The sequence below is a fragment of the Chiloscyllium punctatum genome, chromosome 24 (genome assembly GCF_047496795.1).
Source record: "Chiloscyllium punctatum isolate Juve2018m chromosome 24, sChiPun1.3, whole genome shotgun sequence".
In the NCBI taxonomy this organism is placed as follows: domain Eukaryota; kingdom Metazoa; phylum Chordata; class Chondrichthyes; order Orectolobiformes; family Hemiscylliidae; genus Chiloscyllium; species Chiloscyllium punctatum.
The window spans coordinates 88,377,042-88,433,681 of record NC_092762.1 but is presented as its reverse complement, the minus strand read 5'-3'; the positions used below and the strand labels follow the sequence as shown (position 1 = coordinate 88,433,681).

General features: G+C 45.7%; 2 protein-coding genes across 5 annotated transcripts; both read right to left on the bottom strand.

The window, feature by feature from the left end:
- Positions 1–723: 723 nt before the first annotated feature.
- Positions 724–6,652, bottom strand: tpgs1 (tubulin polyglutamylase complex subunit 1). Its single transcript, XM_072594476.1, has 2 exons — positions 6,446–6,652; positions 724–1,993 (listed from the first exon to the last, which is right to left on the bottom strand). Exons 1-2 carry the CDS (start codon positions 6,650–6,652, stop codon positions 1,415–1,417), a joined length of 786 nt encoding a protein of 261 aa, XP_072450577.1. The 3' UTR covers positions 724–1,414.
- A 3,148-nt stretch (positions 6,653–9,800) lies between these two features.
- shc2 (SHC (Src homology 2 domain containing) transforming protein 2) lies at positions 9,801–41,880 on the bottom strand. Of its 4 annotated transcripts, none has more exons than XM_072594473.1 (13): positions 39,948–41,878; positions 31,067–31,137; positions 29,173–29,233; positions 28,643–28,762; positions 28,121–28,174; positions 27,356–27,407; positions 25,200–25,326; positions 23,994–24,171; positions 22,463–22,535; positions 21,727–21,903; positions 20,932–21,218; positions 20,429–20,566; positions 9,801–10,705 (listed from the first exon to the last, which is right to left on the bottom strand). In XM_072594473.1, the coding sequence occupies exons 1-12, from the start codon at positions 40,425–40,427 to the stop codon at positions 20,435–20,437; spliced, it is 1,812 nt and encodes a 603-aa protein (XP_072450574.1). In that variant the 5' UTR covers positions 40,428–41,878; the 3' UTR covers positions 9,801–10,705; positions 20,429–20,434. The 4 variants fall into 4 exon arrangements, 2 of the variants coding, with proteins under 2 accessions (XP_072450574.1, XP_072450575.1); XM_072594474.1 differs by having other exon boundaries at positions 9,801–10,701; XR_011964045.1 differs by lacking the exon at positions 20,932–21,218 and having other exon boundaries at positions 39,948–41,880.
- Positions 41,881–56,640: the final 14,760 nt, after the last annotated feature.

Sequence of the window (56,640 nt, the reverse complement as noted above, 5' to 3'; positions counted from 1 at the left end):
CTTGATCTATTGTTAATCTTAAATCTGAGATTAATAGATCTTTAATAGTCCAAAATGTTAAAGGGATTTCGGCAATGGTGATGATATGAAGTTTGGTTACAGATCAACCCTGACCTCAGAATGCCCAAGCACACCTGAGGGGCTGAATGGCCACAACTTTTCCTAGTTTAAATGTAGGAGAAAGTGAGGGCTGCAGATGCTGGAGATCAAAGTTGAGAATGTGATGCAGGAAAAGCACAACTCGTCAGGCAGCATCAGAGGAGCAGGAGAATGGACATTTTGGGCATTCCTGATGAAGGGCTCATGCCTGAAACGTCAAATCCCCTGCTCCTCGGATGCTGCCTGACCAGCTGTGCTTTTCCAGCACCCCACTCTCAACTATTTTAAACATAGATCATTCTTCTGGTAGAAGATTGACGAGACAAGCTGTTCTGGAGTAGAGTGGTGCTGGAAAAGCACAGCAGTTCAGGCAGCATCCGAGGAGCAGGCTGTTCCACAGGAGAACGTTCATTATCAATATTCTATGGTGAAACATGCCAACTATCATCATCTGTAGCATGGTTTACACACAATACAGTGGCACAGACAAATAATCTAATGTCACCACATTTCAACACCAATACTATGGATACACAAAGAAATGTGCAGCCACATTATGGCTCTGAATGGGTATCCAATGTCTGGGCATAGGAAATTAAGCTGAATGATTACAAGAATGGTGACTGGATTTGGTTATGTTTAATTTGACTGTTTAGTGCCGTATCCAATTAGAATATGAATGCCAATATTATTACAAACCTTAAATGAACCAGGTGTCAATAATGGTCAATAACTTGTAAATACACAAAGAATACCATGGAGTAGGAGCTCACTTTCCATGTGGTACAGACTCAGTTTACAATCTCAACACTAATTGAACAAGTAAGAAGTGCCCTGCTATGATCAGAAGGAGAATATCAAAACCAGTCAATGTTCCCACTCCCTGTTGAAGCCTTGAGCTGAGGGAGTTGGTGAAGACAATCCCCACAGTTGGAGGTATTGTCTGTTTATGCCTCAAATTGTCAAGACACGAATAGTATAAAGTCTGGGACAAGGAGACACTGCTGCACTGACATTAAGGCTCAGACTTTCCCTGGCTGGTGGGAGTTGGGAGAGGAGACAGACCAAGCAGCAATCCAAAATATTCTTCCTGTATAAGAAGCACAATGTAAAGAGATCAATGTCTCAATGGGCACATTGGCTAGGTTGGGTTTTGAGGAAGCTTGCCTTCGTGCAGTCAGCATCATTGGACAATGTATCGCTTGTTTAAGTAGGTAACAGTACAACAAGTCACCAAATGAGCAGGAACTTCACGGACCAAGTCAGGTTACATCTGTGCTCAGTACATCTACTGCCTGTTTTTGTACATTGATAGTCAACTGATGGGTTTTACTTTCTCAATGAAGAGAGGAGCAGTGAGCAGGACAAACTCTTCCTTGCTTATCGATGTGACCGATTCTTTTTTCCGTAGCCTCACCGCTCTTTCCATGGCCAGCCCGAGCTGGTCTGGAGCTAACTTGGAGCCAGCATCCAGGTAGCCGGCAGAATTGGAAGAGTCTCCGATGCTAACTGCATCTTTCAAAGCTTCAAGCAGAACGTGACACACAGTCTGATCAGCTTCGTCAGAGTCAGCCACCACATCAAACAATCTGCCAGAAATCTTCACAAACTCCATGAAGATGAGGCAGGTCAATACCCCATGTCTGAAGACGCCAAAAGGAACAGCTTCGTGATCCCAACACTGCAGCTTGTGGATCAGGGAGCAGGCTGAGAGCTGGGCCCCTGCACAGATCTGTCTCAGCAGCTCAGTGTAGGTTCTACCCTTCAGGCCAGCTTTCTTCTTCTTGCCAATGGGGGAGCTCAGGATCTGGAAGGCTGAAGCTAGGTTCCTGCTGAAGGCTGGTCGGCTGTAGTGACAAAGCAGCAGCTGCCTCAAGGCTCTCGAGACCAGCTCCTACAGATAGAGAGCAAAGGAGGTTTATACTATCATCGAGTTTTACAATGTAAAAAGAGGCCCATTGGCCAATCATGTCCATGCTGGTCATCAATCACCTGTCTACTCTAATCCCATTTTCCAGCACTTAGCCCATAGCTTTGTATGCTAAGGTAGTTCAAGTAATTATCTAAATATATCTTAAATGTTCCGACAGTTCCTGCCTCTGCTGCCCTGTCAGGCAAGGTATTCCAGATACTCACCATCAGCACATTCAAACATTCTCCCTTAAATCCCCTCTAAAGCTCTAGTACTTTAACTTAAATCTGTGCCTCCTGATCTCTTTACCAAGTCTTCAAGCTCTTGTATTTATGGCTTGACTCTTAAAAACAAGTATGCATATGCCTTCTTAGCCACCTTATCCACCTGTGCTGTTGCCCTCAATAGTCCGCGTGCAAGCACACCAAGGGCCCTCTGATCCTCTTTACTCCCTAGGTTCTGCAAATCAGTACATACTCCCTTGCCTTGTTAGTCCTCCCAAAATGTGTCACCTCATAATTTTCAGGATTAATTTCACAATTTGGAATTAATTGTTCAGTAGCCCATCGATATTATCCTGTAATCTTGGGCTTTCCTCCTTGCTATTTGCCACACCTTCAAATTTTGTGACATCTGCAAACTTACTGATCAAATCTCCTATATTCATGCCTAGATCATCAATGTACACTATAAATAGCAAGGGACCCAGCACCAGTCACAAAAACAACCTTTGACCATCTCCATCTGCTATAAAGCCAATTTTGGATCCAGTTTGGTAAATTGCTCTAAATCACATGGGCTCTTACCTTCTTGATAAGTCTCTCACATGAAACCATGTCAAGAGACATCCAATGCACTACTCTCATTTAGCTAATCACCTTCTCAAAGATTCAAACCTGTCAGACCGTGAATTTCCCAAGACAAAACCATATTGACCATCCTTGATTAATAAGTGCCTCTCCAAGTGGAGATTAACTCTATCCCTCAGAATCTTTTCCAATAGCTTCCCTACTACTGATAGACTCATTAGCATGCAGTTTCCTGGTTTATCTCTACCACTCTTCTTGAATAATACTGCCTTATTAGCTGTCCTCTGTCACATCTCCACTGACCAGATAGAATGTTAATATTAATATCAAAACCTCTGAAATCTCCTCCCTTGCCTCCAACAAAAGCATGGGATACAGGGGCAACACAGTGGTTCAGTGATTAGCACCGCTGCCTCACAGCACCAGGGACCTGGATTCAATTCCACCTTCGGGCACCTGTGTGAAGTTTGCATGTTCTACCCATGTCTGTGTGGATTTCCTCCAGGTGCTCTGGTTTCTTCCCAGTCTAAAGATGTGCTGGTTAGGTGGATTGGCCATGCTAAATTACTCTGCCAAGACTTGCGTTTCCCCGGCCCCCAACGCCTCATCTTCACCGTGGACATCCAGTCCCTCTACACCTCCATCCACCATGACCAGGGCCCCCAAACCTTCCGTTTCTTCCTCTCCAGACGTACCCACCAGCACTCTTCCACTGACACTCTCATTCGTTTGGCTGAACTGGTCCTCTTAACAATTCTTAACAATTTCTCCTTCGAATCCTCCCACTTCCTCCAGATGAAAGGGGTAGCCAAGGGACCCACATGAGCCCCCGCTATGCCTGTCTCTTTGTCGGCTATGTAGAACAGTCCATCATCCAGAGTTACACTGTCACCTTTTCCCACCGCTTCCTCCCTGCATTGGCGCCACCTCGTGCTCCCACGAGGAAGTTGAGCAGTTCATCAACTTCACCAACACATTCCACCCTGACCTTAAATTTACCTGGACCATCTCTGACACCTCCCTCCCCTTCCTGGACCTCTCCATCTCCATCCACAAGGACCGACTCAACACTGACATTTTTTACAAACCCACCGACTCCCACAACTACCTGGATTACACCACTTCCCACCCTACTTCCTGCAAAAATGCTATACCGTAATCCTAATTCCGCCACCTCTGCCGTATCTGCTCCCAGGAGGACCAGTTCCACCACAGAACACACCAGATGGCCTCCTTCTCTAAAGACTGAAATTTCTCCTCCCACGAGGTTAAAGATGCTCTCCAACACATCTCATCCACATCCCGCACCTCTGCACTTGAAACTCACCCCTCCAACTGCAACAAGGTCAGAACTCCCCTGGACCTCACCTTCCACCCCACCAATCTCCGCATAAATCGCATCATCCTCCACCTACACATGGACCCCACCACCAGAGATATATTTCCCTCCACACCCCTTTCCGCAAAAACTGTTCACTCCTCGACCACTTGGCCAGATCCACCCCCCCCCAACAACCCACCCTCCCATCCTGGTACCTTCCCCTACCACTGCAGGAATTGCAAAACCTGCGCCCACACCTGCACCCTTACCTCCGTCCCCCCAAAGGAGCCTTCCACATCCATCAAAGTTTCATCTGCACTTCCACACGTCATTTATTGTATCCGTTGGTCCCGATGCAGTCTCCTCTACATCGGGGAGACTGGACGCCTTCTCGCACAGCGCTTTAGAGAACATCTCTGGGACACCTGCACCAACCAACCTAACCACCCCGTGGCTGAACATTTCAACTCCCCCTCCCACTCTGCCAAGGACATGCAAGTCCTGGGCCTCCTCCATCACCACCCGATGCCTGGACCTTTCTTCTTCCTCGGGACCCTCCAACCCCAGGGCATCAATGTGGACTTCACCAGTTTCCTCATTTCCCAACATTACCCCCTATCCAACCTTCCAGCTCAGCTCTGCCCTCATGACCTATCCCACCTGTCAATCTTCTTTCCCACCTATCCACTCCACCTTCTTCTCCGACCTATTGCCTTTACCCCCATCTCCATTCACCTAATGCACTCTCAGCTACCTTTTCCCCACTCCCACCCCCCTCCAAATTATTTCTCCACCCCGAGACTCCCAGACTCATTCCTGATAAAGGGCTCTGGCCTGAAACGTCGATTTTCCTGCTCCTTAGATGCTGCCTGGTGTGCTTTTCCAGCAACACACTCTCAACTCATGCTAAATTATTCATAGCGTTCAGGGATGTTAGGTGGGTTAGCCTAGTAAATGCAGGGTTATTGTGGTATAAAGTGGAATTTGATTAGATTAGATTAGATTACTTACAGTGTGGAAACAGGCCCTTCGGCCCAACAAGTCCACACAGCCCCGCCGAAGCGCAACCTACCCATACCCCTACATCTACCCCTTACCTAACACTACGGGCAATTTAGCATGGCCAATTCACCTGACCTTCACATCTTTGGAGTGTGGGAGGAAACCGGAGCACCCAGAGGAAACCCACACAGACACGGGGAGAATGTGCAAACTCCACACAGACAGTTGCCTGAGGTGGGAATTGAACCCGGATCTCTGGCGCTGTGAGGCAGCAGTGCTAACCACTGTGCCACCGTGGTCTGGGTGAATGCTCTTGGGAGAGTCAGTGCAGACTCAATAGACTAAATTGCCTGCTTCTGCACGACAGGATTTCTATGATTCTACTTTTTTTCTGGGCCTGGGGTTCATGAATATCGCCTCCCTCCCAATGCTAATTTGGTCAAGTTTATCATAGTTCCCCTCCCTGATTTTTCTGCCTTCTCTCCTGTGAGTAGAGATGCAAAGTACTCGTTTAAAACATAAGTGGTGTCTTCCAGCTCCACAAACAGTTTGCCATTTAGGTCCCTCTCTGTCTTCTGGAGATCCTCTGAGAAAGTATAATGAGGGCAATTGGCTCAATACATCAAGGATGGGCACCAGATCACTGCATCAAGAACCTAGGCACTTAGGTTCACAGTCATAGAAACTGTACAGCACAGAAAAAGGCCTTTTGGCCCATCATTCCTTTGCCATCAAATAATCACTTATTGTCATCCCATATTTCCAACAGTTATAGAGTCATAGTCATAGAGATGTACAGCATGGAAACTGACCCTTCGGTCCAACCCGTCCATGCTGACCAGATATCCCAACCCAATCTAGTCCCACCTGCCAGCACCCGGCCCATATCCCTCCAAACCCTTCCTATTCATATACCCATCCAAATGACTCTTAAATGTTGCAGTTGTACCAGCCTCCATCTTGGCATCGCAAGTGCACATCTAAATATTTATTAAAGGTGATGAGGTTTCTGCCTTTCACCATTACAGGCGGAGTTCCAGATTCCCACCACCTTCTGGGTGAAAACTATTTTCCTCACATTTTCTCCAACCCTCCTGCTGCTTACCTTGGATCGATTCCCCGCTCACTGCCTCTTGGGGGGGGGGGGTGTATTGTTTATCCCCCTCTCTCCCCTGTCAATGCCCTCAGACCCCCCCCCCAAATGTAAACCGCCCCCACCCCCCACCACCCCCACCACCCCCACCCCCCACCGGCGGTGAAGGGCCTGGGGCCTGGGGCTCGGCTGCTCCCACCGCCCGGTACCTGCTGCTGTTTCGGGGCGGGTTTCTCGGTCGCTCCCTCCGAGGCCGCCGACAGGTTCCCGAAGTATTCGCTCAGGAAACAGACGGGATCCTCGGGCCTGTTCTCCAGGACCTTGAGCAGCGCCTCCCGGAGCGTGGATGTGAGAGCGGCCGGGACGGGAGGCCTCGAATGCGGCCCCGAACGACCGGAAACCGCGGCCGCTGCCATCTTGGTCCCAGGTTCACCAGGAAAGGCGCCCCCCCCGGAAACTGGGAGCGGGCCTTTCGTTCCGGAACCGTCGTTATTGGAGCTTTCGTTCCGGTCTTCACAACCTTCAACAAATATCCTCTGAGAAAATAAACAACTTACATTTAGATAGAACCTAACACAAGGTAATATGTTCCAAACTGTTTCTGAGGCGCGTAATCGAACACAGTTGGAATCCTAGCCAGGTTAACGATCCAATGTAGTAAAATAGAGTTATATTTGTGATCTTATAAATGTGAAGAGTTACACTCCTGCTCTAAAATCAAGATTTAAATTCCTGTCACAACAGCCGGTGAATTTAAACAAATTGGATTTTTTTTAAATCGTATTAATTTCATTGACGGTAATGACGAAATTACCGGTTTGTTTTAGAAAATATCTTCCTGGTCTTTATCGTCCTTACCCAGTCTGGGCCTATATGTGACCTCAAACCCACTGCAAAGTGGTCAAGTCCTCATTGTTCCCTAAGCAAGACATTTCAACGTTATATTCAAGGCTGAGGCTTACCACCAGCTGTGGAAGGGCAGTGAGGCAATGAGCAACCCACAGTGGCCTCACCAGCATTGTCAATGTAAACAAATAAAAAATATGACATTGACCAAAGCAATAGATTTAAGGATGTCCTTAAAGGAGGGCAACAAGGTAAAGAGGATTTGGTTGGAAAATTTCAGAGTTTCGGAATGAGCATGGCCACAAATGGTGGAGCTATTAAGATTGGGGATGGCCAGGGGATCAGAACTGAAGAGCATTGAGATCTTGAGGAGTAGGGAAGGAGAAGAGATAGGAAGGGCTAAGGTCAAGGAAAGATTTTCAAGTCAAAATGAGAATTGTGGAATTGCCAGATCGGGAGCCATTGTAGGTTAGCAAACATTTGGATTGATTACTAAGTAGGACTTAGTGTCAGGTTGTGGCATGTGCAATGGAAGTTTGAAATGGTCTCAAGTTTAACAAGGGTAAACGGTAGGACAGTAGCCAAGTTTATATTGGAAGAGTCATATCCTGAGGTTTAAAAAGAGGCATGAGTGAGGGTTTCTACAGCACATAGGAGGTAAGTTTGTAAATGACACCAAAATTGGAGGTGTAGTAGATAGCGAAGAAGGTTACTTCAGAGTACAGCAGGACCTTGATCAGAGTGGCAGATGGATATTGCCAGGGTGGAGGGTTTGAGTATAGGGAGAAGCTGAGGCTACTTTCCCTAGAGCGTCAGAGGGTGCGAGGTGACCTTATAGAAGTTTATAAAATCATGAAGGGCATGGATAGGGTAATAGACAAGGACTTTTCCCCAGGATGAGAAAGCCCAAAACTGGTAGGCATCGATTTAAGCTAAGATGGGAAAGATTTAAAAGGGGCCTAAGGGGCAATCTTTCCACACATAGGCTGGTGCATATATGGAATGAAATGGTGGAGGATATGGCCTAGTGGTATTTTTGCTGGACTCAACTCACATCCAGGTAATGTTCCGGGAACCTGGGTTTGAATCCTGCCACAGCAGATGGTAGGATCTGAATTCAATAAATATCTGGAATCAAGCGTCTGTGATGGCCAGGGAACCATTGTTAGGAAAACCCATCTGGTTCATTAATGTCTATTAGGGAAGGAAACTGCTGTCCTTACCTGGTCTGGTCAACATGTGACTCCAGCTGCACAGCAATGTGATTGACTCTTAACTGCTCACTGGGATGGGCAATAAATGCTGGTTATCCAGTGACACCCTCATCACATCAGTGAGTTAAAAAAAAAGGCGAGTTCAATTACAACATTTAAAAGATATAAGAAAGATTTAGAGGGATATGGGCCAAATGCTGGCAAATGAGACAAGATTAGGTTAGAATATCTGGTCAGTATGGATCGAAGGGTCTGTTGCTATGCTGTCGTTTCGTGATTATGATTTCCTGTGTTGACAGCATTAACTGACTGTCAGATGCCAATAAATTAGTTAAACATCACTGGATTCTTTCTTCTGTCAGGGTTCTGCCAAGTGTCTGGGAGCTCAACAGTCTCACACTGTCGTTACTTGATTGGTTCAATAATGGTTTCCTGAAGAAGGGCTCATGCCCGAAACGTTGATTCTCCTGCTCCTTGGATGCTGCCTGACCTGCTGCGCTTTTCCAGCAACACATTTTCCAGCTCAGTAATGGTTTGTTCCTGGAATGGTTGTTTTTAGGAGGTTGTCAATTTCCTTTGGCTCTTCTGATGAAGTTGGGGTCAAGACATGCATGCTGGCTCAAAGTGAAGGCAATCTTTTCTACCTCCTTACGTGCATTGTGTTGCAGTATAACATGGAGCATTCCTATACTTTTAACAGTTATCCCACCTGCATCATTTAGTCTCCTTTCTGGAAATAGCAACGTCTGCTTCTTCAGCAATGGTAACTGGTCTGACAGAACAGTAACACTCGCTCCATATCTTTGGGCCAGCATAATTACCAGCACCTTAAGGATTTGGTACATGTCTACCTGCTCCCTCTGAAATCAAGAGTAGGAGTCCTCCTGTTTTCCCACAGGCTGGTTATCCAATATATACAAGTTCCAATATTATTGTGTGTGAAAAACAGATCCCTGCAGATAATCCTCAGGAGTCATGGGAGTAGGGGAAGGGGAGGGGTGCTGGGTTAGGACCCAGCAGTGCCTTTTGGGAATGTGTCCATTCCTGGGGATGGTGGGTGCTGCTGCTGACCCTCTCCCTTTGTAGGGAGATGGGGCTTTGGAGAGGGAGGGTTTGAATGAAAACATTTTGCGGTCACTCCTTGACTCAGAAGTTCAGACTGAACAGAGCTTCTAAGGTGAAGCCTCTCTGAAGCTACACAGGGTCCCACTCTCAAACCCCATTCCATGGATAGCCTTGCAATTCCAGCATGAACAGAACATTCCGAACAGACTGGCAGGCTTTGGGATGACACAAACAGAGCAGCAGCCTGTGGCTGATTGTGGGGAGGGAAAAGCTGGGGAGCACAGAGGCAGGGGAAGGCCAGGGAGTTGATGAACAAAATCATCCCTCCTTTGCTATGTTACAGTTCCAAATAAACCAGATGTTTAATCTCCTGGGCAGAGGCGGCAGGTCCAACCGGCTTTATTCACCACAAAAAGCAGTAAGACCAAAACAAAATCTATCCCAACCATCACTTTTATTTCAAAGATTGAGAAAAGAACTTTAATCACAAAATCAAAAATCAACAAATTTCACCAGCAGCAATACAGTGAGAGGAAGAGACAGAAAAAGGGAGATGGGGGGATGTGGTGGAGAGAGAGAGAGAGAGAGCGAGAGAGAGAGAGAGAAGGGAGTTGAAGAGAAAGAGAGGAGGGGCTGAGGGAGTCAGAGAGAGGGAGAGAGAGAGAGACCCCTCACCACTATCTGTTCCCCTGGGCTCCAGGTTAGTTTTGCTGAAATGTTTGTGGATTGAGTTTTAGAGGCTGTAGACAGTAAAGCCCAGACAGAATCTCGATTTTTCTGACAGCATCTCAGAAATACAATGTCAGTTGAATCTTTCCCTGGCACTCACCTCACAGCCCTACTCACTCAGATTGTGGGTTCAGTTGTCCTCTCCCCTAAGAATTTTATATTTACATATAACACAGGGACCATTGGGCTGTACAATACCAGTCAGGAGTGAGCTATCCCTTTACCCACTGTGTGCATGGGAGTTGCCATTGAGCTACACACACAGGGCAGTAGAGTCCAACAGTTCCCTCATACAGTCCATTCTTTGTCATCACAACATGTCTTGCACGTATCCTCTCATAGTAACAATTAGTTTTCAAGTTCAGTTGAATCCTGTTTCTGAAGTGCTGCCATTTTGGTGATTTCTCTGACTGCGACAAGCAAAACGCTCAGTAAAGCAGCTGGAGTGGACAGAGAGCTGGCTGTAAGAGTCAGGAATTTCAATCACTTCCCCAAACACCACGACTCCAATCTGAAACTGAAGTAATACATCTGCTCATAAATATCCATTCCTGATCGTAAACCTCTGGATATCTTTGGAATTCAGTAACATGTTCAAATCATATCAGCCACTGCCTAGGAGCAGGAGAAACACAAAGTTTATTAAAGCTGGCTTGAATTGTAACAATAATAAATTTTGATAGTGTTATAAAAATGTATCTAAAGTTATTAATTTATAATATAATCAGCTGGACACAGAACACATTGCAACATTTTTGCTGTTGCATTTGCAAAGAACAAGCTGATGGAATGAAGATACCAAGTTTGCAACATTTTCAGAGAAAGGATCATTTGACTCCTTGTGGATGGAAAGCTGCCGTAGACAGTACCCAGGCAGGATGTGTCACAGCACAACTGCTCTCTCCAAGACCACAAGAAATTACAGAGAATTGTGAACACAGCCCAGTCTATCACACAAACCAGCCTCCCATCCAATAACCCCATCTCCCCTTCCCACTGCCTCGGGGAAGCAGCCAATATCATCACAGACTCCTCCCACCCTGGTTATACTCTCTTACAGCCTCTTCCTTTGGACAGAAGATACAAAAGTTAGAAAACACACACCAACAGAATCAAGAACAGTTCTCCGCTATTACCAGACTTTATAAATACACCTCTCATATTAAGTTGATCTTTCTCTGCACCTTCTCTGTAGCTGTAACACTTTACTCTGCATTTTGTTCTATTACCCTGATACACTAATGGAAGCTTTGATTTGTCTACTGAGCACACAAAACAATACTTTTCACTGTATACGAGTGACAATATTAAATCAAATCAAACCAAATATTGGCTTTGAACATCGGTGAAACAGCCTTTTCCTACTCTTGTTTTATATTTTACCTGAGATGCCTCACATCAAAGTGAGAGAGTTGAAAACCCAATTATCGTGGTTGCAACAAGGTCTACCAGGTGAACCTCATAGATAGCAGTTCCCTGATTGGGTCTGTTAATCTGCTGCAATCAGGGAGCCCTGATTGACAGATAAAAACAGGAGTTTTGAGAAGATTTGTAGCTCAGGTTGAGTTTCTGGGTGAAGGTTTGCTCGCTGAGCTGGAGGGTTCATGTTCAGATGTTTCATCATTTTACTAGGTAACATCTTCAGTGGGCCTCCAGATGAAGCACTGCTGATGTTTCCTGCTTTCTATTTATATGTTTGGGTTTCCTTGGGTTGGTGATGTCATTTCCTGTGGTGGTGTCATTTCCTGTTCTTTTTATCAAGGGTGGGAAATGGGGCCCAAGTCAATGTGTTTGTTGATAGAGTTCCGATTGGAATGCCATGCTTCTAGGAATTCTTGTCTGTCTCTGTTTGGCTTGTCCTGGGATGGTTGTGTTGTCCCAGTCGAAGTAGCATCCTTCCTTACCTTTATGTAAGGATACTAGTGAGAGAGGATCATGTTGTTTTGTGGCTTGTTGATGATGGCACAAAATGTCTGAAAATGAACAGCTCAGAGAGCAAACCTACATCCAAGAACAGGAGTGTCAGAGGTTCTGTACACTCGAGAGCTGACTCTAAGGAAGCTGGCCCAGTGTTAAGGACTTGACATGTGTAAACAAAGGGTGATGTATGTGCATTTGGAAAAGCATGGGCTAAGTCAGCATGGCTTAGTGTGGGTTAGGTCGTGCCTCACGAACTTGATTGAACTTTTTGAGGTGACAAAAGTGACTGATAACGGTGGGGATGTTGTTTAGATGGATTTTAGTTCGGCTTTTGACGTTTTCCCTCATGGTAGCCTCATCGAGAAGATTAAGATGCATGAGATCCATGGTGACTTGGCCACTTAGATTCAGAATTGACTTGCCCATATAAGGCAGAGGATAGTGGTCGAAGGGTGTTTGCCAGGCTGGAGGTCTGTAACCAATAGTGTCCCGCAGGGATCCATGCCGGGACCTCTGCTGTTTGTCATATTTCTGATTTTAGATGAAACGTTAGATAGTTGGGTTCATAAGTTTACAGTCAATACAAAGGGGACAGGAATTGTGGGTAGTGTAGGAGGTTGTCAAAGGATGTAGCAGCATGTAAATCAGTTACAGATATGGATGGAGAAATGACAGATGGAATTTAATCCAGGTAAATGTGAGGTGCTGCACTTGGGAGATCAAATGTTAAGGAAAAATATACAGTTAATGGTGGAACTCTGAACAGCATTGATGAACCCCAAAACACCTCTTCCAAGTCCATAGATCCCTGAAAGTGGCCACACACGTAGATGGTTGGTAAAGAAGCTATATGGCATGTTTGCCTGTATTTGTTGGGCAATTGAGTATAAGAGTCAGGATGTCATGTTGCAGCTTTATAAGACTTTAGTTAGATCAGAAAGTATTGTGTTGAATTCTTATCGCCACATTACAGGAAGGATGTGGAGGCTTTCGAGAGGCTGCAGAAGAGGTTTACCAGGATGCTGCCTGAATGAGAGGGTATGGGCTATAAGGAGAGACTCGAAAAACTCATGTTTTTTCTGGAGTGGCAGAGGCTGAGGGGAGATTTGATAGAAATCTACAAAGTTGTGAGATTCATAGCTAGGTTTGAGGGTCAGAATCTTTTCCCCAGAGTTGAAATGCCTAATACAAGGGAGCATGCACTTAAGGTGAAAGGGGAAAAGTTCAAAGGAGATGTGAGGGGAAGTTACCTTTTTAAAATAGTGTAGGTACTGCTGAGGTGGTGTGGAGGCAGATATGATAAAGAGATTTAAGGGAGTTTTAGACAAGCGCATGAATATGCGAGGCATGGAGAGATATGGACCAAGAGCAGGTAGAAGGGTTTAGTTTAATTTGGCGTCATGTTCGGCACAACATCGTAGGCCGAAGGGCCTGTTTCTGTGCTGCACTGTTCCATGTTCTAAACACTGCCCTGGCTAGTGATGCCAACGTCTCTTGAAGGGACTTCTTAAAAATTGGCCATTTTTGTAATTGAATCACATTTACACTTACAGTACAGATGGAGGAATAGTGACAGCGTGTTCCTCCCTTCATCGTCATAACTATTTTTGTTAAAGAACCTGGCTGACTGGTGTCTGATACTAGCATACTAACTGCATGGCCTAACCAAAGTCTTCTAAAGCTACAACTTGACATTCTGACTGTTGCACTCCATTCCCCACCAATACGGGCAAACATGCCATACTATATCATCCTCAGCAATAGCTCTTCCCTTTATACATTCAAACTGAGAGACCAGGCAAGGAATGAGTCAGGGAAAGGAGCCAGTTCTTCTCCTAAATAAAATTGTATCAAACATTTGAGAGCTTACAAGCAGCAAAGAACCACAGACAAACGAGTGTAATTGGAAATGGGGACATAGTTTTAGAAACACCAATACAGCTTTGTGTACTGGAGTAATATTTATTATCCAAATGGTCCTGTGTGAGGTTAGGACGTTTTTACAGGTGAATGTAATAAATTGGAACAGTTTTAAAAATATTGGCTGGACCGGGCGCTTGTGGCACAATGGTAGTGTTCCTACCCCTGAACTGGGAGAACTGGGTTCAAGTCCATCTGCTCCAGAGATGTGCAATACCATCTCTGAACTGGTTCCATAGAAAATATCTAAAGGCATTGCCCTGAAGGATTCTTGAGGTGCAGTGTAATTAAGCAGAGTCTACATGATTTTAGCAAAGGGAAATCATGTTTAGCTAGTTTATTGGAGCTCTTTCAAGAAGTAAGTTGTGCTGTAGATACAGGGGAGAACAGTGGAGGTACTGTGTTTAGATTTTTGATAGGCATTTGATAAGGTGCTGCAAAGGTTTTTGTGAATAATAAAAGCTCATGGCATGGAGTAAGATATTGCAATGAATATGATGATTGGCTGGTAACAGCAAGTAGAAAGTCAGAATAAATGGACATTTTTTAGGCTGGCAGGATGTCATGAGTGATGTGCCAAAGGGGTCAGTTCTGGGGCCTCAACTCTTCACAATTTATAGAAATTATCTGTGAGAAGGGACTGAAGGTATCGGAGCTACATTTGCTGATGACACAAAAATAGGTAAGAAACAAACTTAGGAAGAGAGCATAAGGATCTTACAAAGGGATGTAGATTGTTTTATAAAATGACAGCAAAGATCTAGCAATGTGAGAAATTGTCCATTTTGGTGGAATTAAATTCAAAGCAGCATATTATCTAAATGGTGAGAGGTTGGAGAGCTCTGAGATGCAGTGTGATCTGGGGATTCTAGTGCATGAATCACAAGGTTAGTACTCATGTACAGCAAGTAATGAGGAAAGCTAATCGAATGTCATGTTTTATTGCGAGGGGAATGAAATGCAAGAGTAGGGAGGTAATAAATCAGTTATAGAGGTTACTCGTGAGACAGCAACTGGGATAGTGTATACCAACACGGGTCACTGTACTTACAGAATGATGTTGGTACTTCAAAAGGAGTTCAGAGCAGATGTATTAGACTAATACCTTGATTAAGCGGATTGCCTTGAGAGGAAGGGCTGGACAGGCTAAGCCTGTATACTTTGGAATTTAGAAGATTCAAAAGTGATTTAATCAAAACAAAAGATCCTGAGGGGGTTTGACCAGGTGGATGCCAGAGTGGAGGCAGGAATGTAGAGTGGAGGTTAAAATCATTTAACCTCAATTTATTGACTCATGGAGCAGACACAAAAGGTTGAGTGAGGTAAAAACAATGACTGCAGATGCTGGAAACCAGATTCTGGATTAGTGGTGCTGGAAGAGCACAGCAGTTCAGGCAGCATCCAAGGAGCAGTAAAAGCCCAGGGCCTTTGCCCAAAACGTCAATTTCAAAGTTCCTTGGATGCTGCCTGAGCTGCTGTGCTCTTCCAGCCCCACTAATCCACAAAAGGTTGAGTGGCCTACTCCTGTTCCATGTTCCCATGGTAATGTCCCTATATCTAGGCCAGGAGACCTGTGCACAAGTCCCACATGTTCCAGAGGTGTGTCCTAACATCTGAGTGGTTGATTAAAAAATGTCAAAGCATTATCCAAGGTTGCAATGAAAATATCAGCTTTTTCCATCAATGGTAGAATTTTAGATACAAAGCTGAGAAAGAAACTAGTGGCCAACAATCTCAGCATTGAACTGGGAGAGACAGAGAGCAGGGTTAAACCAGATCCCTGGCAACGTTTCAGTGGGAAAAGAGAGGAAAAGGAAAAGAGCATTTGAGGGAGGAATTACAGGAGAACTAAGATAACAAAATCTCAATTGAAACATTTTGAATGAAGAAGGGATGATCCTCCAAAACCAGTGAAGCCACTGCTAGGGAGAAAACTGCCCCAACTTGAGGATAAGTCAAGGTATTTACACTGACCTTGGCAACCTCAAAAATTGAGAACAGGGGATTGAGAGACATTTTTCACTTAATTTGAGAAGATTACAAAGCAAATTAAACGGCCCCCCAGAAGCTGCAAATGCAAATCAGGTTCACATGCAAAGCCCGTGAGGTTTAAGCCGTGCTTCGAGACTTGTGCAGATTGAGATAGCTTTAAACAACATGATCCTCAGCCCTTATGAGCTAATGTCAGAAGCTCATGGGCACAAATGTTTCAATCCCCAATAACATTCTGAGGATGACTTAGAGCTTGAGGGGGTCCGGTATCCTGCCAATTCTTGATAAATGCGGGCACTTAAAGAGGCTGTCTTTGAAAGCAAATAATTTAAAAAATCTCGCCCTACCCTTATAAAGGACACACGTAGAGAACATGTACCAGCAGCTGAGGTAGTTGATGATTACAATCTTGTCCATATGCCCCTACTCCAAGAGAAACCCAATTTGTGTGTCTCACACACACCAACACCCACATTCCCATATGCCTGAGAAGGATAGAATGAAGGAAAATGAAAGGAAGGCAACAGCTGGGATAAGAAAAGAAAGCTGGAGTGCAAGAACATCCCTTAAATCGGGCCAAGGATGAAGGTCCTGTGGGTTGGAGTGGTGCCCAAAGGTCCACGGACTTGCACAACATCACAATCGAACCTCTTTGCATTGACTGTTGGAAACAGAACAGTAAACCAGTGGAAATCTTAGGAAACGCTTCGGGAAAGGCTGTATCAGAATTGGAAGTCAATGTTATGACAATAGTGATGGAAAAACTGAAATTTATTCCCTCATGACATACCAGAATGGAATGCAGCTTAGGTTAATCAAGGGAATTCTTCCTTGAATACAGAGTCTTTAGTAAAGCCTTTGATAAGGTTCTGCATGGTAGACTAATTGGTAAAGTTAGATCATATGGAATTCAGGGTGAGCTCACTATTGGGTTAAAAAGTTGGCTTTACAGTAGGAGATAAAGGGTGGTGGTGGAGAGCTGTTTTTCACACTGGATGCCTGTGACCAGTGGTGTTCCACAGCAATCAGGACTGGGTCGGCTTTTGTTTGTCATTTATATAAACAATTTGATGAGAATACACGAGACTTGGTTATAAAGTTTACAGATAACACCAAAATTGGTAATTCAGTGGACAGTGAAGAAGGTCATCTCAGATTACAAAGAGATCTTGATCAATTGGGTCAATGGGCAGTGGCAGATGGAGTTAAATTTGGATAAATGCAATGTATTGCATTTTGGTAAAACAAACAAAGGACAGACTTATACAACGATTGGTAGGGCCTTTGGTAATGTTGTAGAACAGAGACATCTAGGGATTCAGATACACAAATTTGAAAGAATTGTGTAACAGGTAGACAAGGAGGTTAAGGCGATGTTTAGCATACTTGCCGTCATTGCTCAGACCTTTGAGTATAAAAGTTGGGATGTCATATTGAGGTTGTACAGGACTTTGGTGAGGCCTGTTCTGGATTTGTGTGCGCAGTTCTGGTGACCCTACTCTAGGAAGATTATTATTAAATTGGAGAGGGTTTACCAGGATGTCACTAGGAATGGAGGGTTTGAGTTATAGGCTGAGACCTTTTTCTCATTGGAGCATAGGAGATTGAGGGGTCACCTTATAATGGTTTATAAAATCATGAGGGGCATAGATAAGGTGAATAGCAAGTGTCTCTTCCCTAAGGTGGGGAAGTTTAAAACTAGGGGTCATATTTTTAAGGTGACAGGAGAAAGAGTTTAAAAAAGACATGAGGGGCAACTTTCTTTTATATACAACGTTTGTGGAATAAACCTGCAGAGGAAATGGTGGATGCGTACTGTTACAATGTTTAAAAGACATTTGGACAAGTACATGAATAGGGAATGTTTGGAGGGATATGGGCCAAGTGCAGGCAGGTGGGACGAGTTTAGTTTGGGATTATAATCGGCATGGATTGGTTGGACCAAAGGGCCTGTTTCTGTGCTGCATGGCTCGGAGTCAGGGTAGTGGAGATTACAGAGGCTTTATTTCCAAGGGGGATATATTTCATTACTCCTCAAAGAAAACAAGTATTGATTTAATATTTCAAGGGATACTGGGGCACTTACAAAGTGAGTTAGTGAGCAGGGATGTTGTTGTGGCAATTGTCCCTCATTAACTGGTGAAGGAGTTGATTTTCTATTTGGTAACTATTTGATCTGTATAGGCCAGTAACATGGCGATGACTGTGTTACAGCATTTGCTTGATCCTGATGTTGCTAAACTCCCCACAATTACTGCTGTGGCCAAATACAGGCTTGTTGCTGAGAATGAGCAGTTAATTAATGTGGAGAATCAACTTCCACGTGCAAAGGGTGACTTTACTAAAGAAATAAATTGTGAGCTGGTGATAACAGTTGAACATCAGACACAGGATGTAAAACATCTAAATGATAAACTTGTAGAAATACGTTCTTTAAAAGGTCAGTCTTAAATCAAAAATTGATGAACTTGGTTGTGAAAAGAGCAATTAATACTGTGAACTCAGAACATAAAAAACAAATCAGATATTAGATTAGATTAGATTAGATTACTTACAGTGTGGAAACAGGCCCTTCGGCCCAACAAGTCCACACCGCCCCGCCGAAGCGCAACCCACCCATACCCCTACATCTACCCCTTACCTAACACTACGGGCAATTTAGCATGGCCAATTCACCTAACCTGCACATCTTTGGACTGTGGGAGGAAACCGGAGCACCCGGAGGAAACCCACGCAGACACGGGGAGAATGTGCAAACTCCACACAGTCAGTCGCCTGAGGCGGGAATTGAACCCGGGTCTCTGGCGCTGTGAGGCAGCAGTGCTAACCACTGTGCCACCGTGCCACCCCCATATGTAATGCAGAAGCAAAGATTCAGACTTTAAAAGTGGTAGGAATTCACGCAAGTGATTGGTTGATAGAAGACTCAGAAGGATATGGTTTGGGAAGTGTGTGGGAGAGTAAAGTGTTGGAAAGGAAAGTAGAAGTCCAGCATGAGGAAACAGTGGAAATGAATTAAATAAGACACATTTGCAACGGGATCAGGAGCAAATGAAAAATCTCAAATGTTCAGAGATCAAATCCACTATAGAAATCAAATCCACAAAAATAGAAATTGCTGGCAAAACTTAGCAGGTCTGGCTGCATCTGCGGAGAGAAGACAAACAGTTAATGTTTCAAATCCAGTGACCCTTCAGAAGATGAGTCAGACCTCCTGACTTTCTCCAGCAATTTGTTTGTTTCACATCTTCAGTATTTGCATCGTTTTGTTTTAGGAATATGCCTTTTATGTAAATATAAAAAGACTTTTCAATAACATTCTTGAAACTGCCAATAGTTTACAGAATTTAAAGGAAAAGCAGAAGACGACACCTGGTACTGAGTTATGTTAGTCTGTGATGTTCAAATCCAGATAACCCTATTCGTTAGACTGTAAGGCCAACACGTATTTTATTCAACACAAACTAGAAAATAGAAGTTTGAACTGCTGTGTTCAGAGAATGAACGAGTTTTGTATACAACTCAAAGTGGAACTGTGCAGTCACCAATTGGTTACAATGTGATTTGTTTTGAGAAATGGCTTTCATACTTTTGGAGACAAACTGGCACCAGGTGTCTGTGTGTTGGAAACAAAAACTGCCCAGCAACAACTCTTGGGTTAGTTCTTAGTAGCCGTTTATCACAAAACTGAGGTGAGCACACAATTTGGATTCAGACCTTCGAAAGCCTGTAAGCCAAGCCAGATTCTCACCCCACTGCCCTCAGAAGAAGAAAATGAGCACTAAACAAAACGTTGCAAAGAGAAAACATTCTAAACTCAAGCCAAGATTTACATCCACCTAATCAGCTACACATGGAGGACTGCCATCATAAACAACAGCAACATCATAGCTATCTGGGTATCCTGGTGCATGAATTGCAAAAAATTAACATGCAGCTACAGCAAATAATTAGGAAAGCTAACAGAATGGTATCATTTATTGAGTACAGAAGTAGGGAGGTTATATTACTTACACAGAGCACTGGTGTGTCCACAGTACTGTGTGGAGTATTGGTCACCTTATTTAAGGAAGGATATAAATGCATTGGAGGCATTTAGAAAAGGTTTAATCAGATTAATGTCTGGAATGGGTGGGTTGTCTCAGGAGGAAAGGAAAAGCTGACAATGCAGGCGAACACTCCAGTGCAGTACTGAGAGAGTACGACATTGTCAGAGGTGTGTCTTGTGACTAAGACAGTAAACCCAGGTCCTGTTTGCCCTCTGGTGGATATAAAACAAAAATCACATGGCCAGTATTTTGCAAAAGGAATCATACCTGCTGTTCTGAACAATATTTATCCCTTAAAAAAAACATCAAAAAAAATGTTATTCAGCCATCCTCAGCAAGTGGCTGTGTATGGGATCTTGCTATGCATTCCGAGGGTGCTGCATGTACACCGTTCCAGTGGATGTGAAAGGCCCGTCCTTCCCAATTGGCTTTCTACCCAAGCATTAGTGACACTTACAGCAGCTCAGGGCTTCCTCTTGGCGACCATCTGTTTAAGACAAACCTCACTCTCTGCCGCTACAATAGGTACTTCACTCTCAAGGTGGTAATTGATGAGGTGTGTGATGTTTTCAAAGAGTAAATCCTTGGTCCGCACCTGGAAGGAAGCAAGAGTCAGAGCCACAATAGAGAAGGTGGGGCTTGGGGGCATGCAGTGGGGACGGAGTAGGGGGGGTGGGGGGGGGGGGGGCGGTGGGCATTGGGGAGGGAGCAGGGTGGTGCAGCAAGAGGGTGGGGCTGATATGGGGGAACAAGAGGCACCCGGAATGGGAAGCTCTTCTTTCTGGCTGCATCTGGAGATCAACAAAACGAGATATTCGACCACAGAAGCATATCTGCCTAAAGCCCTCCTAGCCCCCACCCTCAGGAACATGATAGCAGCAGACAATGCACAGGCACTAGGAAGAGGACCATTGTGAACCCACAGCTACCGCCGGTACCAGAGCCCTAACGCCAGCTCACCACTCCTTCTGGGTCCACCAAGAGAAGGTGCTTGGCCTGGCCATTGTGCATTCCAGTCAGAACGTACTGTCCACGGTTCGTCATGCTCTCCCGAACCAGGAAGTCTCCATCCAACACCAGGAGCTTCTCAGCCACTTTCCGACTAATCTTCCCATGATACCAGGACTCCCGCTTTAACTGTTCCTCCTCCATGGCTCTGGCTGAGCTGGGGTTTAAGCACGACATTCTTGTTCCTTTACATTTGCTGGATTTGACATTGTGCAGCTTTAAGGCGTCGTCAAATGGTCCTTCAGCAGAAAGAGACACAGCACTGACTGTCTGAAAATGCACCCCCCACCCCCCCTAGCCTTGACCCTGCAGTGGTACACCCCCACACCCTCAGCCCTGACCCTGCAGTGGTACACCCCCAGCCCTGAATCTGCAATGATATATCCCCACACCCAGTGCTGACCCTGAGACATGCAACAGCACCCTCACCAGCTCCAAACATGGAATAGTGCAGCACTCCCCTCCATATTGCAGAGCAAACATTGACTTGAAAAATAATTCCGAACAGCTGGAAAGAGAATTTTGTGCACGCTAGAGGGAGGAGAGAAAGGGAAACAGTTTGCCAGGGCTTTGAAATAGGAAGCAGATCGAACCCAATCTCTGAGTAACCGTTCCTTTTTGGATTTTTGGTAAAATAGCCTCATATTCTGATTCTGGTCGTTAGTGCTAACAGATTTCAGGTGCCTAAAGGAACCCATTCAGTCCCTGTACCTTCTTCCAGTGTTGGACTGTATGGAGAACACTTACTCATATCAAACAAGTCTTTCTCAGGACTCTCCATCCTGTCTGCCACTGCTCCATTCACGGTTATGCTTCTCTCTCTGCTGGTCCAGTCCTGCTGATCGAGAGCCTGTGTATTAACGTACATATGCTCCTCACAAGTGGATCTTCCATATGGCCGGAGATAGCCATCACTCAGCACACCTGCAATGCACAATTCCAAGGATTGCAGTCAGGGCCCAGTGCAGCAGCTATACACTGTGTACAGGTCTCAGTTGCTCAGCTTCTGTGTTGGCACAATGGGAGGTTGCTATTGATTAAGGTTATGATCACCATGAACGTCAAAGACATTGTTCAAAATCCCTTTCTTGATCAGAGTCGCTGTCTCAGGGATAAATGCATAACATGATGTAGCTCTGTGTTTCCCTCACAGTATCCCAGAATCAACTCTCACTTTGCACCTAGGATTGCGGTGAGGAGGGGGTTTAAAAAAAAATCTGTCTGTCACACCCTGCCAACAAAATAGGGACCACTCCCAACACGTGTTACTAAGTGAATTCTCCAATAGGAGAAATGGCTTCTTGGTTGAAGTGTTTGGCCAGACTGTGTTTGGCCTCAGTGGGAGAGGGAGGGAGGGGCTGGACTGTCTCTGTGAATGGGAAATCAGTGACAACATGAGATCCGCTCCCTCTGAAACATCACTCAAGTCTGAGCATGTGTCTTCACTTAGGCTACTAGGGGAAGTGGATCATGACTGACATACCTGCCACGGATTGTCCCAGATCTTGACAGTGACCAACCATGTTGTCTTCACCATGCTGATCCATCTCACTGAGCTGTAATAAAGATATCTCAATAAGGGACAGTGGTGGATTTGGCAACGATGCCCAGTGCAGGAACATTTGACAGATTCAGAATAGACTGATGTCTGTATCTATAGGTGACTGCAGGAATTCAGACTGGAAAATGTGTCACTGCATCAAGACAATGATCAGCTCAGCTTTTACATTTTTTATACAGTACATGGGCATCGTGAACAAGACTGACACATGTTCCCATCCGCAGTTGTCCTTGAGCTGGGTACTAGGGAAGGCAAATAGAAATTTGGCATTTATTGCTAAAGGAATATAGTATAAAAGTAAAGTGCTTTGCAACTATACAAGGCAGTGGTGAGACTTCATCTGGAGTACTGTGTACAGTTTGGGTCCTCCAACTTAAGGATGGATTTAATTGTATTGGAGGCCATTGAGAGATGGTTCATTCGATTAATTCCTGAGACAAAAGGCTTATTTTATGAAGACAGATTGAGTGGTTTAAGCTTATACTCACTATAATTTAGAGGAATGAGGGGAGATCTAATTGAGGTATAAAAGATGCTGAAGGGATTGACAGTGCAGAAAAAGAGCGGCTGTTTCCCGCAATCTAGAAGGAGGGATCATGGTTTTAGGATAAGGTGCAAGATTTAAAACAGAGATGGAGGAGGAATTACTTTCCTCAAAGGCGTGTGAATCTCTGCAGTTCCCTAACCCAAAGTACAATGGACACTGGGACATTTGAGTAAATTTGAGGAGGAGATTGATAGGATTTTAATGATGAACAGGTTGAAGGGTTACAGGGAGCGGGCAAGAAAGTGAACTGTGAGATCAGCCACGATAGTATTAAATGGCAGAGCAGGCTCGAGGGACTGAATTGTCTGCTCCTGATCCTAGAGGTAAAAACAATAACTGCACATGCTGGTAACCAAAGTCTGGATTAGTGGTGCTGGAAGAGCACAGCAGTTCAGGCAGCATTCAACGAGCAGCGATCCTAGTTGTTATGTAGAAGATTCCAGAAACTGAAGTTGTTTTGAATGTCATTTGCATTTCAAATTTACTTGCATCAACCCTTGGAAGAATTGCTAAAACCAGCCAGTTATGACAGGACAACCTCCAGGGATTAGGTGAGAGATGGACGATGCTGGTTGTAATATCTCCCCAGGCCAACTCTCTAACTGTCAGAACCTCGTGAGCAGTCTGTACTAACTCAACAGAGAAGGAAACATGATACAAAACGAGAATGATGTAACTTTGGGCTTTGGGCATGAAGCCTGTCACATGCAAAATGGAGACAGACCTTTTTTTAAAATCAGGAAGGGAATCAAAGGTTATGAGGAAAAAGGCAGGAAACGAGTTCAGGATGAACAAAATCAACTAAGATCTCATTCAATGGCACTGCAGACTCAGTGGGCTGAATGGTCAACCCCTGCTGCTACATCTTACGCTCTGCAAAGTAGATGATCAGGAGAGGACACTGACCTGCACAGTACCAGCTGGGCAAGGGGGCTGTGCCTGAATATTCGTCTGTCTGCTCCTGATGTCCACAACCCCTCCCAGAGGTGGCTGTTTTCCTGGAATACTGTTATAGTAATTATGTTCTGACATCTCCTCCTCCTCTTCCTCCTCACCCCAGGCAGACTCCTCACTGCCATTCATCCTGCATCCATCCAGCGGAGAAATACATATTACAATCAAAGCAGTAGGTAGTCAGTCAAATCTTTGATCATTTGCAAAACTAGAGGGCATAGGTTAAAGGTGAGAGGGAAAAGTTTTAAAACGGACCTAAAGGTCAACTTTTTCACACAGAGGGTGGTGCGTGTATGAATAAGCTACCAGAGGAAGTGGTGGAGGTGGGTACAATTACTACATTTAAAAGGCATCTAGAATGGGTATATGAATACAAAAGATTTAGAGGGAATATGGGCTAATTGCTGGCAAGTGGGACCAGGTCACATTGGGATGTCTGGTTGCATGGATGAGTTGGACTGAAGGATCTGTTTCCGTGCTGTATAACTATGTGTCAGGACTCCTGCTCTTGTTAAGGTATATTAATTTACAGTTAACTCAAACTGGGAGCGCAAGTCAACTAGGAGGAGGTTAGTGATAGACTTGAAAAAGGACACAGACAACTGGAGGAATAGGCAAACAAGTGGCAGATGAAACAGAGAAATATGAAGTCATTCATTTTCTTAGGAAGATCATGGAGAGATAATGCAAACCATAAGAGCTTAATTCGAAAGGAACAGAGGGACTTCGGGGCAGAGATTATTGAAGGTGGCCGTATAGATTGACAGAATGGTTCATAAAGCAAACAATAGCCACAGCTTTATCAATGTGGACATTGAGTGAATGAACCAAACGGTGATGTAAAAAAGGCTCACTCATTCAGCCACAGTTAGAGGATTATGTCTGGGTCTGGGCACCAAACCTTAGGAATCACACTAAGATATTGGAGAGAGTGCAGACAAGATTTGCAATACCAGTTAAAATGAGAGTCAGCCCCTTCAGGAGAGGGAGGAGGACCCCACAGCCCAGTGAGAGTCAGCACCTTTAGGAGGGAAGGCAGGAAGTGTGACAGGCCTAGCAACTACAAGTGTGATGAGGTTCATTTTATTTGATTTCCCCAAAGAGATTGAAGAACTCACAATGGCACCATTTTGTTTCACACAGACTCGGTTCTCTTACCTGTCAAGAGGAGCAACCACTTTCGGGGGACTGTGCAAATACTGTTTGAACCTCAGTTCAAAGGCCTGTCCAATTGTGCTGATGACAGTCTGTGCTAACCCCTCACAACACTCCAGGATATGACAGGCTGTAGAATGTTAACAGGAGACTTCATTACCGAGTGTGGTAGCTCATTGAATGCCCGCAATTACAACACAATCCCAAGACCATTTCCTGGCCAATTTCCCTAATTTGATCTACAACAAACTACATGCGACAATATATTGATTTGAAATGGAGAAATGGTCAGTTGCAGTCTTCCTGTTTCTAGTCAATTCATCCAAATGTCACTTCATAATCCCAAAATCAACTCTGCAACCCTGCCCCTCCCACAAACTCCCAATCCCTCTCCCAACTCTGACAGCAACCCACCTGACCTTCCCCTGACCCCAACCTCAGATAGACTTGGATTTAAAGAGACTACAGCCATATTTTAATGTCAAGTCTATTTGTCTCACGCTGTTCAGTGGTTTGAGTGCTAGAGATGACTCTGAGAAATTATTTCACATGAAACAACTTAAGTATCTTCAGATCAGAGTGTTTACCCATTTACACTCCTGGAATGCTCTTTCTTTTCTTAATTTTTTTTATTATTCCTTCACAGGATGTGGGTGTCACTGGCTGGGCCAGCATTTATTGCCCGTCCCTAGTTGCCCCTTGAGAAGGTGGAGGTGAGCTGCCTTCTTTAAACTGTTGCAGTCCAGAAGCTCTAGGTGGACCCACAATGCCCTTAGGGAAGGTATTCCAGAACTTTGACCATAGAACATGAAGGAACAGCAATATATTTCCAAGTCAGGACAGTCAGTGGCTTGGAAGGGAACTTGCAGGAGGTGTTGTTCCTACGTATCTGTTGCCCTTGACCTTCTAGATGAGAATAGTTTGGAAGATGCTGTCTGAGGATCTTTGGAGAGTTTCTGCAGTGCATCTTATAGATAATACCCACTGCAGCTACTGACCATCAGGAGTGGAAGGAGCGGATGTTTGTGGATGTGGTGCTAATCAAGTGGTTACTTTGTCCTGGATGGTGCCAGGCTTCTTGTGTGATGTTGGAGCTGCAAGGGGGGAGTATTCCATAACACTCCTGACTTGTGCCTTGTAGACGGTGGACAGACTTTGGAGAGTCAGGGGATGAGTTACCTGCAGAGAGTTCTAAGTTACATGGCTAGTCTAGGTCATTTTCTGATCAATGGTGTGGATAGTGGTGGACTCAGTGATAGTAACACTGTGAAATATTAAGGGCCGATATTGGATTCTGTCTTGTTGGAGATGGTCATTACCTGGTATTTGTGCAACGTGAATGTTATTTACCTCTTATCAGCCCTGGATACTGTCCAGGTCTTGCTGCATTTTGATGTAGAGTGCTTCAGAATTTGACGAGTCACAAACAACGCTGAACATTGAGATAGGTTGATTGATAGTATCATAACCAAATGAAGAGAAAATCACATTTTTGAGAAAGCTTTGTTCACTCAAACAAAGTCTTCCTCCTGTTTCAGCTGCTGTGGCCATTTACCTACATTGGCTCCTGGTCCTGCAACATTTAAACCTCCCATCCCATTTCCAAATGCCTCACAGCACCAGGGACCCAGTTCAATTCCCACCTCAGGCGACTGTCTGGATGGAGTTTGCACATTCTGCATGGGTTTCCTCCGGGTGCTCCAATTTCCTCCCACAGTCCAAAAATATGCAGGTTCGGTGAATTGGCCATGCTAAATTGCCCGTAGTGTTAGGTGCATTAGTCAGAGGTAAATATAGGGTAGGGGAATGGGTCTGGGTGGGCTACTCTTCAGAGGGTGGGTGTGGACTTGTTTGGTCGATGGGCCTGTTTCCATACTGTAGGGATCTAATCTAATCACACAACCATCCCAAGACAATTGGTGCATCTCCTGCTCTGGCTTCTGGCATTTCCCCAAGTTTAATTGGTCTGCTATTGGTGACCATACCTTCAGCTACTTGACTAGAAACCTCTGGCATTTCTTTTTAAGATGTTCCTTAAAAACCATCTGTACCTAAACTATGAGTAAGTGTCAATCAAGCTGCTTGAGTGGCTTAGTTTTAAATTTTATTTGATAATACTCCAGTGAAGAAAGGCCCCATCTGTAGTTGCAAATACTCACCTCTCTGATTTACAGGGTCTTTCGCTACGTAGGCAACATAATCAGCAGTGTCCTGTAGAAGACATGAATTATTTACCGCTTTCTAATAACACTTCACATTAAGGAGTAACATCAGCCTGTCTGTGCATTTCAGGGACTGGGATGATGGGAGAATATGCTGAACCACATCCTGAATCTGAACAGGAGAGATTCAGTCGCTCTCTCAGATATCAGAATTCCTCTCTGGTATTTTGATATAGGAACAAACCTACTTAAAATTACACATTAATGAACAAATACTGGCATTAAAATAGTCATCTGAGGAATTTAAAACTGCAGGTTAAGGTTTCCTGAAATCATGTTTATAGAATTGGTAATCTGGATACAAGGGATCAGGAGACCCTGTTCATAATGTGCCCTTTCTTCAGCCAGTGATCTGAGAGTTGGTCAACTAATTCAGAAAACCTGATCATCAAATCAGTCTGTTAGGATTGCTGCTCCTGAGTAAAAGTCATTACATGGTGCTCATCTGGATCTTGCAGTTGAATCCTCACAATGATCAACTAAGCTGTAATCAATCACTGCCTTCAACTGAAGGAGGGAGTCACCAAACACAAATACTGAACACTGTCTGCATCACAAAGTAAAGATAGACCCACTGACAAAAACCCAGCAACTAGTCACTGAGCAGTTCCTCCACACCCAGTGATCCTCAGAGCTGCCCAGTGGGGCAATTTAGAAAGGAGCTGTGGTGACAGTGATGTTGTCAGGTCAGGAACTCCTTACTGTGTCCCCACCAGAAGCGAAGGAGATGGACTGTATGTGATGGTTCGCGATGATCTGGGAACAAAACACAAAACATTTCACTCATACTCTCAGCCCCAGGCAGAGAACAACAACAGTAACCCTCACTCCACAAGTCCCAGGGCCCACAGACACCAGCATAAACTGCACACTTGAGGGGAATTGTTTATGTTGTTCTCTCCTTTGTCAAAACTCCAGGACCTAACACAATATCCTGCCATCCCATATCCTGACACTGCCCTGACTGTGGGGGTCTGTAGGTGGGTGTGGCTATGCACATGTTGGGTGGAGAGGTTTGGGGATAAGAGAGAGGAAGAGGAGGAGGAGAGTGTGGGCTTGCTGCTGAGTGATTCCCCGATCTCTGGGTAGTATCAGCCTCATGCTTACACCCCCATCCTGTTATCCCCTGTTCACCCTCCCTCCATTCCACATTTAACCCCACTCCTTGTCCCCAGTTTATCCACCACCCCCCCCCCCCCCCGACCACACCCAATGTGTGGGTACCTGTCGGGTGGTGGGCAGTGCCAGGTTTAACCCTTCAATGGAGATGTTGATGGTGATGTTCATCCCAGCAAACCGCAGGTTACTTCTCCCAAGGATGGATTGCAGGGATTGGTTCGAAGGCTAAAGGAGGTTAAGGTGCAAAGCAAACAGACACAGAATAGACATCAACAAGAACTAAACGGTCAGCAGTTGGTGAGTCTCAGTCCCGAACCCGCAACCAGACCAGCAGGGCCTGTGAAACCTGTCCCCCAGGGAAAGTGAGTGTGTGTGCACGCGCACACGTCCAATGGGATCAGAGCCAGGGTTTCGGATTTGCTGTGTGGGGTTTCAGAGGGAGACTGCCTCACTTGAAGCAATGGGAATTGTGGACTTGTAATGTCCAAGGAGGCACAGGGCTGTGGGCGGCTAGCAGGTGGAATGAGACACTTGGCTTTGCAAGGACATTGAACCGATGGTGGCAGGGCAGGGGCAGCTCAGTCTGAGATAAGTAAATCAGTCACAATCCAAGCTCAGCCTGTCATTGTTCATACCTTCCTTTTCCAAGTCCCTTTCACTCCTGGAACTGTTTCGTGCAGCCGATTAATGGCTTCCCTGCAAAATGAGGTTAACTTGGTGAGAGAAGATTCAGTTTAGAATAACAGGCACTGCCCATCTCTGGGTATATAGAGGCCCGTCTTTACCTGTACCAAACACCTTCCATTAACCCAGTGCATCCCAAAGCTCTTTACAGTGAATAACATTTCTAAAGCACAGGCCAAATTGGACCTCATCTAACCAATTGGCACACAAAGAGATCACGGGGTTCTGTCTGCATTGCATTGGGAACTTCAGGCTATACCACAGTCAGAAGCAGCAGTTTTTTAGCCCTTTTTACATACTTTCTAACAGTGACTTTCCCCACAGCAAAACTACTGGCAGCAGTTGCCTCAGGGAAATCGAAGTTATCACATGGTCCAGGAGGCTGAGTGAGCATCTCAGGATGACCATCATCATTGTTGCCCCAGGTATTTACAGATGGAAGTATTGAATATATAAGAATTTTTTTGAATTTTTTTTAAGAATTAGGAGAAAGGTATAGAGGGGACGTCAGAGGAAGGTTCTTAATGCAGAGAGTTGTGAATGCATGGAATGCGTTGCCAGTGGTGGTGGTGGAAGCAGAGTCATTGGGGCCATTTAAGCGACTGCTGGACACGCATATGGAGAGGAGTGAGTTGAGGGGTGTGTAGGTTAAGTTGCTATATTTTACATTAGGATTAAACCTCGACACAACATTGTGGGCCTAAGGGCCTGTTCTGTTCTGTACTTTTCTATGTTCTAAAACAATTTCAGCTGCATTGAGAAGCTGCTTCACATTCTATGTTAATTTCAGATGTGGAAAATTATGTTTCAATTTGTTCTTTACTAAGAACATATTGGGTACAATTTTACAACAAGGAGTTCCAATTTTCCAATCAAGAATTTGAGAGATAATTTTATTCATTGTTTGTGGCCCTGTGCTGACGTTCTCAGAACAAGCTGGCTCTTTAAGAAACATCATCAATATTAGATTAGCACTGCAGTCAGCTCTCACTTTGCCCTATCGATTGGTGCTGCTATTTCTACCCCACTCATCACTGCACTGATTATGGTGCTGATCACTGCAGAGGAACTGTTCACATCAATATAAAATTATCAATCCCATTCTACAAGCCCCTGTGCAAGGAGATCCAAACTACAATCACTTACAACACATTGTTCAGGGGGCAAGGCAGAGAAACAGATACAGACTCCAAAAGGAAGGAAGTGAGAGAAAAACGGAGGGGGAGAAAGGGAGATAAGGAGGGGTACCATAAAAAGGAGAATCCATAACCTCTCAATCTGGATGTCATGTTGGGAAGGTGTCAATGTTTGTGGGACTGATTCCCAAAGAGAAAGCAGTCTAATCAAATAAGCAAGCGCTACCTTTGAGAAACACCATGTTTGAGAGTGAAACTGAATATTGATTGCATTTACATTTCAACTCCTTTGGTATCTAATCATCTTTACTTCAGTAGCATCAATGACCATAACTAGATTAGATTAGATTACTTACAGTGTGGAAACAGGCCCTTCGGCCCAAAAGGTCCACACTGCCCCGCCGAAGCGCAACCCACCCATACCCCTACATCTACCCCTTACCTACACTATGGGCAATTTAGGATGGTCAATTCACCTAACTTGCACATTTTTTGGACTGTGGGAGGAAACCGGAGCACCCGGAGGAAACCCACGCAGACACGGGGAGAATGTGCAAACTCCACACAGTCAGTCGCCTGAGGCGGGAATTGAACCCGGGTCTCTGGCGCTGTGAGGCAGCAGTGCTAACCACTGTGCCACCGTGCCACCTGTTCAATCCTAGATTCAATCCTATAGAGATTCTGTCAATAATATACAACACCATCTTACCTTGTGACCTGTGTTCTCGTGTTGAAGTCAAGGGATCTCATTGATTTGACCACTTCAATACACCCCATATACTGTAACAGGAAGATACAGGGTCAAACATAAATACACCGGAGATCAATCTTCAAATTTCATTTTATAAGTAGACCACTCAGCCCATTGTGCTTGTGCCAGCTCTTTGAAAGAGGTCTCCAATGAGGCCCACTTCCCTGCTCATTCAAATGCCTTTTTGAAAGTTCCTATTGAATCTGTTTCTACTGCCATGTTAGAAAGTCACAGAGATCCTCAGCACAGTAAAAAGGCCTTTGGGCCCATCAAGTCCATACCAATCAGAAACAGCTACCTAACTATTCTAACCCCATTTTCCAGCACTTGACCAAAAGCACTGCCTGCCTGGATATCAGAGGTGCACATCTAAATCCTTGTTCAATGTTGTAAAGGTTTCCGACTCTCCCAACCTTACAGTCAGAGAGTTCCAGATTCCCACCAGCCTCTGGGGGAAAACATTTTTCCACACAATTCCTCCAAACCTCCAATCCCTTCCCTTAAATCTCAGTCATTGACCCCTGCATTGAGGAGAAACATTTATTTTGTTTACTCTATCCATGCTCCTCAATTTTGTTTAATTTTAATTCTGTCATAGGATATGGGTGTTGCCCTTGAAAAGGTGGTGGTGAGCTGCCTTCTTGAACTGCTGCAACTCCTCAGGAGCAGGAGATGGCTTAGTGGCATCATCACAGGACTGTTAACCCAGAGATCCAAGTTCGGTCCAGATTTTTAAAAAAAACTAGAATTGTAGGACTAACTTGAGGGGCCAAATTGACTACTCACTCTAAATACTTACATTCATACATTCTGAAAGTTCAGTTCAAGATCCTTCCTTTGTACTCAAACCCACTTTTCTCTCCACGTTTTTGACAGAAATGTCTTCTCCCTGTATTCACACAGAACAGCCCTTTCCATACAGGAACAAATAGCCAGGGTTCCTGCCTAGTCACTGAAGGGTCTGTGGAAGGGTCACTCAATCCAAAATATTAACTGTTTTCTCTGCACAGTTAAGGCTGAGGGTGACCTTTATAGAGGTTTATAAATTCATGATGTCATGGATAGGATAAATAGACAAGGTCTTTTGCCTGGGTTGGGGGGAGTCCAGAACTATAGGGCATAGGTTTAAGGAGAGAGGGGAAAGATATAAAAAGGACTTAAGGGACATCTTTTCTATGCAGAGGGTGGTATGTGTATGGAATGAGCTGCCAGAGGAAGTGGTGGAGGCTGGTACAATTGCAACATTTAAAAAGGGAACTGGATGGGTACATGGTATAGGAAGGGTTTAGAGGGATATGAGCTAAATCCTAGCAAATAGGACTAGATTAATTTAGGATATCTGGTTGGTATGGACGAGTTGGACCGAAGGGTCTATTTCCGTGTGCATGTGTATGACTATGCTGCCAAATCTGCCGAGTGTAGTGACTGCTGGAGGGGATTGGGTTAACGGGTCTTCAGAAGAGAAAATCTTTAAGAAGCATGTCCACACACAGACAAATTTAATCAGGTTTAGAACCCAAGAAAATACATTTCGTACTGAGGGCTGTGTCTGAGAGATGCATGTGTTCATACAGAGAAGAGCTGGCGGTATTTCCCTAGAGGCTGCTCAGATACTATGGGCTGGAGGAGGGATTGCATATAGGAATTCACAGCTGCTCAAATTACATTTTGGTCTCTTAAGTAGCTCATCACAGCTCATACTGCATTAAACGAGGAGGCAAGGTCAGACAGGGCACCAATAATGCCAGGAAAGGATAAAATGCTGAATCATTTTAGATTCTGCCCACTGTGTCTCTCTCACAAACCAATATACAAGAGAATGATCTCACTCTCAGAAGAAACCAATGTAGAATGGGAACTCTCACTGACCCAACAACACGTCTAAAGGAGGGGAAAATGGGGTGACCTAGATTGAGGCTGATATTAATGCACTGCAACAAGAAACAGAGAGAATGGCAGAACTGGTAATAGTGACAGATGGAACTTAATACATAAAAGTAAGAGGTAATATCTTTTGAAAGAAGGGATAAGGAGCGGAAATATATACAGTTAATGGCACAGTTCTAAAGTATGTACAGAGACAGAGACCTGAGCTTCACATGCACAGATCACAAAAGATGACAGGTACATCAAGAGAGAAATTTAATAAACAAATAGGATCCCGGACTTCATAAATCAAGGCACTGAGAACAAAAACAGCAAGTGATGCTAAGTCTTTGTAAAATTCTGGTCAGGCCACAGCTAGAGAATGGTGTTTAGCCCTGGACGCCATCCTTTAGGAAGGATGTGAGGGTCCTTGGGAAGAGGAGATTTGTCAGAATGGTCCTGGGGTGGGGATTCAGTTGTAACACTAGAATAGAAAGACTATTGTGTTCTCCTCAGAGAAGGAGGGAGATTTGCTGATGATGGACCAGATTCAGCCAGATTTAGATAAAGTAGAGAAAAAAAAAGCAGTTCCTATTGGCCGATAGTACAAGGAGCAGGGACCCCTGGTTAAGGTTTTGTTACCCCAGGTGCTGGAGTGAAGCTTCCTCTCCCTTTCTCTGCTAGGCCTCGAAAGGCAAACATTCCATTGGCTTTTTCAATTATTTACAGAATCTCACTATTCCACTTTAATGATTAATCGGTGTGCATGGATCCCCAAATCTCTGAACTTCCACGGTTTCTAAACTTTACTGGATTTAAATAATTCTGGGATCTTGCCCCCTTTTTTGGTTCCATGAGCTGACATTTTCCTTTACTGAAATCTACTTGCCACAGTCTTATTCACTCACTTTATCAATGTGTCTCTGTAAATTTATATTCCTGTCAACACTACTCACTGTTCCATCAATCTCAGTGATTGGTAAACCCATTAAACAGCTGTTGATTGTGTTACTTAAGCTTAGTAATGCAGAGCCTAGTAAGAGCCCCAACACTGATCCTTATCAGACACCAGTCATTACCTTCTTTCAGGTCGAATACATACCAATGGTCACTAGCCCTGTCCTCACCATCTTAACCAGGTCGATATTTGTCTTTAATTTCACAAAGTTTAATTTGAGTCAGTGGTCTCATATGCAGAAACACATCAGAAGGAGAGGAAAGACAAACAAAGCCAGAACTCCCCAGACAACAAAAGACAGCAAGGTGAAGCAGAAAAAGGTGTCAGGTTATTAATACAACAGAGTCAGGCTAAACATAGAACACTAAAAGAGGAATTGGAAAGAAAAGAATCAAAGAGTATGAGAAGAGACCGGCTACTAACACAAAAGGAAATCGTAGAACATAGATACATTTAGAAATATACTTGAAATTAGACAGGACAAAATTAAGAGCTATCCGAACAGATGTGGTTGATTAAGGAAAGTCAGCAGAGATTTGTTAATAATATGTCGTGTCCAGTTAACTTGACTGAGCTTTGAATGATGATGATGTTAACTGCAGCTGATGGGATGTAGATAGATTTTGAAAAGATATTTGATAAAGTGACATGCAACAGATTTGTCAATAAAGTTAAAGGGCTTGGAATCAAAGGGACAAACGCAGCACGGATATGAAGGTGGCTGAATAATCGGAAACAGAGGGTAGTGGTTAACTAGGTAAAAATAGTGACTGCAGATGCTGGAAACCAGATTCTGGATTAGTGGTGCTGGAAGAGCACAGCAGTTCAGGCAGCATCCAAGTAGCTTCAACTGTTCTTTTTGGTAGCAACCTAAAATCAAAAATCATTAGCAGTTGGGGATGACAAACAGAAAATTTGAGGAGTAGGCCTTTTGGCCCTTCGAACCTGCTCCATCATCCAACAGAGTCATGGCTGATCATCCAACTCAGTACCAGGTTCCAGCTTTCCCCCATTCTATTTGATCCCTTTAGCCTAAGGACTATATCTAACTCCATGAAAATGTTCAATGTTTTTGCACCAACTATTTTCTGTGGCACAGAATTCTGCAGGCTCACCACTCTCTGGGTGAAGACATTTCTTCTCATTGGTCCTAAATGGATTATCCTGTGTCCTTAGACTGCAACCACTGGTTCTGGACACCCTGATCATTGCATTTATCCTGTCTAAACTGGTTAGCTTGTCATTTCAGAGGCTAGGTATAAGTCAACTACTAGCTGTAGGTCTGGAGTTACATGGTGAGCAGATCAGGACAGCACATACCTCTCTGTGAAAGGACTTTAGTTATAAACCCATCTTTCACAACAATTACTGATGGGATCATGGTCATCGATTGACTTATTTTCAGATTTTGTTTAAAATTCAAATTCCACAATCTGTCACAGAGGAATTTGAAATCAGATCCCAATAACATTACTTGGGTCTCTGGATTACCAATCCACAATCAATACCACTACATCATTACTTCACTAACACAGAAAGATGGTTGTGGTTGTTGGAGGTCAGTCATTTCAGCTCCAGTCTCTGTAGGAATCCCTCAGGATAGTGTTCTTGGCCCAGCCATCTTCAGCTGCTTTATCAATGACCTTCCCTCCATCATAAGGTCAGAAGTGGGGATGTTCGCCGATGATTGGACAATATTCATGAACATTCGCAGCTCCTCAAATACTGAAGCAGATTGTGTCCAAATGCAACAAGAACTGGACAAAATCTGGAAGGATCTGAAGAAGGGTCACTGGACCTAAACCGTTAACTGTTTTCACTCCACAAGTGCTGCCTGACCTACTGAGTTTTTCCAGCAATTTCAGTTTATGGACAATATCCAGGCTTGGGCTGAAAAGTAGCAAATAGTATTCATGCCATAAATGCCAGGCAAAGACTATTTATAAAAAGAGAGAATCGAACCATTGTCCCTTGACACTGCTAAATCCTCCATTACCAAAATTCTGGGGGATACATCTGACATTCAACTGGACAAGTGTCAAAATATACAGCGCTGGAAAAGCACAGACAGTCTGGCAACATCCGAGGAGCAGGAGAGTCAACTTTTCAAGCATAAACTCATCAGGAATGTGTCAGGGGTGCTGAGAGATAAATAGGAGGGGGTTGGGGCTGGGTGAAGTTGGCTAGAATTGCAATAGATGGGTGAAGGTGGAGATGATTGTGATAGGTTGGAGTGAAGAATGGAGTGGAAAGGGTGGGAAGGAAGATGGACAGGTAGGACAGTTCAAGAGGGCGGTGCCGAGTTGGAGGGTTGGATCTTGGATAAGGTGGGGGGAGGGAAGATGAGGAAACTGGTGAAATCCACATTGATTCCGTCAGTTGGAGGGTCCCAAGCCGGAAGATGAGGCCTTCTTCCTCCAGTTGTCGGGTGGCTAGGATTTGGGTTGGAAGGTCCCAACTGGACTTGCCATATAAATGCAATAGCTACAATAGCAAGTCAGAGGCTACAAGTCTTTCAGCAAATAACTGACTTTCTGACCCTTCAAAGCCTATCTATCAGCGCAGGGAGTGTGATGGAATACTCCCCACTGGCCTGGACGGGTGCAGCTCCAACAACACTCAAGAAGCTTGAGACCATGGCTTAAAAATGTGTTGCTGGAAAAGCACAGCAGGTCAGGCAGCATCAAAGGAACAGGAGAATCAACGTTTCGGGCTTATTCTTGATGATTCTCCTGCTCCTTTGATGCTGCCTGACCTGCTGTGCTTTTCCAGCAACACATTTTTAAACTCTGATCTCCAGCATCTGCAGTCCTCACTTTCTCCAAGCTTGAGACCATCCAAGATAAAGCAGCCCATTTGATTGGCACCACCCTCCCAAGTATTTACTCTCTCCACTACCAACGCTTAGTAGCAGCGGTTTGTTTTGTCTACAAGATGCACTGCAGATATTCACCAAAGTTCCCTAGACAGCAACTTTTCCAAGACACAGCCACTTCCATCTAGAAGGACAAGGGCAGCAGATACAGGGGAACCAAGCCACTCACCATCCTGACTTGAAATATATTGCAATTCCTTCACTGTCACTAGGGTTAAAATCCTGGCATTCCCTCCCTAAGGGTATTGCAGGTGTACCTACAGCACAGGCAGTTTGGGAAGGCAGTTCACCAGCACCTTCTCAAGGGCAAGCCATGTCAAAGATGGGCACTTGGTGATGGGCACTAAATGCTAGTCCAGACAATGACAGCCACAATCCATGAACATATTTTTTAAAATTGGATGTGCAAGGGACAATTTCAAAATTCCACAAAACTTGGAAATTAGATTAGATTAGATTACTTACAGTGTGGAAACAGGCCCTTCGGCCCAACAAGTCCACACCGCCCCGCCGAAGCGCAACCCACCCATACATCTACCCCTACCTAACACTATGGGTAATTTAGCATGGCCAATTCACCTGACCTGCACATCTTTGGACTGTGGGAGGAAACCGGAGCACCCGGAGGGAACCCATGCAGACACGGGGAGAACGTGCAAACTCCACACAATCAGTTGCCTGAGGCGGGAATTGAACCCGGGTCTCTGGCGCTGTGAGGCAGCAGTGCTAACCACTGTGCCACCGTGCCGCCCACAAAAATATTGTGAATGAAGAGAAGTACGGTGATAGACTCGAAGAGGACACAAGCTGGTTGGTGAAATGGACAGGGAGTTGGCAGAGATAAAATTTAACACCGAGACTCGTGAAGTAATTCAGTTTGGTCAGAAGATTAAAGAGAGACAACACAAACTGAAAAGAAACTATTCTAAAGTGGGTGCAGCAGCAGAGCGAGCTCGGGTGCAGGCAAATTACAGAGTGGCAGAACACATCGAGAAGGTGGTTAATATGGTCTATAGGATCCCGGGATTTATCAATAGTGGCTTATAGGACACAAGCAACGGATTCGTGACCTGGTGGTATTACCATTAGATTATTAATCCAGAAACTCGACTAATATTCTGAGGACCCAGAAATCCTACCATGAGAGATGTTGGAATTTGAAACCAATATTTAAAAAACTGTGAGTAAGAATCAACTGATGATCATGAAACCACTGCCAATTGTCAGAAAAACCCATCAGGATTTCTGAAGTCCTTCAGGGAAGGAAATCTGCTGTCCTCACCTGGTCTGGCCTACATATGACTCCAGACCCCCAGCAATTTGGTCGAATATCATTTGTCCTCTGAAATGGCCTAGAAAGCCATACAGTTGTACCAATTTCTACAAATTCTCAAAGAAATGAAAACAGGTGGATCACCTGGCATTGACCTTGGCACCAGAAAAGACATAGGCAGAAACAGCCCTGTCGACCCTGCAAAGTCCTACTTCCTAACATCTGGGGACTAGTGCCAAAATTGGGAGAGCTGTCTCACAGACTGGTCAAGCAACAGCCTGACATAGTTATACTCACAGAATCATATCTTACAGACAGGGTCCTGGATTCCACCATCACCATCCCTGGATATATCCTGTCCCACTGGCAGGACAGACCCAGCTGGGGGGAGGGGAGGGGTTGTTACAGTCAGGAGGGAGTTACCCTGGAATGCTCAACATTGGCTCCAGACCCCATGGTGGTCTCACTGCTTCAGGTTAAATACGGGCAAGAAAACCTCCCCCTGATTACCACGTACCATCCTCCTTCAGCTGATGAATCAGTACTCCATGTTGAGCAACACTTGGAGGAAGCATGGAGGGTGGAAAGGGCACAGAATGTATCTGGGTGGGAGATTTCACTATCCACCACCAAGAGTGGCTCTGCAGCAGCACTACTGATCGAGCTGGTCGGGTCCTAATGGCCAGAGCTGTTCAACTGGGTCTGCAGCGGGTGGTGGGGGAACATACAAGAGGGAAAAACATTCTTGACCTCATCCTTCCCAATCTGCCAGCTGTAGATGCATCTGTTCATGACAGTATTGGTGAGAATAACCATCGCAGTGTCTCTGTGGAGACAAAATCCTGTCTTCACGTTGAGAATAACCTCCATCATGTTGTGTGGTATCTTCACCACAGACATACTTCAAACAGATCAGGCAATTAAAGACTGAGCACCCATGAGGCACTGTGGGCCATCTACACCAGCAGAACTGTACTCCAGCACAATCTGTAACCTCATGGCCAGGCATATCCCCCACTTAACCATTACCATCAAGCCAGGGGATCAATGGAGAGTGCAGGAGGGTATGCCAGGGACAGCACTGGGTGCACCTGAAAATGAGATGTCATTCTGGTGAAGGAGAACTACTTGTATGTCAAACATCATAAACAGCAAGTGTTATACAGATCTAATTGATCCCACAACCAACAGATCTACTCTCTGCTAGTCCCCATAGTTCCAGAGACCCCTATGGGAGGGAACATCCTTACAAGCATCTACTCTTTCATGGGATGGGCTGAATTGCCTGTTTCTCTGCTGTACACATTCAAAATTATTGAATTAAATGCTTTCTTGACGTCCATACAAACTGCATCCAGCAACATTTACCTGAACACTCCACCTGTTGCTTCCTGCAAAACTTCAATCAAGTTTGGGAGAGACCTAACCTTTACAAACTCCCTCTTTCTCAAAACTGTAGCAGCTTCTGCCAGTGATCAACATCTCTCTCCTATATTATAGATGCTAATAACATTCTCATAAAATAATTCAATTATAGATTCTAATAGCATGACCACAGCAGATGTCAGGATCTAACGAGTCTATTACTTCCCCTTTCTCAATGATACGCCCCTGTCTGACACATTCTGACAATGACTGAGTTCCCAACAACGCAGCTGGTTTGAGACCTGCCCTGTGCCCCTGGCCTCCCCTGTGCAGGGACCCGGCTATAGTCCACCCCAGCTTGTTGTGGGCAGTGAATGGACAGGAGGCTGGGTCGGGCTTGAGAGTAGCCCCCGACCCCAGCAGCTGCATGGGGGCTGAGTGTAGCACCCAGTGCCTACTGCCCACTGCCTACTGCCCAGAGCCCACTGCCCGTGTTACTCACGCGGACGATGTAGGAGACCCCCGGGCCCAGGATCCTGGTGTCTGGGTGCAGCCAGCCTCCGGATGGTTTGTTGATGAAGCTGCCTTTGCGATTGCATTCCCCTCCGGCCAAGCGGACTCCTTCCACCCGGAGCCTCCTCCCTCCGGCCGGCAGCCGGCCCGTAGCCTGCACCGAGCAGGGAGGGGGGCACAGCGAGTCACAGGATCCCAGGACAGCGGCCAGACCAGGAGCCGGACCCCCAGCGCGGCCGGGAGGCTGATCCTTGGCTGGGCTCCTGCCTCCCAAAAACCCCGAGCCCGGAGACGCCGAGAACTTCCAGTGCGGGATCCTGGGAATGAGGGTGCAGAAGGTGGTGGGATCCTCCGGCTCTTCGGCCACAGAAGCTGCACCGAGCTGGCCGCTCATGGCCAGGCCGTGCAGAAAGCCGCTCTCCGAGCTGGTCACCGACTCACTCCGAAAGCGACCATACTTGGGCTTCATCAGCGGAGCTGTCCCTCAGTGAAAGCTCTCAGCTCTGATTGATCAGCTCCACACTCCCCAGCACAGCCGCTGATGTCATTTAGCGAATTAATCACCCATTACCCGACAGCCAAACAGGAGAGAGAGAGAGATAGACAGTCACACAGACACACAGTCAGGAGAGGGAGAGAGAGACACACACACACACAGACACACAGTCGGGAGAGGGACACACACAGACACACAGTCGGGAGAGGGAGAGAGAGAGAGACACACACACAGACACACAGTCAGGAGAGGGAGAGAGGGACACACACAGTCAGGAGAGAGAGAGACACACACACAGACACACAGTCGGGAGAGAGAGACACACACAGACGGGAGAGGGAGAGAGAGAGACACACACAGACACACAGTCGGGAGAGAGAGAGAGAGACACACACAGTCGGGAGAGGGAGAGAGAGAGACACACACAGACACACAGTCAGGAGAGGGAGAGAGAGACACACACAGACACACAGTCAGGAGAGGGAGAGAGAGAGAGAGACACACACACAGACACACAGTCGGGAGAGGGAGAGAGAGACACACACAGACACACAGTCGGGAGAGGGAGAGAGAGACACACACAGACACACAGTCAGGAGAGAGAGACACACACAGACACACAGTCAGGAGAGAGAGAGAGAGACACACACACACACACAGTCAGGAGAGATACTCTCACAGACATACACAGTCAGGAGAGGGAGAGAGAGAGAGAGACACACACAGTCAGGAGAGGGAGAGAGAAAGAGACACACACACAGTCAGGAGAGGGAGAGAGAAAGAGACACACACAGTCAGGAGAGGGAGAGAGAAAGAGAGAGAGAGACACTCATACAGACAGTCAGGAGAGAGAGAGAGAGAGAGAGACACAGTCAGGAGAGAGAGAAAACTCTCACAGACACAAACAAACAATCAGAAGAGAGAGAGGCAGTGGGTCCCAGCTCTCTCTCACACACAAACACAGTTAGAGAGAAAGAAGCAGAGACAGCAGGGTCCGGGCTCTCTCTCACACAGTTAGAGAGAGTCTGAGAACCCTCTCTCTCACAAACACACACAGCGGGACCAGAGTCTCTCTTAGACACTCAGACAGAGTCGGGAGAGAGAGAGAGGTCCAGGCTCTCTCTCTCTCTCACAATCAGGGCAGAGTCTGAGCTCTCTCTCTGACATACAAGGAGTGAGAGTCTGAGAACCCTCTCTCTCACTTTCACACACACACAATCAGGAATGCGAGAAGGAGGCGGCTGCACATGGTCTGGGCTGAACATTTCCTGCATTACTTTTCCTGTTACATGTATCAACATCTCTACCTCTGACGTTTTTTTGCTACCTTTATTTGCTCGCCCTGATTGATTTCAGAATCCTCTGTCAGTGAAACTGAGAATGCAAAACCGGGCCACCATCACTGGGTCCGTCTATCCTGTTCCCAGGAACAGATCATACTTGGAGCTTTCACTGCTAGCTGTCTGCCTGGCGAAATAAAGAGCTGCGGATGCTGGAGATCTGATAGAAAAACAGCCAGGGTGGCAGTGTCTGTGGAGAGAAACGTGTTAGCGCCATCAGTCACTGAATTAGAAACGTTAACTCTGCTTTCTTCACACAAATGTTGCCAGACCTGCTGAGTTTCTCCAGTGATTTCGGTTTTTGCAAGAGGGCATGGACAGGTTGGCGGAAAGGACAGACAAGAGGCAGATGAAAATTTAATGCAGACAAGCATGACGTAATTTACTTTTGCATAAAGTATGGAGAGAAAATACAAAATACAGGGCACAGTTTTCCAGGGGGTCAAGAGCAGTGGGAGCTGGATGGAGATGTGCAGAGATCATTCGTGTGTCAGGACGGGTTGGGAACACTATAAACAAATAATCTGGGCTTTGTTATTCGGGGCAAGGAAGTGATTTTAAACCTGTAACGGATACTGATTCAGCCTCCACCACACCGTTATATTCAGGTCTAGGCATCACACTGAAGGGAGGACATCACAACATTGGATGGAGAGGGTACAGAAAACGCCTTCAGTGTTGTGGGGCTGTTGGAAAAGCTGCGCCAGTTCACACTGCAGAAGAGAAGGTTGAGAGGTGATCAAAATTCTCAGGGATCTCGGCAGAGTAGATGGAGAGAAACTGTTCCCATTGGCCAAAGGCTCAAGAACAAGGGGGGAGAGATTTGAGGTGATTCGTAAAAGAAGCAGCTGTAACATTTTTTTATTCACTCACAGGATGTGGGTGTTGCTGGCTGAGCCCAGCATTTATTGCCCGTCCCTAGTTGCCCCCTTGAGAAGATGGGAGTGAACTGACTTCTTGAACCGCTGCAGTTCATCTGTAGGTTGACCCACAATGCCCTGAGGGAGGGAGTTCAAGGATTTTGACCCAGCCACAATGAAGGAATGGCGATATATTTCCAAGTTAGGATGGTGAGTGGTTTGGAGAGGAACGTGCAGGAGTGCTGGGAGTTCTAGTCCAGGATTCTGTTAAGGTAAACTTGCAGGTTGAGTCAGTAGTTAGGAAGTCAAATACAATGATGGCACTTATTTTGAGGGGACTTGACTGTAAAAGCAAGATGTACTTCTGAGGCTCTGGTCAGACCACATTTGGAATATCCTGTACAGTTTTGGGCCCCATATCGCAGGAAGGATGTACTGACCCTGGAGCATGTTCACAGGAGCTTCACCAGAATGGCCCCAGTAATGAAAAGCTCAACATATGAGGAATGTTTGAGGATTCTGGGTCTATACTCAAAGTTTGGAAGGATATGGGGGGATCTAATTGAAACATACAGAATACACAATGGCCCGGACAGAGTGGATGTTGGCAAGATGTTTCCATTGGTCAGAGAGACTTGGACCCAAGGGCACAGCCTTCGAGTAAAGGGAAGACCCTTTAGAACGGAGATAAGGAGAAATGTCTTCAGTCAGAGAGTGGGGAATACATGAAATTCACTGTCACAGAAGGCTGTGGAGGCCAGGTCAGTGAGTATATTTAAGACAAAGGTAGATAGATTCTTGAGTATCAAGGGGATCATGGGTTACCGGGAGAAAGTGGGAGAATGGGATTGAGAAACTTATCAGCCATCACTGAATGGTGGAACAGACCCGATGGGCTGAATGGCCTAAATTCTGCTTTTATATCTTAAGGCCTTATGTATCTGTGAGGAGAAAGTGAGGACTGAAGGTGCTAGAGATCAGAGTTGAAAAGTGTGGTGCTGAAAAAGCACAGCAGGTCAGGCAGCATCTGAGGAGCAGGAGAATCAACACTTTGAGTATAAGCCCTTCATCAGGAATGAGGGGCTGGGCCAAGGAGGCTGAGAGATAAATGGGAGAGGGTGGGGTTGGGGAAAAATAGCTGGTATTGTGATAGGTACATGAAGGTGGTGGGGGGGGGTGATGGTGATAGGTCAGAGAGGAGGGTGGAATGGATAGATGGGAAGGAAGATGGACAGGTAGGACAGTTGAAGAGGGCAGTGCTGAGTTGGAGGGTTGGATCTGGGTTAAGGTGCAGGGGGGAGGGGGGGGAAATGGGGAAACTGGTGAAATCCACATTGCTCCCATGTGGTTGGAGGGACCTGAGGCAGAAGATGTGTTCTTCCTCCAGGTGCTGGGTGGTTTGGGAGTTGCGGTGGACGAGACCCAGGACCTGCATGTCTTTGGCAGAGTGGGACGGGGAGTCAAACTGTTCAGCCACGGGGCAGTGAGGTTGGTTAGTGCATGGGTCCCAGAGATACTGCCTTTGTTCTTCTAGATAGAAGCTTTTGTGGGTTTGGATGCTGTCTAATAATCTTTGATGAATTTCTACACATGCATCTTGTAGATAGTACACAGTGTTGCAACTAAGCATTGGTCATGGAGAGAATGGGTCTGGTGCCATTCAAATGGGCTTTGTCCTCGATGGTGTCAAGATTTTTTGAGTGTTGTTAGAGCTGCACTCATTCAGGCAAGTGGGGAGTATTTTATCACACTCCTGACTTGATTTCAAGGGTCGTCACTTTCACCTCCCATCTGGAATTCAGGTCTATGTCCCTGTTTGGATGAAAGCTGTGCTGAGGGAAGGAGCTATGGGAATGGCAGATCCCAAACTGGCTGTCAGTGAGCAGCTTCTTGCTGAGCACTGTCAACTTTCCCCTCCATCATGTTGCTGCTTGCTCACTGGACAGAATGACAGAGGGGTAATTTTCCAGGTTGGATTTGTGCTGTATATTGTGATCATGAGGAAACACATTTCTGTACAGTGAGTGCCTTGGGTGTGGAACACATCCCCTGAGTATGTGACAGAGGGGGCTTCCATTGAGAATCTCTTGAGTGAATTAGACAGTTATTGGAGAAGGGTTACGGGAAACTGATAGTAAATGGCAAACCCTGGGAGGGTTTGCACAGATTCAATAGCTAAATGGCCTCTTTCTGTACTATAACCATTTTGTGATTCTAACCCAACAAAATTTCAGTCTCACTCCTGACAAAAACCAACTAACCCCAGTCTGAGTGAGTGCCAGATTTCCAGTCCGGTCTGTATGAGGAAGTGCTTCCTGACATCATCCCTGAGCAGCCTGGCTCCAATTAGAAGGTGATTTCCTTTTGCTCTGGCCATTTCCTAACGACATCCCCCAATCCCACCCAACTCACCATCAGTTGAAATAGTTTCTCTGCAATAACCTAGTCATCATGCTTCAATCCTGGTTAAGTCTCCCCTCAATACAGTGCCAACTCTTGAACTTTGCTCCTTGGGCCACAGTTCCCTGCTGTTATTCATTTTCCATCTGCTCTGTTGCAGACAGCTGCAACTTTCAGGCTCTCATTTCTGTGCTTGGAAACTGTTCAGTCCTGAATGGGGACCTCCTGCCATTCTGATGCTGAGAAACATTTCACCAGACCGCTCACTGCCTTTTTGCTACTTCAGCTGCCATTTGACTGCAGCAGCAGGAGGTGGAGATTTACAGAAAGGGTGTAAACACTTTGGTTGGAATACTTCTGCGGAAGGTGAGGAATTTGTGTGAGAATTTACATCTTCCATCTCCCCACCATCAACGAGCCTACAACAGCTGTGTATAAAGCTTTGTACAGCTGCTCCCATGTATCTGCCAACAATGACCAGCTTCCCATCTACTCAACTCAGTTTCAGTGCGAAAGTGTACATTGAGGGTTAAAACTGCCAGCCATGTCTCAGGATGAGCACTCACTCCTCTCGGCCAGTCAATCCTCACTCCTCACTCCTCATGGGCTCAAAGAATTTGAACACAATCCAGATTGACAAGCCCCTTGAAATAAAACCAGCAACTGTGCCGATCTCCACCACTTCCTCCAGCAGCTCATTCCATATACGCACCACTGTGTGAAAACCTTGTCCCTAACCGAACCGGCTGCTGCAGGTGGGACTAGATTGGGTTGGGATATCTGGTCGGTGTGGACAGGTTGGACCGAAGGGTCTGTTTCCGTGCAGTACATCTCTATGACTCTAAACTCAACACATTGGCAGCATTTGTAAAAAGAGAAACTGAGTTCATGTTTCAGTTCCAAGATGGCATTTTTTTCAGAAATGGAAGGAGTTGGGAAATGCTGTCTTTCATGTTACTGACAGAGTAGGAGGAGGAGCGATTGGAACAGATTATGAAATGTCCACAGCAAAAGACCAAAGGAACACCATTGGGCTAAGGGAGTGATTGAGTTGTAACCAAACTGGAGGTCAGAGGTCATGCTGTGAAGTTGAGAGACTCAATGTTGGGTCCTTGAGCCTGTGAAGTGCCTCAGTGGAAAAGGAGATGCTGGTCCTTGAGTTTGTGTTGAGCTTCACTGGGACATTGCAGCAGGCCCAGGATGGACATGTTAGCACCAGAGCAAGGTGACTTAAATGAAACAGCAGCAAGCAACTGGCAACTCAGGGCCATTCATACAGGCAGAGTGGAAGTGTTCTCCAAAACAGTCACTCAGGCCCCATTTGGTCTCACTAATGTAAAGCAAACTACATCGTGAGCAGTGAATGCAGTAGAAGCTCAAATAAAATGCTGCTTCACCTGGAAGTTGCAACTGGGGTCTTGGAAAGTGAGGCATGAGGAGGTGAATACGCAAGAGTTACACTTGCTGCAATTGCATGGGAAGATGCCATGGGGAAGGGAGGAAGTCTGAGGAGTGCTAGACGAGTGACGGGGGTATCAGAAAGGGAACAGTCCCTGTGGAATGCTGACAATGGAGGGGAGGAGAAGGTGTATTTGATATCTTGCTGGAGGTGTCAGAAATGGCAATCATTCTTTTGAATGTGGAGTCAGGTGGGGTGGAAAGGAGGGAAGGGTTGTGTAGGAGGTGGATCAGACAATGGTTGAGGACTCTGACAACCACAGTGAGGGTGAATCCTTGCTTGAGGATAAAGGGGGAAGTGTTGAAGGCAGTCCAGTGGAAGGTGGCATCATCAGACCAGGTGCAGAAATTGCTGGAGAATACAGCAAGCCTGGCAACGTGCATGGAGAAAGAGCAGAGTTAACATTTCAAATCCAGTGACTCTTCATCAGAAATGTCCTGAGGGTCACTGGACCTGAAATATTGATGTTTCTCTCCAGAGATGCTGGCAGACCTTCTGAGTTCTCCAGAAATTTCTGTCTTTGTTTCAGATTTCCAGTATCTGCAGTACTTTGTTTTATAGGAGAACAGTGCAATTGAGACAAAACAAAACTGGGAGAATGGAATGGATCCTTGTAGGAAGCAGGGTGTGAGGAGGGGTAGTTGGAGTTTTGTAGTGGATATTGTTCACAGAAATGGGAATAGTGAAGTCAAGAAAGGGAAGAGTCAGAGATGGACCAGAGGTGAAGGCAAAACAAGGATGACAATCAGAAACAAAGCTGATGATTTTTTTTCCAAATGCAGACTACAGGAGGAAATAGCACTGATTACATGTTGATTATTGGAGAAAGAGTTGTGGGTGGAGGCCCACATAGGTCTGGAACAAAAAAATATTCCACGTATCCCAGAGAGAAACAGGCATAGCTTGACCTGGGTGGGTACCCCCATAGCCTTTGTCTCAGAAAAAATGAGAGGAGTTAAAGGAAAAGTTATTCAAAATGATTAATAAGACATTCCAATTGCACAATTGAGAGACTGCTCCACCTTGAGAGTCTCGACGGTGAGAGCATTGCACTGGCCAAGGGGCTGCTTTTCAGGTGAACATGAACCCAAGGCCCCATCTGCCCATTCAGGACAATGTTATTGCAGACTGTGGGAACTTGCTGTGTACATGATGGCTGCTGTTTTTATTTCTTTACAACAGCCACTACTTTATTGCAGTGGTAGCCTTCCCGGAAGATTATTCTAGCAACACTGTCCTTCCGTGACAGGCCAGACTCTGAGGTACAGAGTCAGCACAAAAAAGCCTTTCAGTGAGTGCAAACAGCTTTTCAGCAATTAGCCCATAATAACCCCATTAAATGACACTTGAAAACCATCACTGCTTCCTTATCGGAAAGTGATTCGCTAACACCTGTTTTCTGTGGCTATTTTATTGAGTTAATGGTTAAGGATTTCCTTTAGCTGAAATGTTGACAAGTCATCAGCAATTTGATTCATATCTGTTGTGTTTTCTGATTGCCTTTCAAATTATCTCATCCATCCTCTTAACATTGCCATCTCTCCCACCCCTCCAACTCAATCCTTTCACTGTCACTCAAACTCTCACCCGTGTATTTCTTGTACACACACATTCTTCACAGACATTTAAAGCACAGAACGAGGCCATTCAGTCCATTGTGTCTGTGCTGGTTGACAAAGATCTGACTAATTAATCCATTTTCCAGGCTCATAGACAATAGCAACAAAAGGGAGTATGTAAAAACTGCTTAAATGTTACAAGGTTCTGACTCAACCACCTTTTCAGGCAGAGAGTTTCAGACTTACACTATCCTCTATGTGGAATCATTACTCCTCAACTCTCCTTTAACCTCCTGCCTCATACCTTACATTTATGTCCTCTGGTATTGATCCCTCTGTAGTATCTTCTTGTCTACCTTATTTATACCCTGCCCCATCGTATACGCCTCTATCAAGCTCCCTCTCACTCTTTGCTGCTCTAAGGAAAGCAAACCCAGCCTATCTGATCTTTCCTCTCAGCACAGACCCTCCAGCCCAGGCAGCGTCCTGGTAAATATCCTCTGCACTTCCTCTAGTGCAATCTCATTCTTCCTATTATGTTGTGACTTGAACTGCATGGAGTGCTCAAATTATGGCCTAACCAGTGCTTCATACACATCCAGCAGAATATGGATATTTTATGGGTAATAAAAGCAAGTAACCCATTAATCAGGTTACTTACCTGCACTGCTACCTTCAGGGATCTGTGCATGTACATTCTAAGGTCCCTTTGATCTTCAGTACCTTCCAGGTCCTACTGTTCATTGTGTAATCCCTTGACATGTTAGCCCTCCCCAAATGTATAGCCCCACATTTTTAAGGGTTGAATTCCATTTGCCACTGCTCGACCCACCTGACCATTGACGTTCTCTTGCAGTTTATAGCGATCCTCTTCACCATTTCCCACCCTGCCAACTTTCCGTGTCATTTTAGACCTTCTTGATCTTTCCCATCGTTTAAGTTTTCCCATGTTAATGTTCACCACAAACAGCAAGGATCCCAGCACTAGCCCTGATGAAACGCACTGGAAACAGATTTCCAATCTCAAACACATCCCTATCCATCACCCTCTGCTTCCTGTTTCTCAGCCAATGTTTAGATCCAACATGTCATTTTGCATTGGATCCCATGGGCTCTTATTCTCTTGATCAGTCTGCCATGATGGACCTCATCAAAAGCCTTACCCTTATCAACATTCCTGCTTACCTCCTTAAAAGTTTCTTCGCTGACCTGAATTCATTCTTAGTCCAGAAAGGCATCAGTTTTGAAATCTGTGACTGATTCCAAATCCCTACCTCTGATCTACTCCAGCCTCATCACCCTGCCAAATAGCTGTGCTTCCTTGACTCTGGCCTCTTGAGCAACTGATTTTAATTGCTTCACCATTGCCTGGGCCCTCCGTGTCTTGAATCCCCCTGCCCCCACCCCCTCCAAACCACTACCCCTGCTATAGTTTGAACACTTGCCCAAGTACTTTGCTTCTTCACCAAACAACTGATTTGCTTTATTGGCCAGGTATATATTACTGTTTGATGTGCCTTTCTGACTGTCTCAGACAGAGATCAGACATTGGGAACCTCATTGGGCACCGACTGCTTAGGAATGTGTGTGAGGGATTGAGGATTTGACAAGGGAGCAACAGTGAGTGAGTGAAGTTAGCTGAACGTGAGCAACATCTGCAGCAGAGAGGCTAGAGGACAGTGAGTACCTGAATGAGTCAAGGACTGTGATGAGTTTTTTCTCCTGAGAGGTAAGAATACTGGAGATGGGCATTGAGCAAGCTGCCTCCTGCTGGGGTACAATCTTTTATCAACACTCTGTCCTCAGACCTTTCAGAAAATAAAGAAGAGGGATAGAGGCATCCATAAGTCCCCTTTCCAGTGAGAGAGAAAGAGAACATGTGTGTGTGTCATTGAGGCATAGAGAAGTACAGCACGGAATCAGACCCTTTGGTCCAACTCGTCCATGCCAACCAGATATCCTAAACTAATCTCGTCCCATTTGCCAGCACTTGGTCCATATCCCTCCAAACCCTTCTGTTCATATACCCATCCAGATGCCTTTTAAATGTTGTAATTGTACCAGCCTTGACTACATGCTTTGACAGCTCATTCCATACACACACCACCCTCTGAGAAAAAGTTGCCCCTTTGGTCCCTTTTATACCTTTTCCCTCTCACCCTAAACCTATGTCCTCTAGTTCTGGACTCCCTCAATCCAGGGAAAAGACTTTGTCTATTTACCCTCTTCATAACCTCGATAAGGTTTATAACCTCAATAACCTCAGCCTCCAACACTCCAGGGAAAACAGCCCCAGTCTGTTCAGCCTCTCCCTATAGCTCAAATCCTCCAACCCTGGAAAAATCCTTTAAATCTTTTCTGAACCCTTTCAAGTTTCACAACATCTTTCCGATAGGAAGGAGACCAGAATTGCACACAATATTCCAAAAGTGACCTGACCAATGTCCTGTACAGCCAAAGCATTACCTCCCAACTCCTGTACTCAATACTCTGACCAATAAAGGAAAGTGCATTAAATGCCTTCTTCACTGACCAATCTACCGGAGACTCCACTTTCAAGGAACTATGAACCTGCATTCCATGGTTTCTTTGTTTAGCAACACTCCCCAAGACCTTCCAATTCAGCATAAGTCCAGCCCCGATTTGCTTTTCCAAAATGCAGCACCTCACATTTATCTAAATTAAGCTCCATCTGCCACTCCTCAGCCCATTGGCCCACCTGATCAAGATCGAGTTGTGCTCTGAGGTAACCTTCTTTGCTACACCTCCAATTTTGGTGTACAAAGGAACCTCGAATATCCGGAGGACACGGGTGGGAGAATTTTGCTCAGTTAATCAAATTCCAGACAATCAAATGCCAGCTCACAGATTAGCTAAGCATCAGTACGTTGCAACCTTGCCGGATATTCCGATATTCAGATAATCAAATGCGGGATAATCAAGTTTCCTTTGAAATCTGCAAACTTACTAACTATACCTGCTAAATTCACATCCAAGCCATTCATATAAATGTTGAAAAGTAGTGGACCCAGCACTGATCCTTGTGGGACACCACTGCTCCAGTCTGAAAAACAACCCTCCACCACCACCCTCTCTCTAACCTTTGAGCCAGTGCTGTATCCAAAAGGCTCGTTCTCCCTGTATTCCATGTGATCTAACCTTGCTAACCAGTCTCCCATGGGGAACCTTGTTGAACGCCTTACTGAAGTCCATATAGATCACATCCACCACTCTGCCCTCCATCCTCTTTGTTACTTCAAAAAACTCAATCAAGTTTGTGAGACATGATTTCCCATGCTCAAAGCCATGCTGACTATCCCTAATCAGTCCTTGCCTTTCCAAATCCATGTAAGTTCTGTCCCTCAGAATTCCCTCCAACAACTTGCCCACCACTGACGTCAGGCTCACTGGCTGTTTTTTCCACCCTTCTTAAACAGTGGCACCACGTTTGCCAACCTCCAGTCTTCCAGCACCTCACCTGTGACTATCGGTGATCCAAATATCTCAGCAAGAGGCCCAGCAATTAATTCTCTAGCTTCCCTCAGTTCTAGGGTACACCTGATCAGGTCCTGGAGATTTATGCATTTTAAGACATCCAGCACCTCCTCTGAAATATGGGCATTTTCAAGATGTCACCATCTATTTCCCCACATTCTATATCTTCTATGTCCTTCTCCACAGAAAATATTGATGCAAAGTACTAATTTAGTATCTCCCCTGTCTCATACAGCTCCACACGTAGGCTGCCTTGCTGATCTTTGAAGGGCCCTATTCTCTCCCTTGTTACCCTTTTGTCCTTAATGTATTTATAAAATCCCTTTGGATTCTCCTTAACCCTATTTGCCAAAGCTATCTCATGTCTCCTTTTTGCCTCCTGATTTCCCGTTTAAGTATACTCCTACTGCCTTTGTACTCTAAGGATTCACTCAATCTCTGCTTACTGTACCTGACATGTGCTTCCTTCTTTTCCTTGGCCAAAACCTTAATTTCTCTAGTCATTCAGTATTCCCTACACCTACCAGCCTTGCCTTTCATCCTAGCAGGAACATACTGTATCTGCACTTCTGTTACCTCATTTTGAAGGCTTCCTATTTTCCAGCCATCCCTTTATCTGCGAACATCTGCACCCAATTAACTCTTCCAAGTTTTGTCTAATGCCATCAAAATTGGCCTTCCTCCAATTTAGAACTTGAACTTTTAAGTTGTAAAAGTTTAAATCCTAAAAGCATGAAAGCCATACCCCAGTGAGATTGCTGTGTATGCATTGGTGGTTTTCAAACAACTTTATGAAAATAAGACTTCTAGCTTAAGATCTGGATGTTTTTCTTACCTTTTAGCTTTCTTTTAATTCTGCTGGATTTTGAGAAAATGATGGTTTCATCATCAAGATGGTGCCGGAGAATGGTGATTTTGTACACTTTTCACTGTACTTCTATATTCCTGTACTTGAGGACACTTAACAATAAAATCTAATTCTAATATCTTATTCTAACTCCGAGTCATTGTGAATGTGGGACCCGTACCCCAATGAGAGCCTGTGTGTGTGTGTGACCCATACCCCAGAGAGAGCGCGTGTGTGTGTACCCCAGTGAGAGTCAGTGTGTGTGTGTGTGTGTGTGCGCGGCCTGTTCCCCACTGAAAGTCAGTTAATGTGTGGGGACTGTTCCCCAGCGAAGGTCAGTGTGTGTGGGAGCTGTATCCCAGTGAGAGTCAGTGTGTGCATGTGTATGTGGGGGGACTGTTCCCCAATGACAGTCAGTGTGTAAGTGTGAGGGGCGGGGGGGCGTGGAAGGCGCGCGAACCGTTCCCGAGTGACAGTCAGTGTGTATGGGAGCTGAATCTCAGTGAGAGGCAGTGTGTATGGGAGCTGTAGCTCTGATACTGAAATGGTCTATTTCGAAGTTTGGGCTGATAATGACAAGCAACATTCATACCAGGCAACTGCCAATCTATGATTATCTCCTACAAGACATTCTATTCTCCTTAAAATTCAATGGCATTACCATCATTGAATTCCCCATTATCAACATCCTGTAGATTACCAATGACCAGAAATTGAACTGGACCAGCCACATAAATATTGTGACTAAAGAGCAGATCAGAGACTGGAATCTCTGCGACTCGCCTTGTGTCTCCTCAATGCCTGTCCACCATCTTACGAGGCATAAAACAAGGATGGGAATGGAATACTCTCCACTTGCTTGGATAGGTGCAACCTCAATACGGAAAAAACTCAACAACATTCAGGACAAAACAGCCCACAGGAATGGCACCACATCCATCACCATTGACATCCAGTCCCTCCACCTTAGCAGCAGCAGAATGTGCCATCTACAGGATTCACAGCAGCAACTCACCAAGATGTTTAACCAGCACCCTCCAAACACACAACTCTATCAGCTAAAAAGGTCAAGGGCAGCAGATTTGTGGGAACACCACTGTTGTGGGTAAATCACCGTAAGTTGCATTCAATTTCTGACATTACTTTTGAAATTTCACACACCATCAAATACTGAAACAATGATTTAAATTTTACTGCATATAGCAACCAAAATAAGACCAATCAAGTTTATTTATTTAAGTGCATTGTTTGGTTTTAGTTAGGTCATATAAAGCTAAGCTTACAATGGCAGGGGACCTCAGACCCATGGCATGTGCCTCTTGCTTGATGTGGGAGGTCAGGGACGTGTCTAACGTTCCTGACTCTTAGGAGAAAGTGAGGATTGCAGATGCTGGAGATCAGAGCTGAAAATGTGTTGCTGGAAAAGTGCAGCAGGTCAGGCAGCATCAAAGGAGCAGGAGAATCGATGTTTCAGGCATAAGCCCTTCTTCAGGAATGAGGAGAATGAGTCCAGCAGGCTAAGATAAAAGGTAGGGAGGAGGGACTTGGGGGAGGGGGGGGGGGTGGGGTGGGGGGAGGGGTGTTGGAAATGTGATAGGTGGAGGGAGGTCAAGGTGAGGGTGATAGGCCAGAGTGGGGGTCGGGGTGGGGGTGGAGGGGTCAGGAAGAAGATTGCAAGTTAGGAAGGCGGTGCTGAGTTCGAGGGATTTGACTGAGACAAGGTGGGGGGGGAATGAGGAAACTGGAGAAATCTGAGTTCATCCCTTGTGGTTGGAGGGTTCCTAGACGGAAGATGAGGCGCTCTTCCTCCAGCCATCGTGTTGCTATGGTCTGGCGATGGAGGAGGCCAAGGACCTGCATGTCCTTGGTGGAGTGGGAGGGGTAGTTGAAGTGTTGGGCTACGGGGTGGTTGGGTTGGTTGGTCCAGATGTCCCAGAGGTGTTCTCTGAAATGTTCCGAAAGTAGGCGGCCTGTCTCCCCAATATAGAGGAGGCCACATCGGGTGCAGCGGATGCAATAGATGATGTGTGTGGAGGTGCAGGTGAATTTGTGGCGGATATGGAAGTATCCCTTGAGGCCTTGGAGGGAAGTAAGGGGGGAGGTGTGGGCGCAAGTTTTGCATTTCTTGCGGTTGCAGGGGAAGGTGCTAGGAGTGGAGGTTGGGTTGGTGGGGGGTGTGGACCTGACGAGGGAGTGGTCTTTTCGGAACGCTGGTAGGGGAGGGGAGGGAAATATTTCCCTGGTGGTGGGGTCCGTTTCGAGGTGGCGGAAATGACGGCGGATGACGGAGGTTGGTGGGGTGGTAGGTGAGGACCAGTGGGGTTCTGTACTGGTGGTGGGGTTGGAGGGGGAGGGCACAATGGCGGAGGAGCGGGAAGTGGAGGAGATGTGATGGAGGGCATCTTCAATCACGTTTGGGGGGAAATTGCGGTCTTTGAAGAAGGAGGCCATCTGGGTTGTTTGGTATTGGAACTGGTCCTCCCGGGAGCAGATGCGGCGGGAATATGGGATGGCATTCTTACAGGGGGCAGGGTGGGAGGAGGTGTAGTCTAGGTAGATGTGGGAATCGGTCGGTTTATAGTAAATGTCCGTGTTGATTCGGTCGCCAGAGATAGAAATGGAAAGGTCTAGGAAGGGGAGGGAGGAGTCTGAGACGGCCCAGGTGAATGAGGTCGGGATGAAAGGTGTTGGTAAAGTGGATGAACTGTTCAACCTCCTCGTGGGAGCACGTGGCAGCGCTGATACAGTCATCGATGTAGCAGAGTAAAAGGTGGGGGGTGGTGCCAGTGTAGCTGCGGAAGATGGACTGTTCTATGAAGAGGCAGGCATAGATGGGGCCCATGCAGGTACCCATGGCTACTCCTTTGGTTTGGAGGAAGTGGGAGGATTGGAAAGAGAAGTTGTTCAGAGTGAGGACCAGTTCAGTCAGTCGAAGGAGGGTGTCAGTGGAAGGGTACTGGTTGGGTCGGCGGGAAAGGAAGAAGCGGAGGGCTTTGAGGTCTTCGTGATGGGGGATGGAGGTGTATAGGGACTGGATGTCTATGGTGAAGATAAGGTGTTGGGGGCCGGGGTAGCGAAAATCATGGAGGTGGTGGAGGGCATGGGTGGTGTCCCGAATGTAGGTGGGGAGTTCTTGGACTAAGGGGGACTCTTACACTTGCAAGAAGTGTATCCAGCTGCAGCTCTCGTTTGACCGCATGACGGCTCTGGTGCTGCGGATGGACTCACCCGCGATGCTAAGGAGGTTGTGGATAGCACGTTTAGTGAACTGGTCACACCGCTGGTTAGGATTGCTGAGGGAGACAGTGAATGGGGTGACCAAAAGGCAGAAAAAGAGTAGGAAGGCAGTGCAGGTGTCCCCGGGGTCATCTCCCTCCAAAGCAGGTATACCGTTTTGGATAATGTTGGGGGAGATGGCTCACCAGGGGGAAGGCAGCAGTTGTCAAGATCATGGCACCGTGCCGGGCACTGCTGTTCAGAAGGGCGGGAAATAGACTCATAGGGGATTCTATTGTGAGGGGAGTAGATAGGCGGTTCTGTGGCCGGAAACGGGACTCCCAGATGGTATGTTCCCTCCCAGGTGCTCGGGTCAGGGATGTCACCGATCAGCTGCAGAGCATTCTAAAAGGGGAGGGTGAACAGCCAGTTGTCTTGGTGCATATAGGCACCAGTGATATAAGTAGAAAACGAGGTGAGGTCCTGAAAGAAGAATTCAGGGAGCTAGGAGAGAAGTTAAAGGGGAGGTTCTCAAAGATAGTGATCTTGGGATTACTACCAGTGCCACGTGTTAGCTAGGGTAGAAATGAAAAAATAGGCAGGATGAACACATGACTTGAGAGATGGTGTAGGAGGGAGGAGTTCAGATTTGTTGGACATTGGGACCAGTTCTGGGGAAGGTGGGACTATTACAAAAGGGATGGTCTACATCTGAACCAGACCGGAACCAATGTCCCTGGGGGAGTTTTTGCGACTGCTGTTGGGGAGATTTTAAACTAATGTGGCAGGGGACTGGGAACCAGAAGAGAAAACAAGTAGGCAGCGAGGTAGAGACTAGAGACGGTAAGAATTATGAAGATAGCATTAATAAAGGGAAGTATAGGCAGAGAACAGATGAGCGCTAAAGAACTGATGGCCTGAAATGCATCTACTTTAAAGCAAGGAGTATAGTGGGTAAGGCAGATAAACGTAGGGCTTGGATTGGTGCCTGGGAGTATGACGTTGTTGCG

Bases quoted from the DNA above. Each gene is read 5' to 3' on its own strand.
- shc2 (XM_072594473.1), bottom strand. From the start codon at position 40,427: ATGAAGCCCAAGTATGGTCGCTTTCGGAGTGAGTCGGTGACCAGCTCG. The intron at 31,138-39,947 runs GTGAGTAACACG...TTCCTGTTACAG, and splicing joins GGGTCTCCTACATCGTCCGC to TATATGGGGTGTATTGAAGT. The intron at 21,904-22,462 runs GTATGTCAGTCA...TGTGCATTGCAG, and splicing joins TCTGGGACAATCCGTGGCAG to GTGTGCTGAGTGATGGCTAT.
- tpgs1 (XM_072594476.1), bottom strand. From the start codon at position 6,652: ATGGCAGCGGCCGCGGTTTCCGGTCGTTCGGGGCCGCATTCGAGGCCT. The intron at 1,994-6,445 runs GTACCGGGCGGT...CTCTATCTGTAG, and splicing joins CCGCCCCGAAACAGCAGCAG to GAGCTGGTCTCGAGAGCCTT.